The sequence below is a fragment of the Anguilla anguilla genome, chromosome 5 (assembly GCF_013347855.1).
Source record: "Anguilla anguilla isolate fAngAng1 chromosome 5, fAngAng1.pri, whole genome shotgun sequence".
Lineage (NCBI taxonomy): Eukaryota > Metazoa > Chordata > Actinopteri > Anguilliformes > Anguillidae > Anguilla > Anguilla anguilla.
Window position 1 is genome coordinate 45,948,122 of NC_049205.1, and position 72,089 is coordinate 46,020,210.

The following is a 72,089-nucleotide window of genomic DNA, read 5'->3' on the forward strand; positions in this document are numbered from 1 at the left end:
GTCTTTCCGAATACTCTAGTATTGGCTCTCAATGTTCATATTGTCTATAGAAAAAAATTCCCCTAATGACAGTTTTCTGTAGACGGTCATATATTCTCCTCTACTGGCCTCAGTTAGGGCTATAGTTTGATGGTAATTCACATTTAAAACTGCTCAGTCACAGTGCTGTGTTTGTTTAGTCAATGCAAGCACAGAACTTCTGCTTCACAATTTAAGTAGTCAGCTATTGACCTGTGGCAATCCATAACTGCATTGGAATGGTGAGCTTTGGATTCCTGTGGAGCTGAAAGCCCAATTGAGGCTCTTCGTTGCCAGTCTGTCTGTGTAATTGCAGCGTGGATTTCACCAGCCACAAAGGGAAAAATGGATGTGATCATGCAAAGCCAGTCAATAGCCTATCGACGTCTCTTTTTGTAATTCCACGCGGGTCACACAGATATTGTAATATTTTTATCCAATGAATTTGCATCATCCGGAAATCACTGGGCCTCACCTCTAGAACAGGGTATAATAAAAGGAAAAGCTCAATATAACATGTTGCTCAAAGAGGAAGAGCACCACCGATGTTGTGTTTCAGGTCTGTCACCAACGATGGTGTTGAACAGTGAAACCAAACTGAGTGTTGGGCCAACTGCATACATGTTTGGTGACAATGTGGTGCGGCAAAAGGCCCAGAAAACATGACCACCAAGCCACAGCTTCTGGGGAAGAGACAGAGTGGGATCTAGTCATACACTAAATGAAAGCGGTTATCAACTGCTGTTGCTTTGTATTTGCCTTTAGGCTGCGTAGACCGTTTGCTGAGGATTCATTAGCCAAATGAATAGGGACAATCCAAATGAAATGATGTCTGGGAGTCAGTTATCCAAATGTCTGAGGCCACCACAGTGAATCAGGTTGAATTTACGGGAGACATTGCAAGCCCGAGCCAGCACTCCAGCTGAAAACGTACTAAATCTGATTAGCCTGTTACAAAGGATTCATGTCATAACAGTTCCCGTGACTCAGACACTGCCACCTTAGGGACACACACTAAAATCGCAGTCAAGAGGTAGCCATTGGTGAGACGAATTGATGGGAAATCAGTAATCTTAGAGTGAATTTGTGTGATTGTTCCCAGAACATCACAGGTATTCATTTTCACTCTATTCTTATCGATACTGTAATGCTGAGGAATCAGAAGAGGCAAAGAAAACCAGATGCAGTCAAAAAGGACAACGATGTAAATACACCTGAATGTTTCTAGGAATGGCTCATCTGTCTGCTGTTGAATCCAGACAATGTCACTGTACATATTCACCTAAGGAGACTGAAATGAAGTTTATGTTCTGCCAGTCCAGCGAGGCCTGCTCACCCTCCCTGGTGCAGGGGTGTAGAATCACAGCACTTTGTGAATGGTCCTGCAACACGATCATGGGTCCCTCTGGAGACAGGGCTAAAGCCATTAAACCCTGTCCCACATGTGACCAGCGCAGCTGTCAGATCACCGTGATTAATGGTCATTTCCATCCTTCCTGAATCCTCCTTACCTCGAAAGTGACCATCCAGTGCATTAACACCCCCTGTCAATACAGCACCCCGAAAACAGATAATGTTCGCTTCGCTGTTTCACTTTCCATGTTGATCCGTTGAATTGCAGCTGTACTACACTAAAAAACAAATATTCCTTCTTCCTCCTATTATGCTAAATGCATGATTTTTTTGGCTGTTTATCTATAGTGCTGGATTGTGGCCTGTAATATCCTTTGGCTAGCTATTAGCCTGACTTCATTTAATTGGAAGATACATTTTGTGCATTTTAATTATATTGTCTTTTTTGTCCCTGCAAGACCTAAAATAGCAAAACACTAAAGAACTCAACAGCAAGACAGACACTTTGTACACCATTTAATCCTGTAAAACTCCTTCTGTTGCCCTCTGGCATACAAGTTATCTTAATCTATCAGGCATATGCAGTTTTGTATTTAATTGAAATTAGATCTTTATCACAAGTGAACCTTTAGATAAATCAGAGATGTGAGATTTTATCAATTCATAACCACAAAATTTTGTTTGGTGACATAATCTTTTTATGTTTCAACCGTTTTTATTAACCTGGGTAAGGGTTACCAAAACCGAGACCACAGACACAGGGGCAAGATTTCCCTGGATCTGGACATAAACAGCAGAAAGTGTCAGCATTTGCTTTCATATGAATTATGCCACCGCACTGTTTACACGCTCGCCTGACCTTGAACGACATTGCTTGACAAACTCTGATTGACAGCACATGCTCACACACTGCCTCACAAATGATCTGTTTCCGGACAGTTTCACAATTTCTACAGTCTGATGGACAGTTCAACCGAAACAGCCCTCCCTTCCTTCCCTCTGTCTGTAAACAGTTGTCTTTGGGCCTGTCTGACTGCTAATGAGGAAAGGACTGTAAGGCTTCTGGCTCCTGACTGCAGCACTGGCATTTTCATCACAAATAAAGACAGATTTTTGGCCAGCGCATGCTTGAATCTGCTAAAAATTCTTCCATTCATGATTGCAGATGAGAGGCATAACCAGAATAGATAATGCACCTTTGCTATTAAGGGTATCGAAAATCTTTATAGTTGTTACCATCGTAATTATCTTTGTTATTAATGCTGTTGATGTTATCAATAGTTTCTTCACATTTATTATTAATAGTGCCCTCAAATACCAGCCTTGGTATATTAAAGATTGATTAATTTATTCAGTCAAACTTATTGGCTGTAGGGGTACTTAGGGGGCAGCTGTGCACATGACTAATGGAAAAACAGGCCCATGCCTGAATGTGGCTTCTCTCTTAAAGAGAAAAATGTGCAATTCAAAAAAGACTGTAAACCACCGGGCCATGTGCAGATATAAATACAGATTATTACACTTGAGCTGCTGAGTAAGATGCAATTATTCCTTGTATTAGAAGAAAGAAAAGGGAAGTAAAAAAAGAGGGAGAAGAAGGAGAGGAAGGGAGAAATAAGATGAGGAGAGCACAGCGACCAATGGCTGAGGTAAATCAAATTCCCAGGCAGGTTCTCTTCCCAACATCCAGATAAAAATCGTAGACTAAGCGCATGAACTTTCACCCTTCACCCTTCACCCCTGGGCTTTCTTAGTCAATGTACAGGATTGAGGAAAAAAATCAATACTTCCAATCACTGGGAAATATATTTTCACTCCCTAACTGGACAATGTATCTTGACAGAGGTATTGCCAAAAAATAAGAAATAAAAATGTGAAATTTGCTTTATTAGCCTACGGTGCTGGCTTGAACCGTGCTCTTATAGGACTATCATCTAATTACAAGATACAGTCAAATGGATGAGTGTAGTGAATTATAACTCAAAATATACATCCGTCCCCCAAGCATATTGAAATTGGCCCAAGCCGCTTAACAAAATTTTCTTCTCATTTGAGATATCCATCCATCTGATTCATCTGTACCAGGAGGACTATAAGGACTATAATGCCTGTAATTTCACCACCGAATACATTTATGAGGTGAAACACATGCATGCACCATGGTTGGTTAATAACCTAGATTTTGATAATATTTTTCAGCAGTGTTATTTACAAAATAATCTATATATTTTTTTTATTATTAATTATCGAAAGATAGTGCTATAGCAATGAGCTATGGCATTTGTTCCTAAAATTCACAAATAATTCCTTTATTTCCCATTTAAGCTGTCTAGCCATGTGAAAGATACTAGAGATGTACAGTATGTTCCGGTAGAACAGCCTTCTTCCCTTCCTGGCTTTCTCGGAAGGGCCTCTTTTTTAAACAGAAGCGATGGAAATAAATGTGTGTTTAAATTAAATTGAAAAGTGCATCTATTTCCTGGTCTAATGTCATGCATCTTAATTAAAGCGAGGCCCGGGTCAGTTCTTCTTGCCTTTCAGCGATACTATCTCACAGAGAAAGACCTAATGAAAACACTCTTGGGTCTTGTTTCTTTTTACATCCAGAGATATGCATCTTGGTGCAAGGCGCGTAAAGGCTTTTGTGAAAATATTGAATTTCAGTTTCCTCTCAACGTGTTTGTACATTAATGGAGAGGCCCTAAAAATAAAATTAAAATAATTAGATTTCTTAGCATGTCTTTGACATAGACATCCATACACTGATTTTTTTCCTCCATTGATTTTGTTAATTAGAACCAAAGACACAATGTAAACAAACATATTCCAGCTGTGGCATATTTTGTGCTTGTGATGGCATTTCACAATGTTCGCATGTAGAAATAAATTATATAGTCAGAATCAGCAGTTTTTTTGTGAGGTTTATGTGACCCCCACGGATCAAACATAAAGTGGTCATTTTTGAAAAACCTTTTAATTTTTCTGATATTTCATGTGTGTATATCAACATAATTAAAAAGGTATGGTTCATGATGATCAGTTTTAGTCTGAAGTGTAAGAAGAAATAAGAGGAGAGCTTATTAAAAGGAAATGAGGCTTAATGTTGATGAGAATGGGAGAGTATTAATATCATCTCCCTCTCCCTAATTTTTTTCTTCAGTCCTGTTTCTTAAATTCCAGCATTGCTTTTGCTGTGAAGCACTAATGCACATTAGTGTAATATACATTTACATGTGCGACCTTTGGCACAAATCACTACAAATTGGTGTCTATGAAGCCGAAAGAAAAGAAAATTATTCAAAGAAATATTGATTTTGGCGGCTTTTCAGCAATACATCTCACTGAAGCTCTGATATTCACTGGTGGTCTAGCCTGTCTGGTATTGAATCCTGACCACGCCAGTGCTGTATGCGGGCACATAATCGTCCATAGTGTTTATAAGTGAGGGAGGGGGGTTTCGACTGGGGAAGTTGTTCCCGTCTCATCCTGCAACAGCAGCTCCTCTGGTCGATCGGGTGCCAGTCTGTCTGTCTGCTCCGGCTAGGCAGCGCGCTCCTCAGACTCGGCTGCGCTGTGAAAAGAAGCAGAGGTGGGCAGCGTGCACTTTGTTCCTGCTCACCTCTGCAACTCCAAATTGATATTCCAATGATGAGTCAGGCCTTAATATGCATTAGGGCTTTCAAAACTGGGAGAAAAAATGAGGATTATATTGTTATTAAAAATGCATGAGGGCCCTATTTTCACCATCTGGTACAGCAATACTTTTTGAAAGATTACATTTTTTGTGTAATATTTAGCCCAGAAGAGTGAGCAGTTCAGTAGAGAATTGTGAAATGTATTTTCTGTAACACACAATACTCACCTGAAAGAAAATGCATACAGTTAAAAACAGCACACCACACTGAACGGTGACAGTTCAGCATATATACTTCTTTGTGAATGAAAAAAAGTGTCTGAAAGTTTTATGATTGTGGTTGGATGCACGAAGCATCAATATTACTTGAAGGCCCTTACTTCGAAGGTTAATCAATGCTTAAACAGGGAATACCATACAGCCAAAAGTTCTTACTATATATTCATTTTTTTCTCAGAACTGCTTTCAATGCCTGTATGCCATTACTTTGTCTGTCACAGATTTTAATCGCAGGTTCTCAATATTTGAGGAGGCTTGTGTTTTCTATGTTATCCAAATATCAGGCAAAAACACTCTTATTGACTGCGTATGGAATCTGTCTGTTTATTTCTGCAGTTCCACCTGAATAAAAGGAGATGGAAATCAGGTGGAGAAAGCTCTTAAAATATCTGACAGATGTCTGCCGCTGATTCAGAACCCTTTTCTGTAAGTGAAAGTCCAGCTGCTGTATAGAAAACCCCTGCCCGCTCGGATCGATCCCCAGCCTGCGCAAGGCATTTAGACAGTTTTGATTCAGCCGCATGCCGCCTCCGCTTCAATGGGCCTGGCACAGCGGGGGCAGCGGAGGTGACTGCCAGGCACAGACTGGAAAGGCACAGCCTCTACAAAGCAGGGGGAAATGCAGGCCGGGCAGTGGGGAGGGTCAGCGGAGGGAGGGGGAGGGGGGGCAGGGGCGAGGGAGGACCAGCTTTCACTCCAGGCGCCCTGCCCCTGCACTTTATAATAAACTGGAGGCTCAAAGCATTGTCAGGTCACTGGCCTCCGATCTCATCTCAAGGTGATGGTCACCCCTGGTCTTTCCTCAGACTGTGAGCCTCTCTGTCTATCCATCTTAAAGCAGCTTGACACTGGCTTCTCTACCCATTTTACAGCCAACGAACATTTCCTATTGATTTATTGATTACTGTCTGCCTGTGGAAAGAGCCCAGTGCAGACTCTATGCGCTCACTCCTCTCCCTGCATAGATTTTTTTTCCAGCCTCCCCTCCCTCCCCCATCTCCCCCCCTCCCCTTCCTTTTCTTTCATCCCAACCATGTTAGCGATCGGCTCTCAAACAGGAATTAGACCATGCGGGAGCCCAATTTGCCGGGAGAGGAGATCAGCTTCGTTCTGTCTCACTGTCTCTCCCTCCTGTTCTGTCTTTTTCCTTTTTCCCTAGTCCCCCTTCCCCCTCTTGTTTACCACAAAGATTTCCTGGGATTTTCATGACGTCTGCTTTCACAAAAAAGCAAATAGATGCGTAATTTGGCCTTCACTTTGAAATCTCATTGTTAATTTTAGTGCAGTGAATGTTCATTTAGTTATTTAGTACATTAAATGGTGGGAGGAAAATGTAGAACATTCTAATTGATTTGTGCTGTATTTGTGTTTGAACGTACTGTTCTATACTACGTATAGTAATGGTATGTTTTCATTACGCTGTTTTTGGTGGTCTTCTAAATTTGTGTTTCTACGTTCTTGTCAGAGAGAATAAAAGAAAAAATCCTTTCAGACCATTTTATTTATCTGTGTGCAAAACATTTCATTCACTGTTGATGTTTTAATGAACTCCAGATGGGGAGATCCAGACAAAACACTATGATGAGCCATCCAAAATGGGATTCTATACATTTCCCATTGTTAATCATAATGTTTTATGATTAATGTTATATCACTGAGTCATTACCAATATTAATCAATATGACTTCATTCTTCACACTTCTGTTGGCTGTGTTGTTTTGCTGATAACAGAGCACTGTCACCCAGGAGGGATGCACGCATTTCAACAGTGTGTAGGTCAATAACTCAGACTCATATAATTGGGGGTAGCCGTAGTAAGCAGTTTGGCTCTGGCAGTAACAAAACACATTTAATCGTTTTGCATGTAAACAGCTGGTATTCTCAGGATTTCAATAGGGCAGCTTCCATGTCTGCAGTAAATTTGCAGCAAATTTAAAAATTAGGCAAAAAAAATGCAACCATGCAATATATGTCTCCTTTATGGCACAATTTTTTTTGTTGATGCATTACAACCAACATAATGCATCAACAAAAGAAATATCTAACATAATTTATAACATTCCATTTAAAAAAAATTATTTTTGATTACAAAAACACAACATGAAAAAGACACACTGAACAAACAAGAACAAACAAAAACACCACCAGGGACAAGACAAAAAGAAAATTCCAAGCACAATACATGTTATAAATTACAATATAATACATAATACAAAAATTTGGAAGCAGACTCTTCAGCAAAATCCCTCAGATCATCGACTTTTGAAGTAAAAAATAATCCACTTTTGTCAGTGCTTTCTACATCAGACAAAAAAGGTATGAACGTCTTCCAAAATGTCTTAGATTTATGAATTTGGTCATACATGAGCTTCTCTAGAGGTAAGACGTCTGAGGCCTGTGACAACCACATCTTCACAGATGGAATTTCAGATGTAGACCAAAGCAAAACCATGCATTTTTTTTGCAAGGTACATATGAGAATATACAATAGATGTACAGAGTCCTGATCAAGAATCACCTTGATATCATGATATAATAAATACAGACTTGGTATAAAATACAACTCCCTGCCAAAAATCTTTGGAATATGTTAATGGACTCCTTTCCAAAGAATTTTATGTTATGATCATATCCACCAATCTCCACCTAACAGATTGCAAATCACTGTCCTTATGAAGGCAGCTAAAATTTTGGAGAAGTGTCTACACTTCTAGTTTTCATATGCAGTGAAAAGAACAAAATGTTCTTTAATGGTAACTCAGTCAGCATGTCACAAAAGCACAGATGTTGTTTCTTTGGAACTTCTGTAAAAGTTGAATTGCAGAAATAAAGGGAAAACATTCTCACCCTCTCCAGCAGCTCAGTGGCACCACACCCACCCCCCACTCCAGTTAACCAGTCACTTTCATTTCCCCCTGTGCTGCCCTTAGCATTGTGGGAAATCTATTTCAAGGTTGCTTTTAAGTTGATATTTGTTTTCACCATATGGAACCCAATATGGGATTTGGAACGGCCGCATTTTATTTATTTATATATATTTATTTATTTTATTTATTTATTTCCTTGCGTCGGACACAAAATCCGGAAGTGTAGTGCAATGGGACGCTATGCATGCGGCTAATAGCATTTAGAGCACAGACAGGCGGGCTGCAGTGCACGGAGCGTCTGCCCGCCTTGGCCCCTCTCACTGACGCCACTCGCCTCATAGGGGAGGTGTCTGCTGGCCCTGAAAATTGGATCACGGGGATAGCTTTCTGCCGGCCATGGCCACGCTGACGGCAAGAATGATCGATCAATACCTGGTGTGACACTTTCAGGATTCATTGGAAATCATGCCCTTTCCAATGACGCCCCCTCCCTCCCCCCCCACCACTCCACATTTTACAATCTACCTCAAATGGAAGCTCTCCTAATGTGCCTCATCGCCAGTGTGCTTTGTACTATTCAGTAAACTTTGGACCCGTCTCATTGAACGGCTGTGATTTTCTTTGTTCAGAATCATGACTCTTTTTGATTCTGCTTTCCTGCATTGGTCTGTGAGTAAAGTTGTAGTAGTAATACGCTGTCTGAGTCCCTCTATTTTGTCCTGCTTCATTTAATCTGTTTTAACTGAAAATGAGGAATGGTTTAATCCATTTTAATTAAAAACCACAGTAACATATTAATTTCATTAACCCTGGACCAAAACAGGATGTTGTTTCTTGATGAACTGCCTTAGAAAGTTTTCAGTATTTAATTTCCTTCAACAGACTTTTTAAATTGCCTAATGTGATGACATGAACGAGATGGCTGAGAACTTTTCAACTATCCGAGAATCGTTTCTGTGAATGACTGATTTAAGTCAAGGGCTGAAATAGGCACAAAGCACTAAGGCTAATTGATGAATGGCAAATCTTATAGACAGATATATATGCCTGATTTATACTTCAGAACCTCTTGATATTAGTTCCTTCTGGAATTTGGAATTTGGAAATTGTCATGGATAGCAATCAGTTCAGGTTTTCTTCTTTCTCACCCCCATTTCTTCCCCAATTTGGAATGCCAATATACTGTCATATAGAGGGTATGCACATGACGTCACAATAAGTGGAAGTCAGTGCAGTTACACCCACTGAGTGGCAGAAAGACTACTCAGTGGCAGTGTTAGCGTTCGGTTTGAATGCCGCGAAAACACAAAAAACACATCTAAAATGGGAATGAGCTGTTGTGCGATTGACTGTACAAATAGATTCAACAAGAAATCGGAGCTATCTTTTTGCAGACTGCCGAAAGCTAAAGAAAAGAGAAGCAAATGGATCGCTGCAATTTGCAGAAACAACTGGAATCCAGGCACCGAAACGTGGATTTGCTGTTGTCATTTTGTGTCAGATATGTTGGATTTTTGGGTAAAATCATACCTTAAGTTATGTACTGTATTGACTACTCATCAATTAAATATTTAGCATCTTTCATTTATATTCTGTGTAACTGTAAAGTTTTTGTCAGCATTTATTAAAAAAACATCCATGATGATGAGCCTTGTGTTCTACAAAGGGGGATGGTTAGATAGTGTTAGCTAGCCAAGCATATAAGTCAAGGTATGATTTTACCCAAAAATCAAACATACCTGACACAAAATGACAACCGCAAATCCACGTTTCTGTGCCTGGATTCGAGTTGTTTCTGCGAATTGCAGCAATGCCTTTGCTTCTCTTCTCTTTAGCTTTCGGCAGTCTGCAAAAAGATAGCTCCGATTTCTTGTTGAATGTCCATGGACCACTGGTTCTTTGGTAAGTGGTAAGGATCACTGTCGAGTCCAACTGCCTTTAATTTAAGCAGATAATCGTTTGTTTTACTCCCGATTTTGCAGTTTCCCTTATTAAAGGCAGCCATGTCGCAGTATCTTGGCAGTATCCAAAGCATGTGATGTTGCCAACTGCTTCTTTTCACACTGCAGGTCACAGGCTAAGTTTGCACAGACATGAGTCAGAGGAAAACACTTTGTATGCTGCTTTGGTAAGTAGGTTGCAGTTGCTTGATCGACCAGCATGAGCCACTAAGCAGGTCTGAATGCACGGATAGAAAACTGCCGGTATCATTGAAGAGCCAGCGCTCACTTTTATACATCTATATTTTCCAGAGCAGACCTTTAAAGTATGATCACAATGGCATGAAAGTGACATTTAAAAGTGTCCTTTAGCACCTCTTGCACTCGGACTTGGGAAACGGAGCGCCCGTCTCGGACAGGTTTGACATTACACGCCACAGCGGTGCCGTTCCCGGAGCGCTCACGGATCGCCTCCCCCCGCCGCTCTCCCGGCCCCGTTTCCTTTCCCTTAATTGCGTGCCTCTGGGATGGCACACCCAGGACTCTGGAGCCAGCCCACCGTTCTGCTCGCTGAGGCGTGTGGCAGCAGTCCCAGCTGCATTCTCCCATAAGATTTGCAGCTTTCGTGGGAAGTCATGTGCGTACACACAAACGCCACTGCGGATCCACTACTCACGGCAAGTGCTTTCCAGAACTTTGGAATTTTCTCCAGGGAAGTATTCTTATGCTTACCTAAGAAGTTCCTCATATAGTTTTTTAGTTTAAATAAACTACCTTATGTAGTTTAAATAAACTAGGTTTGTGCAGAAACTAAGGTAGATTCTGCATGTTCTCTTTTGCAGTGGTAGAATCCTGGTGTCCTTCAGATTGCTCCTATTGCCATTAAAATTCCTTTCAGGCATCAGATAATAACTTTTTATTCCATTAGACTTTAACTAATAGGCATCATCATTATAAACAGAATTGTCTGAGACGCACCTGCACTTTCAAAGAAAAAACATCTCTTATGGGTCCTGAAGCAAAAACAGGATTTTCCCCTTTCTCCTCCTTTGAATTTGAGTACAAGGAAACAGAAAGAAATAATTTGATGGGAAAATGTATGTATTGCCTTTGATTCTGTCTGCCTTCTTGCATTATGGGATACCTTAGTGGTAGAAGAATTGATTTTTAAGCTTTTTGTGCATTAGCTTTTAAATTCATAATTTTATTTGCAGAGCTCTTCTTTTGATCAATGAAGAAAACCACAGATTTTCAACTCTTCTGATGTTCTGTTAACACTTACCTTTCCTGAAAGACAACAGGAAGTTACACATCTTTTTTTCTCTATGATATCTATATACGCTCCTCTCGTCCTTGGAAGAGGCTTCACTTTTATAGGCTTCACAACCTACAACTTTATAAAATTTCTTTCCCAATTTTATCCCCCTAACCCAAAATCAACCAAATGTTTGTTGATCTCCCATTGCAACCCTTCCAGCCAGTTCTCAAGGAGAGAGCAGGCACATGACTCCTCTGATTCATGTGATGCCTATTCTCGCAATTTTTACACACGGCTCACCGGCAATGGTATGCTCCCCATGACTTTGGAATATATCAAAGTCAGCTTGTTCCCGGTTTGTGCATCCACAGGCACCTGGTCTGAACAGGAGTGTCCATTAGAGAGACCAACAGAACCACCCAGCTTACCCCCTATCATTTCCAGGCAAGGCTGGGCCAGTTGTTGCCTTGTCAATGTGGACCTCCTGCCACAGCTGGCAATGGCACGACTCGGACTCGACTCTTGGTCTTGGTCCCATAGAGCTATGGAAAGCAGAGCTGCTACAACAGGGGAGATGTTAATGGCACACACCACTTCACAACCTGGCTTTTCACAAATCCTTCTGCACAATGGCTTTAAGCAACTTGCTCTAGTTACTGTTCTTCAGTTCTTCATAGGAAGACCTGAATTATGTTTTACATAGCTCTCTTTCTCACTCTTTATCTTCCTCTCTCTTTCTCAAATATAATTACTGAAGGTGTGACATATTTCTCTCAATCTTATTTACCTGGCATAAAAATGTGTATCTGACCTCTTATACTGGGAGATGCAGCTGCCGCCTCCTTCATAAACCCTTTAGAGATGCTTGAGTCCTTTTGAAAAAGAAAAAGAGCGAAACCCATTACATCTGTACCGCCCTGTAAGAGCGGGTTTTGGTTTGAAGTGCATTATACCAATGTAATATTTCTTTATGTCTTTTAGCTGTTAGAGCATTCACATAGCTCTCCACTTTGGAGAACGACAAACCAAAGTAGATGAAAGGCTGGAAGATCCATTTTTCTTTGAGTTTTCTATTATTTCATTTTTTGTATTAAAGGCCTCTTAGTATGCCTAAGGGTCTCAAATGATTTCCATCTCCTCACCTGAAGAGGGCTTTTTGAAGACCTGAGCAAAAAGAATGAATAAACTCTTTTCCACCAGCTCTCTCCTCCTCAACATCCTTATCCCTGAACTATGAGGCTGCCGTTGGCCTTGGAGAAGCTCAAGTCTGGGCTTAAAAGCTAGGAAGAGTGCCGGGTGAGCAGTAGCAGAGAGAGAGATAATGGGTCTCTGAGCCATCATCAGCCATCTAGAGACTGGTCCATCTGCTTCTTCAACCCTGGTCAAAAAAGCAGTTAATGGAGCTACTTTAAGAACTTATGTTCCTTTGCCTTTCTTCATTACAGAAAGCATTGTGCCAAAACTTTTTTCTGATATAATTGAGGCAGGGAAAACACTGACCACAATCAAATAATAATAAATCACTGTGTTTTGTGGACTATATGAATGCAGACAATATATATTTCTGCCTTTATAACAGTCTTTAAAACAAACAGTTGTCTGGAATAACCAAATAAACTGCTGTTTGACGGGTTATGTGAATATTTGGCCTTTTTGGTTTTGCATCTTGAATCTTGATGACAATTAAAAATAAGTGTAAATATTCTCATCCAGAGCATCTTAAAAGTCCACTAATCCAGGCCAGAAGAACAGCTTGAGGTAGAAAGTCAATTTAAGTCAATTTAATCTGATAATTGTACAGAGTGTAAAATATGTGTTTTTTAATCCATATCTAGGCTACTTTATAATATATAGTGTTTAGTAGAGATGGGAACCAAGGCAGTTTGCAAATCAGCACTTTTACAATAATCGACTGCAAATAACCCTACCTTAAGGAAACATGAATCTTCAATTCAGTATTTAACAATTGTGTGTGTGCACAGATATTCACATATACTCATACTCGCACACCCCAATATCTTTACTTGAGCTGTTTTAAACATAGTGAACTCTGGGGCAAGTGAGGCCCAATGCACAAGGAGGCAAAGGGGGTGTGGCCTCTGGCCATCCAGCTAAGTGCCCGGGGTCAAAGCGAGATGGAGGGCAGCTGGACAGCAGTGGCCCCGCTGATTCAGGCTGATTGGATGACCTGTCCAGAGGGGCCTCCTGAGACACCCCCGTTGTGCCAAATTAGAGCTCCCCCCAGGCCTGGAGGTCAGCTATCACCCCCTCCCCCAAAACAGGAGCACGCATCCACACGTCTCCATCTGTGTGCTTGCTTGAATCTGCTATCTGTGATTTGTGTTCATACATGTGTCAGTGCACACACGTGTGGGTGCACGAGCGTGCATGGTTGTGTGCATCCGTATGTATGCGTGTGGATGTAGAGACGAGGTGTGAAAAGTGGGTTGTGATAATGTACATGAAAGTATTTTTCCCACCCATTAGTCATTGTAAAATTCATCCCCTTAGGTGTACACAGACATGTATAGGTGTGCTGGCTGTTGCAATACTAAAAGCATGCAGCTACTATATGTTGTGCTGAGGTTTCTTCTCACATAAGACTGTCCTTTCTTGACCTGTTTGGGTTTTTGTGTAAATGTACAAATGTAGGTGTTGTGTGTTTGAGAGAGAAAAAAGCACCTCTTTAGAAATAGCACCCAACCCTTTTCTCTCCTGTTCTATGGCTAGGGGTAAATGTGCTAATGTTCCTTTCGAGTGTTCAGCATCTCTTGAAATCATCAGAAGAGGTTCAGGCAACAAAGGAAAGGAGGAAACAACACAGCATGGGACAAGTGTGACAAATGGGAGCAGGACACAGATAGAGATAGAAAAAGAAATAGAGTAAGAGAGAGAATGTGCCAGGCTGGAGATGATTTAAAATGCAGAGATCCCCTAAATATCTTATATGTGAGCGCTTTTAAACTCAAGCCCTCAAATGGCAGCTTTTGGCAGAGGACAGCCATTGACTCTGGCCTACAAGTGGAGCACCACCCCGTTGTTTTGTCCACAGTAAGACCAATTAGATTGCATGCGAGGAGTGAGCGGGGGCAGGCCTGCAATGTGGGGCGCATCCACACTTGATTACTCTAATGAAATGTCCATCGATTCCTATGGATTAATGTGAGAGACGCAGCAGCTGTGGAGTGGCTGACACCTCTGGGCTGGCCTCTGAGGAGCACAGGGTCACACGGAGGTGGGCGAGAAATAGATAACATGGCCTGTGACATCACAGAGGCTGCAATGAGGGGGTGGGGTGGCTGGCGCCTCCAAGTGCAGTGTACAGCGGTTGCCTTACTGACCATATCGTATGGATGAAAGTATGTGCTTGTGAGTGCATGAGTATGTGTATGTACATTTGTGTGTGTGTGCGTGTGATCTTGTGTGTATTTGAGTCTCCACAGTGATACACACCTGCATGTATACACACGTATCTACACACATATATCTGTGCACACGCACACACACACGCACGCATGCATACAAGCACACACAAACACACACAGCCATGCATGTTCACAGTGCTTGTCTATCAGACACATATTTAAAGTATGCTTTACTACCAAGAAAAAACCTCTCCATTGGCTTATATTCTCCCATTATGCACATAAATAAATAGTGTCTGTCTTTTATGTATTTCCTATTCTTCCTATATTCCACCTCCCTGATTCTCTTGCTCTCCTGACCCAGCGGTGTGCTGTCCGTGCATCTCAGGCATATGGATTTTTTGAACAAACAGGATTAGGTATTTAGTGGCAGAGTACATGGGGCCCTCAGATTTCCCCATGCCACCCTCTGCCTCTCTCAAGCCCCCCCAAATTCTTTTGCTTGGTCAGTGTACCCATCCTCTCTGGGGTTGGTCAGGAACACATTCTGAAAACAGCTTGGTAGATACAGGATAATCACTTTGTATTTGTGGTGAAAACAATTATTACATGTTCTCTGTTTTCCATTATAAATGATCGAGACTATTCTTAATGAATGAGTCTGTACCATGGCATACTTTGGGCAATGCCACAGTATGGATGGTAACATAGAAGTGGCAGTATATGTACTGCCTCATTTGTATTCATAAATATTTAGTGCTTGTATATGTGTTATGTACTGGTTTTAATTATGTAATTCTAATGTATAGCCTATGGTAGTAGTTCTTAACAAGGTACCTGATTAAGAAGTGTTCCCTTCACTTCTGATGTAACTTGAAGTGTGTCTTTGTTATAACTTCAATAGGACATTAGACTGAAAGGATATATGGCTCTCATGCTCAGGCCTTGTATGAGATGTGAATGCATTTGTTTGTGATGGCATTGAAGAGGTGCTTTCCACTGACATGGTGGTGAAGGACGAGTTGTGTATCCTCATTCAGGTGCCATTCCATGTGCCTTACATGATGATAACATGGACAACAAAGCCTTGGTCCTCCACTCATACATACACCGCAAAAATTATGGTATATTTCATAAGGCACTTGTGTATATCCTCTCTCTCTCTCTCTCTCTCTCTCTCTCTCTCTCTCTCTCTCTCTCTCTCTCTCTCTCTCTCTCTCTCTCTCTCTCTCTTTCTCTCTCTCTCAATTTATTGTGTTTTCACTGCCATTTCTTATGCTCACAATACTGTGGTCTGATTGGCCAGAGATGGACTGAGGCTTATGAGGTACAATTGATTTTTTTTTCTTTCCCTTTTCTTTTCTCTGTGATTTTGACAGAATCATAGATCCATGGAAACAAAGGAAGCTGTTCTGTGACAACAACAAAAAATGTCTTTCATTTATGCTGCAGCAAATCATAGCTCATTTCAGAAATGGGATCCGTTTTCAGCACAAACACACAGCTCGGGCGGGGTTAGAAAAGCATGACTGGAAAAACATAAAAAAAAGCACCAGGACAGTAAGTGAATAACTTACCTTAAGTTACCTTGAAACGCATCAAACTCTTTATAATAAATAATGAGCTTCCAAAACTGAATGTAGTCAGTTCAAAAGATATAGAGATATAAAGATATAAAGATAAGACAGCAACTGATATGATTTTGTGTTAAAACTACTTAAACCAAGAAAGATAATGTGGATCTGGCTCATTGTAATTAGTCTTTTTGTCTCATTGTGTCACCCTTTCATCACTTACTGTGTGATCCCTCTGCAATTAATAAATCAAACAAGCATGTAGGCGTGCAAACGGGATCAATTAACTCCATTTTAGACAATTGCAGTAGTTGGAAGAAATGTTTTTAGAAAAACAATTGCTCTGGGGGCAAAATCCAGGGCCATACCTAGGCAGGGCAAGGGGGAAGCATTATTTTCAAGTTAATATTTCTCATCTTACTTCCCTCTCTTTCTCTGCTCAGGAGACTTCATATGCTCTGTTTAAAATAACAAATGAAATAATTTAACAAGGTGACCAAATTTCTGATTGGTTGGTTGGACAACAAAAAAATTGGAGAACCTGCTGTCACTCTTTATTTGTCATAGCCTGCCTCACTTGGGAGAGTCTAACGCTAGCTAGCAAAAAATAATAAGAAAACAAATAATTATAGTGATTTGGTTTAAAAGTGTATGATGATTCCTGTGCATTTTCTGAGTGCCGCATTCATTGAATTATTTGGTTGAAAGAAAGTGCCTTCCACACAGTGAACTCTTTAGTGTTAATTTAACTCTAACTGAGTTTAGATGAGGGATTAAATGCATTCTATTACAGTCGATTTAACACTGAACATTGTACTGTGCAGTGCCCAGTGAAGGATACTTCTGGTATCAGTGCTCCATACAGCTGGTTACTGTTTGGCCCCCACAACAAGCCTAATTAACTTCTTTCTTTGCAAAGAAGTCCTAAATGCCCATTCACTCAATGGACCCCATGGGTGTCTTTGTGGAGTGGAGGAGCAAAAAAAAAAAAAATCTTCATGGTAAAATAAGCAGGCGATTCCAATCAATAGAGCCAGAGGACTGTATTGATTATGGTGACTCCATTCTTAAAGCATTAACCTCGGCTTGTTGAAAAAGAGCCGCACTCGTTCATAAAAGAGCGATGTTTAGATGTGTGTGACTTCATATTCATGTAAGAGACTGTTTTACAATGTTTGCTGTCGTGAGTGTAGACCTATTCATGAGGAAAGAGGGACATAAATGGTCTGAACAATGCAGGGGACATGTGAGCACAAATGTATTTGTTTTATGAGTGTGAGGATACAGCACATTTCCAAAATATCACATTAAAAGGCATGGCTGACACAGGTTAATGAAATGTATCTAAAAAGAAGGAAACTTTGTGAGCATACTTTACTCTGCTGATACCGATTTTTTTGCAGTTTTTGTTATCAATATCTAAAGGATCCAAAATCAATGGTGCCTTGAACGGATCAAAAAACCCACCAGATTGCCAGACGTCTAAGTGCAATTCCTACCCAAAGCAATATGCTGACTTAATTTTTATTGAATTGTTTCTGTAATTTGAAGACTGTGAGTTGGGGGCCCAGTGTACATCCGCTCAATAAGAGATTGGCTCAAAACTGGAGGCTAGCTTTGACTGACAGCTAAACTGACTAGAGCTGAGTTATATCACACCTGATATTCATTGATAATGAGGATCTAGTGACAGGCCTAATGTTGCCATGTGTGGGGTATTCTTTTCATTTTCTTTGTTTGACGGAACAGTCTAATCGAGTTCTTAAATTTTCATCCAAAGCACTTAAAATTCAATAAAGTAGCCTTTGTGGTAGCTGTACTGTAACCTAGTAATCTGAACCAATAGCTGGGAGGTTATACCGGCTTGCACAAAATGAGCAAAAATTGCATTTAAAGCCATACACACTGCAGCCAAATGTCCCATCTGCTAAAAATTTCACATGTCTTGGAACAAAATCAATAGCCATAATGCATTTGAGCCACCACTATATATAGTACTTCAGCTGCCTATTTTCAAGAATTTATTTTTGAATTCCAAAACTGGGGTAAGTACCTTGTTTTTCCTTCACGTGTCCAAAATAGCATATGGAAAAAAAAATATGGTTCATAAATACTTCCCACTCTGCATTCATACAATATATATTAGAATCACAAAAGATATAGATCACAAAACACAAAAGATATTTTAACCACACAACAACAAGACTTACAATCCAACATACACATAGCTCAAACGATATGTGGACGGACACCAGCAAAACTGAATATCAGAAATTTAGAGAATTTAGGAACTGATTGGATTTCAAATCATTTACATTTACATTCTGGAGATACTGGAGCTACCCAAATGAGTTCACTTGTAAAAGAGGCTTCATGTGGACTTTGCTGGAGTACAATGGAAAACATTTTTTACGGAATACTAACAGAATTATTTCAGCCAATACTGCTTTCATGAGTATATTTCAATGATTATGCAGGGTAACATTTGACCAAGAAGAGATGACATAGACAGATCATGACCCTCCGTGCCATTACCGATGTCAATGGTCAGTGTGGGAGACATGGCCTTGATCACTATACCACACTTGGTCCTTACATCACCGTCCATTGACTTGCTTTTCTGAAGTCACTTCATTGATCTCCCCATCTGAGAGAGCCCAGAAAGGCCCGAGCAAACTGTGTGATGTAATTTGGGCTAGACAGGCAAATGTCCAGTGTTAAATCAACTCTAACAGCATTATATTGTCTGCAGTCATAACATTTGGTCCCACATTCCTGAGTGGGACCAAATGCTATCTGTTAAGAGTTGAGTTAAGTTAGATTTGAATTAGCACTAGACATTTTACTGTATAATATCAGTTTCTGCCCCGTTGCACTGATCTGAAATTGGTTATTTTTTATGCATTTGGCATTTTTCTCTCCAGTTTGGAATGTTCAATCATCCTCTCATTGTCGATTCAGGACAGCACAGACAAGCATATGTTCTCCTCAGAAGCACATGATGTCAACCATCATTTCTTATCACGCCACAGTTTACAAGTCAGGCTCATACAGACATGAGCCAGAGGAAGATGCTTCAACCGCAGATCAAGAGTTGAACTTGCAGGTGTCTGATCAACCAATAGGGGTCACTGATGCTTGATTAAACACTGTCATTCATGCTGCCTGAAACCACCCATCTCATGCCTGAGTGACATAGGAGCCAATTGTGGATCATCCTTCCACTATCAGCCAATGGCATGGCCTGAATTTGACAGCAGACCATCCATGCACACTAGAACAGTGCATGATGATAACACGATGAGCCACCCAGCAACATAGGCAACATGACAGTAATTCTTTTTTTTTTTTTGTGTAATTTGTGTACTTACAGTAATTAACTTTTAATTAAAGTCATGTACTCTGCTAGACACATCTGCATTTGTATTATCTGAGTAAAATGTATTTGGTTAAAATAAATATTATTTTGATATGTTAGATTAGTATTTCTGTATTGATAATATGGAAACTGTAACATTTACTATGATCGGGCTGAAAATATTTATTTATTACACTAGTGTGAAATTAAGGTTCAGTAAGAAATATGCATACATATGAAATATGCTTTTATCAAAATGTTGGTTTTAAGAAGTATTAATACAGTTATTAATTTTGCAAGGGATCTTTGTTTGCAAAAACAAAAGACTGTCTTGAATTTGGGTGAACTGTTTTGAAGACGAGACAATGTTTCATTTGTTGCCTTTGTTGATAGTGTTGCATTATCAACATCTCTAATACAATAACAAATAAAAGATGAAAACAAGAGGTACTTTACCATTCACTCAAGCATACCATGTGAACCTACAGGAATTAAGCAGAATTTCAAACCTTTCCCGGACAAACAAAAGCAAATTCCCACATCATTTATAATACCTCTCCACCTGAAATAACACATTTGTAAGTCTTGTTTCTTGGGAATATATTTCTATATCAACTCATATGTTATGAGAAAGGTGCAACATTAGCACACATTGTTTCATTGAAGTTTAAGAAGTTATTATTGTTATGCAGTAATCTATAGAAAGTGGTCGTTTGTGTGCACCAGTAAGTCATTTATCACTCTTATAGGGTCATTGACTTTGTGTTTGCTATGTTCCAATTAGTACTTTCTCTTAGGTTCATTTTCAAATACTCATCTTTTTAAATAAATTATCTGATTAAAAAAGATCACAAGTTACATAAGTGTACATATACATGGTAAATTGTAATGTTAATATAAAATACTGATAACCCATCATAACAACCCGTGTTTTGTCCCCTTTATTATAAAAGACTGATGAGGAGAGCTAAATGTTCATCCAGCCTATTGCCTGACTGCTACTTCCCCTGTTGATGAATTGGTTAATCAATCAATCAGTCCTGTTACCTCTTTAATCAGTATGGTTACTGAAAAGCTCATTGAGGATTACAATGACAACCAAGTTAAATGATGCTTTCATAGTTGCATGGTATAACAGACGGTCAGAATACATGTGTAAAGCAGCTTGTAATTACACTGTGCAAATCACATAATGAAATACCTGGTTAAATGTACAGTAATTACTGACATGTTCATAATGGAAATTCTCATTATCAGTTCATTTACTCTGTGTGTGAGTGTGTGTGTGTGTGTGCGTGTGCGCGCATGTGTATGTGTCCATGTATGCGCATGTGTGTGTGTGTATGTGTGTTATGCGCATATATGCGTATGTGTGTGTGTGTGTGTGTGTGTGTGTGTGTTATGCACATACATGTGTGTGTGTGTGTGTGTGTGCGTGTGTGTGTGTGTGTGTTATGCGTGTACATGCGTATGTGTGTGTGTGTGTGTGTGTGTGTTCATGTGGGAGAGCATGTATCTGTACGTGCATTCATCAGACGTTGACACAATGTGATATTGACTTTATACTTATATTTTAATCTCACAAGCAGGAAGACAGAATTTCAACATGACTCAGCTGTTATCGCGCAATATAGATCAACAAGGAATCAAAATCTACTCCATCTCCATTGTGTCCCAAGGCTCAGTTGTGGTATTTTACTTGTGGCACAGAGGGACTGACAGGTGATAGCAGTAACCGCTGCCTTAAGTGCTGGGCTGCCTCTCTGGTCACTCTGGATGGGATCGGCCGAAACCAAAGATGTAGAAATGTTTTTGAGAGAGGGCTGCTGGACAGGCCTTTTCTGAAACCCTATCTGCCTGAAAAGCGTTTAAATTGTTGTCTCTTTTACATGTGTAAATACGCACTAAAACACGAGCAAACATACACACGATACCATATACCATATTTTCTCAGGAAAATAAGCCAAGATTTCTGTTATAGTCCAGAAAACCCTTCCATTGATCACATTCACAGATGTTTGAATAGAATGTAACTGAATGGAGTCAATAGGGTGCAAGTGAGTTATATTATTACACGAGTGGTTTAATTTATCTGGACTTGAAGACCAGTAATTCTCTTTTAATAGTTTTTTATTTATTTAATTATCAATAAGAGATATAAGGGGCTGCTTGGTGGCATTTCAAATTGGAGAGAAAAGGGGGATAAAGGATAAAAATATAAAGAAAGAGAAAAAAAGCACATCCTAACTAAGAGGCACAGATCATCAGGTGAAGTCATTTTTCCTTTTGGTTTTTTATGGCAGTTTATTTTTTTTTTAAATTATAAGTGCTGTGAATATCCTGTATGACAAGGAGCTGATAATAAAACCATAGGTCATGTGGGAATAATTCAAGATACCTAGTAGCACTGGCTTCCAAATATGCCAAATGTATAAAAATGTAAATACAAACATTATGACCATTGGAAAAAGCAAGCAATATTCCTGTAATTCAGTACCCCTTTTTCATATAAACAAAATGGGCAAATACAACCAGCTAAGTCAAATACATTACCCTGTGGTGAACATGATGCGAAAGAACTGACCCATAGCATCCTGTCCTCAGTACATGTCCATATAAAACTGAACAAATAAAGACCTTTGACACCAGGGCTCCTTTTATATATGCAGATCCTGCTTTTTGTGTGAGGATGTGTACAGGCTACATATATATTTGATTTGGCCAATTATATTCATGTAACTATAGTGTGTGCACTGATTGGTTAGGACTTGATGTTACACACTCTACGTTGCGAGTCCTTTAGAGTACCTTACTGACCATATGGCTGCTTTGATTAAATCAGCTCCTTCTGTGCCTCCCCTACAGTTCTAAGCTTGTCACCACTCAGCACTTCTCATCTCTATGAGAAATAATGATTTTATTACGTAGTTATCTGAAGCAAGCAATTATGACATGTGCATATGTGTGTGTGTCCATCCTCACTTGCGTGCATCACCAGCTTTGTGCTTTTTGTAGTTGTTCCAATGACCATGATATGCACTTTTGTACATCGCTTTGGATAAAAGTGTCTGCTGAATAAATATAATGTAATGTATGTCTGGGTGTGTGCTTTAGTGTGTGTGTGTGCTGAAAAGCAGAGCATTTTTCTACAAATTCCAATCACAAATTCTCATCACATCAAATTGCAACTCAAAGACCCAACATTGCTGCCAAAACCACCTCTTACTCGCAGTTAAACATTCCATCCAGCTGCCACTTGCACAAATGAAACAATCCTATTCCCTCTTACAATATCATAAGTGAGTAATAAGGGGTTTAAATAACCAAACACCCGGGCATTAAATAGCCTCATTTCCATAATGACCATGTGCTGCCATTGAGCAGGCTGTCAGCTAATCTCCTCCAGGCTGAGCTAATTGACATCAGGGTTTTACACAAGGTAAACTCTCATCCCGTGGATTAGATGGCCATAATTCCTGGCATCATCATCATCATTACTGCTGGTTTTGATCAGGGAGTAATTTCTCAGGAGGGTGTAAGAATCACCTCCACACATTACAAGAATCACCTCCTTCCTTATTTCACTGAGGTATTAGACTGACAATCACAATTTGCTGGTGTGTCTGTGATGTTTACTAATTTGGTACTAAAGGCTACTGCATTACATTAGATACCTGAAATTGTTTACATTAGACATATACATTTTAAATTATTAGATTAAAAGCTGCAAAATTTATGGCTGCATGGCATTCATAAATGATTTTAAATGTAGACTATTAGTAAATTGTAGTACCTACAGCATATTTGTTTTATGAGGATTTTCAGTTTTATTTTTAATGCTTTTAGGTATTATTTTTCAAATTACATATAAACTGTGTGTTTGTGTGTGCGTGTGAGTGTGTATTTCTTTCCTTAAAGATATATATACCATACTTATATCTCTCACGTGATCCACATAACAGATTCATAAATATCAACTTCATTTCATTCATTTTGCTTCGCACATAAAAATTAACTCGTATGCCCTTTTGTTCCGGTGTTTGATATTTATCCTTTTCCTCCTCCGAGGTCAATATATTTCTACATTAGGACTGAGGAACTGAGAAATGTACAACAGCACACACAAAAGCCAGTATATTCTATATGTGATGCCATGGTTACGTTTGTGGTGTTCACGGCGGTGCAGAGGTGTCACAGCACAGCCGCTGCGACGTTGTTGCCGTTGTCCATCCACTCCCCTGGCCTGCTCCAGGCCCTGGCCATTGACCTTGTGCAGAGGGGTCACGGAGCAGAAGGTTGACCAGCTGGCCATTTCCATTTCAAAGATGCTATCAAAAGGCCAAGAGGCAGTTGATCCCGGAGGACCCCCTGGTAAACAACAGTGTCCCCCTTCCTTTTTTATATATATACGTAATTTTTGGGTGAGGACAGTTTATGGGCGCACGCAGGAAAAAGGTCTCCCAGTTCATTTCCTTAGAAATGACGGCGGGCTAACGGGGAAGGACGTAGGTCCGCAGAAGCGCGAGATGATACTGAGTAATGAGAAACCATTAGCTGCCCGGCTATCAGCGGCCAAGCAGAGCGGCAATAAATCACCATGAGGCCTGTCCCCTCGGCCAAAAGACAAGTGAAAAAGGTAGCTCTCTTATTGCAAATTATTTCTTATCGCATCTCAAATGGCAGTCCTCAGCTCCTATAAATACTTCAAATGACTGTGTACCTGGTTCTATCTCACGAAGCCATGATGAGGTGGGATATGATTTCATACTGGTGTGTGTGGCCCGGACTGCCTGCTTCATTTATTTCATTGGCATTTTCCTTCTCTCAAGTAGATTTCATTATTTTGTTTTTTCGCCTCCGTAGCAAGGGCAGACTGTATGCTGTAAGAGTCTACATTGCTGTGTGGATACATGGTTTGGATGACCACAACAAATTAATTTAGGTTATGCAACTGCAAATACTGTGAGTTAGCAAAGTTTTAGATGTACATGTTTATCATATTTATCCCATTGTGTTTTGTGTGTTTCTTATGATTTTTTAATTGTAAACAAAAGGTTTTGGGATCTCAAGGCATATTCGTTGTTTTTCAAATTTGATAGCCCTTTTCAGTGATTGACTACTTTTCACTGTCATAAAAATGTATTCAGTTATTCTGGTGAGATGGGTGTGCAGTATGGGGAATACTAGTGCCATAGTGTATATGAAGATCAGTGTTAGACCAGTGTCCCAGTGTCCCAAAGGCTGGCTTATCAAGATTTCCCATGAACTGCCAGTGTTATCACCTGACCCAACCATCAGACCAGCAGGTGCTCCATATCAGATCATGAGTTGGTTTTTTATATGATTCATCATATCACAATGTTTTCACCTCACCATGTTATCATTTATTCAGGAAGTTCAGAGTTTGTGCTTGTTTTATAGAGCAAGAAAAAGAACTGGGAACACTCCATCACCCCAGTATAGAGGAAAAGTATACACTGGGACATCAAGGAGTTGTTTTTGTCGGTAGATAAAGAATATTTGACTGGACTATTGGCATTTTAGGCCTATTTAATTTCCCTTTGCCTTTGACTGCCATACACTATATGACCAAAAGTATCTGGACACCTCGTGGACTTGGTCTGTTTTTCATGGTTATGGCTAGGCCCCTTAGTTCCAGTGAAGGCAAATCTTTGTGCTACAATCACATTCTAGACAATTTTTGTATTTCCCTAACCGTTTTGGGAAAGCCCTTTCCTGTTTCAGGATGGCAATGGCACACAGCGAGATCCATGTAGAAATCATTTTGTCGAGAACAGTGTGGAAGAACTTGACTGGCCTGCACAGAGCCCTGACCTCAACATCCAACATCAGTTGGAAAGCCAACTGCGAGCCAGGCCTAATCGCCCAATCAGTGCTCGACTTCACTAATGCTGTTCTTACTGAATGGAAGCAAATCCCTGCAGCAATGCTCCAACATCCAGTATAAAGCCATCCCAGAAGAGTGGAGGTTGTTATAGCAGCAAAGTTGAATGTTAGGTGTCCACAAACTTTTGGCCATATAGTGTGCCTGCAAGTATCAGTTGCAGAAATTATTTTCATTTCTGGGTCAGCATTACAAAAATGTGTAGCTATTTTGTTACAGCGTGGAAATGAAAAACAAACACTGTGTTTAACTCACTTATCAAAAGGTATAACATTACACAGCAGTTATATTACACTTATTACATATTACATTACTTAATAGGCAAAACATTAAGATATAAAGGGAGTAGTTACTGTTCTCGATTTGTCTAAAGCTGAAAAGTTTTAAATAAAGTTGAGTAGCTCTGAACGTCATAGGGAAATGTTTCACTCCATAGGTAGATGGTACAGTAGGTAAAAACTATATTAGTCCCCTTTGTTGGCAGAAGATCAAGTTCTAGTGTTAAATTTAGTGGTATGGCTATATATAGAACTTCAACCTTCACACTTCAACCTAAATCATTATTTGCAACATTCCTTTTTTTAAACATCATTTTTTCACCATTAGGAGTTATTGAGAATTTCAGTATTGAGAGCAGTGATCAGTCTGTTTCAGAACCGCTCTTCCCTTTGGCATATAAGGGAAGTGAGCATTTCTTTGACTTGAAATTCACAGCACTACTACTACGGGCTAACATTAAACATTAGCAGTAGCTTTTCCTGCAGGGCTATGAATGACTGTGGGCTAAATTGAGTCACTTATGAGTAACTGAATAGCTTATGATTTCAAATTAAATGTAAATGTTAATTTAATAAAATAAGATAACTTGGCAATTAAGATAACTTGGCATGCTCATGAATCATCTAAATGAACTTGCCAAACTGATTTTATTGTGAAAACTATTAAGACTCCATTATTTGTGAGTCAAAGTTAAGGACAAATGTTGATTGAATCCATGCCGGTGTTCTCACGCTTGTTGACCAACTTCTTATCCTTGTATCCACGGTGAAGGGTGGAGTTAAGGAATTGAGTTCCAGAGCATGGCTTGTCTAATTAGTGCCTAATAGATTGCATGGGTGTAAACCCTGTGTACAGAAGCCATTTGGACAACTGATTATGTGAAAAGAGTGCATTTGCACATCAGTTTTGGGCTGACATTTGACTGTCTGGGACAATAGTAGTGCTATGTCACACTCCTGCAATTTTATCTTCCTCTGTTGATGGATATCAGTGTAGCACTTAGAGCAGATGTCTGCTGCCAGTTTAGCATTGGTCCAGAAACTGTGTCAGCTACAAATGGGCTATTTCTTCACCAGAAATATTTATTGGTTTTTCACTGTCTTAATGCAAATTAATGATTGATCTAAAAATGGTGTTTTGAGAAAATTATAATGTTAGATGTGACACTTAACTATGGTGGGAATCTTTTTCGGTAATAAACCAAAAATGCTTATGAATGTCAGTAGAAAAAGGCGTGTGTGTGTCTGTGTCAGTGCATGTGCCTGTGTGTGCTTCTTCTTAATATTTTATTGCAATGTTGCTATATTGTTTTAAATTGGATCTAAATGGCCTTTTCTTCTATATTCATTTGAACTTATGACAACTTCTTCCTCTCTAATTCAAATACTTTAATAATGAGTGGAAGCAGTTTGATAGTATCCCTTGAGAAAATAGTTGTCATAAAATCCTCTGGCAATAGCTTAATTATTTACATTTATACAGTCATTATGCGAAAACTTTACCTTAATTTCTGTCTGGCTACTAATTCCCGCCCTTTGTAATGGGGCACCGACTAAGGGAGCACAACAGGAGACCAGTCAGGTCAGGTGTTTCTGAACCAAACAATGTGCTTGAAAGCCTGTTTGTCTAAAACAGAGCAGGTCAGGGAAGCAGCTTCCATTGGGAGCAAGAGCCACTGCATTCTGGCTGCAAGGCAAACACTTATCCACTTTGCCATAGCCCCACTTTATAATCTTATTAGGGCTGGCCCAATCACTCATACAAAACCAATACTAAGTGGGTAGCAGATATTTTTCCCGTCCATTTGGGCTTAAAGGGAGCCATGAAGAAAATTGTTGCACATTTGTCTGAAATTAGATTTGCCCAGCCATCTTGAAAGTGATGGAAATCCTATTGCTCGAGACACGGCAAGCCTCTGCGGTGGAGATTTCTGAAGTGCACTGCACAGGAATATTTTATCTGTGGAGAAATTACGTGGTGTGTTGCAACAGAAACTATACTTTCAGAATAAAGGTTTCCATTTGAAGAAACACTTTCATTCGCCATGATTTTTGAACAAGAAAGCTAAGATATCACAGACATTAAGGGCTTACAATTCAAATTAAATTTCAGTGTGTGTGTGTGTGTGTGTGTGTGCGTGTGTGTTTGAGTGAGTTCCAGTACATGATTCAGGAAAATATATATATTTTACATTTGCATGTAAGACCAGATGTAGCCAGCAATAATCATTCTACTCAGCCATGCATTTGTAGAAATTCAGTAGGGAATTTTCCCACAGCGTTCCTAATTCCTTAAATCCTTACTCCTCTGGCCTGCAGGTGGAGCTCTTAGTGTATTGTAAAAAATAAAAAAACATGACCCTGCAGAGAGAGGATAATGAGGCAGGTTTATTGTAAATTAGTTGCTAGTTTATTTACCTTGTGTTATCAAGGACGGTGCTGTGCTCTTGGGATTTGGGCCCTAAACTTGACCAATAAATAGTTGCACTGTGTTTATTTCACACAGTGCAACTCCTTATTTCACATAGTACAATTATACAAGCCACTTAACTCAACTGCTCCATAAAATGAAAAACTATTAGTTGTTTTACTCAGTAAAACATCTCACACATAAAATGAATCAATTGTCACCTGTGTGTGCAGACATAAAGGTGTGACTATTTTGTAATCTTATATTAAGAAATCTGACCAAACAAAAAACAACTATAATGCACCACAAGAGCAGGACTTCTCTGCTCTCTTAAGCCCCAGGTTTCAGTGGCACAGGCCTGGTCCGTTTTAGACTTGGGCGGGCGGGCCGGTCAAAGAGAGAGGCGCCGTAATCCGCCAGCCTGCGGATCCGGCGCCGCCGTCAGTGTGTCGCCCCTCCTTGATAATGCAGCACTGTCTGGCAGGAGCCGCAGTCGCCTGGAAACCGGCAGCAACCTTCCGCATTCCTCAAGCACCCAGTTATTGATTATCTTTCTGATTTGCGCTGAGTAAAACGCTCTGCTTTATCTGCTCCCAGGAACAAAAGGCGCAGAGAGACACAAAGACACACAAGACTCTGGCCGTCTGGGTGGATTCCCCCAAAATCCCTGACATCAAGATCGCCGCAGATAGCTGTCACGAGCCAAATGTATAGAGAGATATCAGATACCAACCAGAGGTGTCCACAAAGCGAGCTGTGCATTATGTACAAAGGTGTGCTGCTTGTGGAGGAAAATAGTATTTTCTGTATCCTATGGGTAAGGTGTCCAAATGCTTTATTTTGATGGGCTGATAGAGAAAATGTATGATTTACATTGATATACCCATCATTTTCACTCTTATTTATTCCAGTTCGACACCAGAGAGAATTAACAGAGGGCTGAGTCAATGTGCATGTCTAAGGAAATGTGGGTTTGTACCTTTAAAAATGTTCTATTAGCTGAAAAATAATTGGCATTTGTTTTTTCTGGAACCTGCAGGTTCTAGTCAGATACATTTTCTAAAATAAAACCAGTAGTATGACAGTGTTCTTGTCAGAGCATTATTACCAAGGTGCTGTTCAGTAGTATTTATTTGCAACTCTGAAGCAATGGCTGGTTAATGGGCAACCAACTTGGCTTGGTGATACAGCAGAGTACAATGGAGCAACTGATAACATGCTTTGATTATGTTTACTCAGAGCCACCTGTGAACAGTGCAGGCACATACATAAATTAGGAAGTGCTTGTCCAAGAACACTAATACATTACATTCTCATTTTCAGACCAATAAAGTTAATGCACACAAACACACAGGTGTGATAATTTATCACAAGGTTTTGTGGTTAATTGTTTGGGCAAATTATCTGTGTGTTTGTCATCTTTAAACACATCCACAATTTGGAAGTGCAGTTGTCCACCCTGTGAGATTGCAACCAAAGATCTAATTTTACTGTCTTGTTTTGATCCGGGCACACAGTTCTCATAACCTAAGCCTTGTTACCATTTATGGCCCATTTCTAATTTACAACAATACTATCAGTTCTGTGTGTACACGTCGTCATACATTCATTTGAAATCGTTTGTTTTGTTTGTCAGCGACAGTCACAGGTGTGTGTGTTTGTGTGTGTGTGTGTGTGTGTGTGTGTGTGTGTATTTGTCCATGCAAACAAAAGTGTATGTGCATGTGTGTGCATGTGAGCATGTGTGTGCGCAATGTCAGTCAATTTTCTTGCCTAAATCACATCCATACTTAAAGCAGTACCAGTCTTTATGTTTACCGTGTGTTTTGATAAAGATTGGGTTCAAAACATGGTAAATTGATATACTTAGTTTGAACATATCAGTAGTCCTATAAAAGGCAGCTACATGACACAAATCTGAGTAATCTGCTTATAGCAGCTATTATCAGTTTGCCACTTTCAATAACGCTCTCCTTAATGCGTCATACTACTGCAAATGACCCTTACCTGAAGACTCTGCCAAATCTTCAGCCAGCTGCTAAGAGTGTGATAGGGACTAAAACTTTATGCAGCTCGGGTAGATATAGTTCCACATGAAAACATGAATGACTTCAGCACTATTATGGATACATTAAAGAATAAATGGCTGTGGCTTCATGAAATGAAAGTAATAATCACAAAGCACCGTAAAATATAATGCATTTGTCTGACGGACCTTTACTGGGCAAAAGTATAGGCGATTGTAGGCTAGTATTATAGTATAGTAGGCTACGTTTGCATCTGCAAAATCCGAATATGTTATTCCATTGGCAATAGCCTACTACTGCCTTGTGGAGGAAAAAACATCAAAAAGAAAAAGAAAAAAAAACACGCCAGGGACAGTAAGTGGAGAAAAAGGATAGGTTCGCATGGTCAAGTTTTTGAGGTATTTGTTTCAGTCGCTCACTGCAGCAGCAAACCAGGGCATGTAGATCCTGTCTAAATACACCACCACACGGTAAGATGGTAAGTTGTCATGTGGTTGTGCTCGTAAAATATTTATAACGTAAAATAACCATGGTAAAGCACTATTTATCAATTACGACCTGGCTGCTTCAAAGGCGTTAAAATAGCCTAGCCTATTAATGAATGCCTGCGTTTTGAATATTTGGCGTTGACTTATAGTTTCAAACTTTTTTAATGTGACTTGGGCTGTTGTTTATGACGGCGGCACTCTCCAGCAACTGCCGAGGATGCACGTAGGCTACAGCAGATCATCTGAAGCGGATTAAATGCACTGATCTAACAATAAAGATTTCCCAAGGAAAATGGTAAAGACGGACCCATATTCATAAAGGTGTCCGGCGTTTACCATTTGAACTTCTCCTCTCCCGACAGCAGAGGGTTTTGTCCTGGGGTCAGTGACCTCATCCAGATTTCTGCATCAGCAGTATCTGAACCCTAATTGAATGGCAGATGGTCAGCTTATATGAGCCGAAGCACACGAACCAAATATATATATATTTAATGTGTGTTTATTGTTTATTGTTTCTTCCAGGTACTCCGAAGACATGCAGCTCAGGCTGCTTAAGGGGGGGGGGGGGGGGGGGGGGGGGGGATAACAGGGCGTTGCTGTAAATTAGCATGTTTGCTGAGCTAATCTACCCTGTATAAATGAAGGTTAAAACAAAAAAAAATTATAAGAATAAGTGCTGCTAAGCATAACCCAAGTCCATGTAGTTAAGGTAATTCACAAGAAAGGAGTTATCATCGGAACAATTTTTACACTGTTACATGAGAATTAGATTATGCTGTTCAGTTCTGTCATACTGTTGTAGTTGTACTGTAGGGGAAGGCCCGTTTGAGGATAAGAAACCTCTTTTAATGAGGCAATAGGCTACTTGTTCAAATTTCTCCGGTTTTATATTTGTTCGTCAGAATGCAGCCTCTAACATCAGTGTGTGCAATTTGATTAATGACTGTTTATTTTTAAATAATTTGTTTAACCGGTTGCCATTGTCCTAATTGTAATTATCTTATTAACTGCACCAGATCTCTTATGCTGCCTCGTGTGTTTTGAAACCGACAACAGTTGTGATGTTTGCTCTCATCAAGCTGACATTGTTTTCAAACATCAGGATTTGTCCAGGTTCAAAAACCAGTTTATAGGTTATTTTACCCCTGTAAGTAGCCAACAACTTTTTATCGCTTCACTTTTCATATTTTGCACTGTCACTGCAGCTATCTGTTGACTTCTGAATCAGGCCTTCCATAACGACTGTGAGAATTTTTTTTTACTCCGTTCATAAAATTTCATTCTGTGCATTCTGGATATTTTCCAAACCATATCCCTTGATCCATAACAGTCTGACATAATAAAGCACATTTGTGAAATGAAGGTCAGAATGGGAAACTACGCATTCCATGGATCAATGATTTTGTATTTATTATTTATGAAGCACCGATATTTGACGTGATTCCACGTATTTTGCAGTGAAAACAAAGTAATATGCTCGACTCACGGTACATAAAAAATTCTAGAACATTTCCGATTTGTTGACAGAAAGGCAGAAGGAAAACAATTGCTCTTGCTACTGTACTGAAATAAATTATGAATTACATTTTAAACCTAACATGCAACTCTTACGACTGCCCGAGCTGTTATTCTGCTTTTTGTAACAAATGTGGCTTCCATTGGTATTTGACTTATTTCTAAATCGAAATACATTCATAAGCTGTATGTTTAGAATTCTACTTGTGTTTTATAAATTATCTTTATTGATAAAAATGATGTATCTTCTTTGATTATTCAACCTTAAAATAACATTATTTAAATGCGTCTGTAATTGTTGAATACAAGTCGAAATACAATGTTATAAAAAGGCATGTTAAATTTGAGAAAAAAAATCCAAGCCGTATTCAAGAAAGGGCCTTAGTGAAAGGAGGGAAATGCAGGCTAATGTGGAGAGAGCTGACATCAACTTCCGTTAGACGGCTATTACAGATCGAACCTTTCGATTGTAACTGAAACAATTTGCATACTGATTCCCTTTCACAGCCCTGCCGATCCATAACAACCCAGACATCTATTCAAATGCAGGTAGCATCCCTAAATGCACGGAGAGACCGGCCAAAAAGAGCTACCCGAGTGCAAAGGGGATAAGAAGACCAAGGATTTTTCTGCTGGATGTTGACTATTAGATATTGGAAATGGTGGAAAGAGATTATCTTCTTCCCCGGACAACGGGATGCAGCGCATGGGTAAAGAGAGCGATTGTGCGTGTGGAATGATGCTGAGAGACGATCGTCGCCTTTGCTGTGAATGCTTTACTGACGTGCATTTTCAATGACTAAATTATACACTCGTGATCAAAAGAAGGAAAGTGGTCTGTTTATTTTAAATCCAAGTTTGCAAGTAGGCTACAAGTTTGCTTGGGGTTGACCACGAGCTGCGTTTAGCTATCGGTCGGACGGTAAACGAAGCAACATTCCATGAAAGCATCTAAAATGCTACGGATCCGAGGGGTAAGCATACCTAACGCAACGCAAGAATGAGCAGTTTAGAAAAGATCAAAAGAATACGTTGATGAGATGTGTTGTTTAAAGTGATGCAGTGACATTTGGCACCCTATAGAGTATTGTGGATTCACAGACACGGTTTAAAGCTCTGCGGAGGTCAGCAGCAGCGTCATAAGCTGTGGGAATACAATTTAGATGAGAAGCTCCTTAGCAAGTCGTCTGACTCCGGTTGAGTTTTGTTGAGAAGTTAAAGTTTACATTTGCTAAATGTATTTCCGATATTATTTCAATTAGTTTTATTACACTGAAAATGACAACTGACTAACAAAACTGTTTTGGCAAAGTAGGCTATCTGTGCTATGCACAAAATAGGCTATATTTGCCCTGTTATACGGCTGAGTCGAGTTGCTTCTCATCAGAACGAGTTTTGAAAGCATTCATCAAATTCAGTAGACCTAAATAAGAGGAGTTACCGTAATCAATCTGTAAATCACTCCCTTAGAATAAGGAATGTCATTGGAGTTAAATCTGAAAAACTCCGTTCCTACATTGTACTGCAAAGTCTATCCTGGACATTGTTTGTTTTTCATCTGGCATGTTGTCAGGTTTTTCCAAGATAATGATTGCGACAGGCTATGCAATCTACGAAAGATATATGCCATGATTAATGGTCTTAGAATGAAATATAATTTGATTCCGGCACTTATTGGAACGTTGTGGTCGGAAGAAACACACGAAATGTAATGTCCCTGCCCCTTCGTGTCCCCCTTCCCCTCTGTGAATAAAACATCGCAGTGACTCCTGCCCTTCCTCCCACCTCACTTTACTTGTTCACCTGTCATCATATAACATCATTAGTTAACACAACTGCTTGCTTAATTGCAAAATAATCCCTACGCAGAAAGAGATTCGCTTCATTGTTATATTACAGTGAAGATCAGTTGAACATACGAATAACAATTTCGGAGCCAATTGTACAGAAAATATGGAAAGGAGGAAGTAATTTATGACCTGTGATTTAGATATTAGCTATTATAACTTCAGTGGAATTTTATTATTGAAATGAGATTCTTCTTGGAAACAAAATTGTGGCTTTTAAATTCCCGGTTGTTTGATGAGCATATAAATATCTTCAGGTAGAACTGAAAAAATATATTACAACTGAGCTCAGACTAAAACCACTGTCAGATGCGGGAACCATCCGCATACGACAGCAACATGCAATCACCTTTTTTATGAAGCAGGCTTCCCACCCTGTTATGCTACTATTTACTTTCAATGAAAGGAAATACATGGCAACCAGACTAAATCCCCTCACCTATTGAAATGCTGGGGTTTGTGAACCAGAGATGGGTGGAATAACATTTAAACGTTACTGGAGGCTCGTGTGAAATTAAGCTTGATCGCACTGGTTGATGTATGACACGATTAATTTAGGCGCTGGCAATTAGACGTATCCAATATTTTCGTCCTAATACCCCACTTATTTTAGGCACGTGCTATGAAAAGTGAGAGTAATCTAACTTCAATGAGCTGATAAAACAGCTGTAACTGGTAATGATGTAAACAATTTATTTACAGATTCATGGTGTTCAAATGCAACCACCTTAATCAAATATTCTAAAGACGACGTATCTCGTTTAGCCTATAACCAGTCGGAATGGTGACAGAAAAATAAGATGTTGGTGCTTATCTAGATGGTAAACATGGGTAAGTGATAGTAAAATAGCTGTCGAATATAGAACTGTTGGCTTAAACGGTAATGAAACTAAGATTATTAGTATAGTTATTAACTGGCTGACCTCTTTAAGATTACAATGCGGCCGTTAAACATTTGGTCCCATAACTTATCGTCTTTCGCAAGTGACGTTTTAATTGGCTTATTTGTAGTAGGATCCGCTTTTGTAGAGGTTACTTCTGCAGATGCCTTTTGGCTGTGGAAATTAGCACGAGCAAAAGTGTGTATCACATCGCACATTATAAAACGTGTTTTAAACCACAAATTGCAAGGGATCGATCCTTCAATAGCGTATTCTTGGAAATCCATCCACGATACAATCTTTACAAAATTTACAGTCGGTTGATGAAGTCTTTGTTTGAATTCATTATAATAAGTTTTTTCTCTTTGGGTGAGAATTCCTTAGACAGTTCTACTTGAAAGTGCAGGAAACAGGAAAGTGCACCGAATATTAGATATATTCTCTGAAATGTATTTTTTCATGGATTACACCAATGTTGTCAGAAAACATAGGCCTATATAACAAATTGTCTTGAATATGAAATAAACAAGCTCAATATATTGAAACAGAAAAGGAAATTGTAGTTGATATGCTACTCTGCATTAATGTAATTCTGTTTGGGAACAGTGCATGTAAAATTGTATAACTTCCATGTAAATGTCAGCAGTATGCAAGATTCGACTACATAATTTTCATTTAAATACAAAACACCTGTTCAAGATGAAGTTATATTAACTTGTATAATCAAAATTCACAAACATGGCCACGGATCAGGTCTGGATCAGGGTTTATTCATCCGCAACATCTTCGCTTTGTTTCAGTATAAAGGGAATTAAAAACGAAGTGTAAGAAAAGAAAAAGAAATAATGCTTCTTTATATTCAATACTGGAAGTTGAGACGGGCGAATCCGGGCACTGTGTGCTGCATGGTGGCTGATAAAGTCGATAATGCTCCCAGGTGTTCTAGCCTATAAGCATAGTAAAAAATAAAAAAGGTCAGTATACATCATTTACTGGTCTGTTGAATAAAATCATTAAAGTAAACTTGCAGAAACTCAGTTACATATTTTTCTGGGTTTAATATTTGCACTAAAATTGCAATATATATATAAATGATTGAAATATATGATGAAATATATGATTTAAAATGAAATAAAATACAATATACAAATACAAATACATTAAAAAAGTATTTAAAATATAAGATAAAAAAAGTTCAAAAACAAAAGCGGTTGTAGACAAGTGAAATCCAATTCAATTACAATTAAAAGACAAATAAAACTTCATTGAAAGTCATATGAATAAAATACGCATTCAAGATGCATCAATGCAAAGTTTGTTTTCTGTGTTTTATACGAGTACAGTATAATAACATTGACTGTGCTTTATACATGTGTGTTTTATATTTTTATTTAAATCAAATATTAAATGATGGCTCTTAAATCATTGCTGCATTACAGTTTTAATTCCTTTTAATCATGTCCAGTGTCACACGTTATTGCTCCGAATTATAATTTCAATTAAAAGTTAACAGACAATTTGTTAAAAAAGAGAGCAGTTTCTTTTTAGACTGTTTTGTGTCAAACTTTTGGACTCCTATGTATCGAGTACATCATGACTAAATTCCGACCATATCTATATAAACGTTAAGACTTACGTAATATTTCATCGAGATTCCAAATTATTACAACTGAATCACATATTTAAATATTTCAGGCTCATATTAAAATGTTTAAAAATCCAAAAATAACTAAAAAGACAATTAACAAATTTCAAAGGTCTAGTCTAATATTAATGCAAAGTAATCGGCATTAGAAACAGAATGGCCTAATCCTAAACTTACAAATCGCAAAATGAATATAGTGAAAGTTTTGTTTGGGGTCATGTGACGTTTTAGAACTTTTATAATTAGGCCACTCATGTTGTAAGTAGACTGGCGGATTTGTTGACTAAATTGTATTAACTTATTTCCCCTGAAAGAAAAGTCAAATATCGATCAGCATAAATTAATAAAGGATTAATTTATACTAGTCGATATTTGATTTACCTAAGCTACAATTGGGGGCAATTGTAGCTTAGGTAAAATTAAACGGTGTATGAACATACAGACCTACACACATGGCGGATGACTTCATATCACATAGGCAATTTTACAGTAAATAATGTTTTTTTTTTTGTTTGTTTGTTTGTTTTCTGAATATTATATTATATTCAAGTTATAAGTAGATTAAATGAGCGTGATAAAGGTCGCCATCTGAAATATGAGCACAGATTGCACAGATGTTTTTTTAAAGTCAATTTCATCTAGCTTTTAATAACTTTGAAAGTCATAATTGAAAATGATTCTATTTAGTATAGTTTGTGTCAATGAAACGGTCTTTATTTTTGAGTTGCTGCAGAAATGTTGCAGAAACTGTTGATTCATGCAGCTATGTAACTCTGCTATACAAGATATACAAGGTTCTTTTTTGCATTTGCTTATCATTCATATTCAAAGCTATAAGTGACTCGGCAGAACTCACAGCAAAACACCAGATGCTCCCAACTATTAAAATCTTTGAGAAGTTATTTTAAAAAATAAGTGGACAGTTTTTATCTTAATATCAGACCGTCAGGCATCCAGAGCTGAATATCCGAGAGGGACTTAATATCCCCTTGTTTGAGTCACATTAGCGAGCTGCAAGGACGCAAGTAAGGCCTACATATTTCAGCCTATACATGCAAGTATTGCATAATAATAGTGAATCATGTATACCATGCATTTTTGTTGCAAAGTAGTGAATTTTTGTAACTTTTTATTAATGCTGACCGTTTTTATTTGTCTCGTGCAGAACGCTAAGTGTGCATCCACATGGACTATCGAAATGGTCAAACTCATAGTAACCGTGATAAATGCTAATTGTCATCAAAACAGAAAATTACAGTTATCCTTGAACTGGAACCAATGTAAAATTTTAGCGATGATGATATTTAAGGGACCAAAAATGTAAAAAGTGTTAACTCAGGTGAAGAATCAGAATAATAATGGCAGAACAAGTGACCACATTCAATGTCAAGTGATGCAAAGTAATACACACGAATTAAATCGCTTACATAAAGCGGCAAATACTCGATTAATGCTTTCATGTAGCCGGTATTTCAATGTTCGCGTTTAAAGGTCAGTTGAAGAGATAAACATTTACAGTGTGTTTCAAAACTATTCTCGACATTATGTTCCACGTGAGCTTCCAAATTGTTCTGCATATTAATTCCACAATAAAACTACATATTGCACTTCAATACTCTTCTGTATAGGCGATACTTTCCCTTACAACGGTCTTTTGGCAATCCTAGTTTTAGTATTTGGGACCTTAGGATTTCCAAAATAGACACCTGCTCTCCTTGTATTCATGTTGGTTTTAGTCATTTTAAATTAAGAAGAATTTCGTGAAATTATATCTACATTGGCTTTTTATCACCACCGGTCATTGACATTATGTTATACCTTCAAATAACGAAATCCACGTAATAGAGTTGTTTATGGTGTTAAGTTATTGGCGAACTTAAGCAGACACTTAACGGGGCTAGGGCCCTGTGTTAGCAATACTTGAATAGCATGTTTCTCGACACATAATTAAATTTACCTCCGCTCTATCTTTTCGAATTATAGCACACAAGTTTTGACAATTGTATTTGTGTATAAAATACAAGCTACAAACACGAAATATAGAAAACTGCAACAAGCATTAGAGACGCATGAATAGCACCCATCCCCCAAGCATGCACGCACGCACGCACACACACACACACACACACCTCCCATTTTTCTTGCAAGTCACAAAAGTCGCAGAGAGTGCGAATGAAAAATATCGACCACTATGAGAATGTAGACAGATGCAGTTACTGTGACCTGAAATTCTGTACTCAACTGCTTTATTGTGTAAATAATTTCGTTGGAACTACATCATTGTAAAATGTTGGCCACCTGCCCGGTTATAAAAAGCAGAATAGCCAATTTCATATTCAGCATCTCCTTATTGCAGAAATATAAGCGTCCTGCATTGATATTATTAGTTATAGGCAACTAAGTCCAACATAAACAATTTTAGTATATTCTACATTCATATTTTCTATATGTACAATGCACCTGTATTCGTGTTTCATATCAGTAGCTACCATAATAGCCTAGTCTTCGCCCATTAGTCATAAGTATTCATGAACATGTAAGTATTATTCGTAGTTGTTATTTGAATCATGTACATGTATTCGGTTTTCATATCAGTAGCTTTACCTTAAAAAACAATTTCGTACGTTTTTCATAACTATTTCGGTACAAATTGTGCTCTGTCTTCCATATTTGTGTTTGTCCATATTCTGTGTATTATTTTAAAAACTTTACAATTCCTGTTTCTTTTCAACTTCAGCTTACTTAAACCATCGACATAAACTTCTCATTGCTGACGATTTAACTTTTCCGCTAAACCATATTTCCTTCTTTTTGACCCTGACAGATGTATTTGTGTTTTGCTATCGAGCAGGTCCTCAAGAAACTAAACAGGGAAAAGTCTTGAAGAAAAGTTAATCTGCTCCCTTGGCAGCTGTTAGCTTTTGGAGTCTGGAAGCGTCACCTTTGACATGTCTCCTATTCAGAGGACGAGGCTCCAAGCACTGATCACGGCAAGCTGTCATCGGAATAGGGGGGAGAGAGGACGCCTTCTTCACAGCACAAACTGTCCTCCGAACGTCATCAAAAGTTACAAAATTTGCTTGATGCTCGAACAATAGACCCGAGAATGACTGCTGGAGATCAAATTTCGCTGTGATACTGACATGTGTCTACTTGGAAAGAAACATGATATTCGAATTAAATACTACTCAATTATAATGTTACTTGTTGCGAAGACCCCAAGAAATTGAAAATTTGTTGAAATGAATAAATGGCAAAAATGTGCAATTAGCTTGAAATAAGTTATGTTACATGTAGGCTAGGTCTGTGTAATTGTAAACGCGTTCACGATATTTAAGTAATATTTCGTGTTATTATTTGCTTTAAGCATATCTGTATTGTTTATTTTTTCATTAAATTAAATTTGTTCTGACAGTTTATGATCGTTTTGTTAAACCTTTATGCTGTTTTAGTATCTGCGTCAACTTAGACGCAATAAAAACAAATAAAATTGATGTATATGGTGTTTATCACTGTTTGGTAAAATGGATCCTAAGAGAATAACATTATATTGACTTATTTCGGACGTTATCCAATAGAATATAACGTATGTGGTAGCTGGTGCAAATTTAATAATGAATTGATTAGGCTACAGCTCGGCTCGGTATAACATTGGGGAATCTGAATTTAAGGAAACTAAGTCTTAGCCTAATATTCGTCAGAGGAGTAAAAGTAAAATGTTTGTCTTTCAGTTGGTCAGGTCGTAGCTATTATAAAATACTTTTACACTCAACCACCATCAGCGGGTGAACTACTTACACTATAATTCCAACGTTACCACTGATTACAGTATTAACCGGATCTCAGTCTGCAGGTTCTACTTCAGTTCTGTTGAGAATCACTCACATAGCTTAATGTGCTGTGTCATAATTCCATATCTCACGCTGCTCCTGTGCGGGTGTAGGGATACTCTTTGCCCGGCATGGTTCGTTATTCTTAATGGCTGAACAATAGACACATCTGTCCGGGATTTCTGTTCTTTTCAAAAGAGCAGAGATACCTTTTTTTCAGCGCAGAAAGGAAGGCGGGAAGACGTATGAAATTGAAAAGTTTACTTATGTTGCCTGTTTTCTTATCTGGTTAGTTTGGTGTAAATTGATTCCTGCCAGCACACTAAAGGGTCAATTATAAATAATGACCCCCATTAACAAAGTATCCTTTGTTAATATTAATAAAAACCGACACTTTATGCGGATTCAAAGTTAGGTATTCATTCGTTCATTCATTTATTCAGTCATTACAATGATATGCCATCACTGCAATTAAGAGTACGCCTACGCCTAGACATGCTGTCGGGAGTTTAGCGTTTTTCAATTTGCCACTAAATCATGCAAGCGCGGGTTGGATAAATGAGAATCACAGATACTTCCCCGCCCCTCTTTTATTCCGTTTAAAGCAAAGGGGAGACCCGGAAGTTATTATATTGAAACAACAGGCGCACAAAAGCACCTGCAACGCACCTCATGCATACTTGAAAAAATCCAATGATTTTATAGATCTTGAGAATTTCCTGCACCATATCAACGGATCATCTCCTAACCTTTGTGAGTCTCAATGTTTACTTGTTTGGTTCATATCGAAAATTCTGTCGTATTATTTGCTAACTTTATTCTAAGCAAGGGGGCGTTCTGCCTGAATAAACACTGTAAACCACGAGCCAGACAGGTACTGGCTACATCTATTAACTTAGCTGCAACTTCCTTAATAGCTGACGTCAGACCACAGGACCAGCGTGTGCCCCTGCGTGTGTGTTGTTGTGGGAGGGGACGCAGAGTACCCAGTGCGCATGATTCTTCAGTTGGAGCCGCAGCAGCGGAGCTGTGGTCAAAGAAATCGAAACAGCACGAGACATGGCTAGAGATGGAGGGATACAACCAGACTGCGACCACAGCTGCTGATGCTCCAGTAAGAGAAGGGGGGGCTTAAATTTATATTAATAAGGATTAAAAATAAATAAAATAAACATTTAAAAGCCACTTAAAAGAAAGAAAAAAAAACGTTAAAATAATGAAATAAAAACAGAAATCAAATTTTTAAAAAGAAAAGAAAAACGGAACACGAGAAATTTTGCTTGTTAAATTTGAAGACTTTTTTGGACTTTTCCCAGACAGATCAGATAGATGTTTTGTTCACAAGATTGCACGTATAATGAATGCTCAGCTGTCGATGGAGAATATTGGCGATCTACACGGAGTGAGCCATGAGCAGGTGCCCACCACGGCTGACCTGATGAGCAGCAGCAGCCCTCATCACAGGAGCACGGTGACCCATCGCAGCAACCACTTGTCAGCCCACGCGCGTTCTATGGGCATGGCATCAATCCTAGACAGCGGCGACTATCATCAACATCGACCACCGGACCACGGTCTGGCCGGTCACCTACACCCGGCTATGTCCATGGCTTGCGAGGCTCCTCCAGGCATGAGCATGAGTAGCACGTACACTACGCTGACCCCCCTGCAGCCGTTACCTCCTATCTCGACAGTCTCGGACAAGTTTCCCCATCACCATCACCACCATCACCATCATCATCACCCCCACCAGCGGATCCCTGGCAACGTGAGCGGCAGCTTCACTCTCATGAGGGACGAAAGAGGTCTGGCGCCTATGAACAATCTCTATGCTCCATACCACAAGGATGTTACCGGTATGGGGCAAAGCCTGTCCCCATTGTCAGGATCCGGGCTTGGTGGTATACACAACTCCCAGCAGGGGCTGCCGCCTTACGCACACCCGGGTGCCGCTATGCCGACAGAGAAAATGCTGACGCCCAATGGATTTGAAGCCCACCATCCTGCCATGCTGGCCAGGCATGGGGATCAACATATGACCGCGTCCTCTGCGAGTATGGTCCAGATTAACGGGATTCACCATCACCCTCATGCCCACTTGAACACCCAGGGCCACGGCCAAGTACTAGGCTCACCCCGAGAACAAAATCCATCTTCAATGCCGGGATCGCAGGTCAACAACGGAGGCAATTCAGGGCAAATGGAAGAAGTCAATACCAAAGAAGTAGCCCAGAGGATCACCACTGAGCTTAAAAGGTACAGCATCCCCCAGGCCATTTTTGCCCAGAGGGTGCTGTGCCGATCGCAAGGGACCCTATCTGATCTGTTAAGGAACCCCAAACCTTGGAGCAAGCTGAAGTCCGGTCGTGAGACTTTCCGTAGAATGTGGAAATGGCTGCAGGAGCCTGAATTCCAGAGGATGTCTGCTCTCCGGCTCGCAGGTGAGCGAACAATAGGTAACTGCACTATTTTCTTTTCTCTATCGGCGTTGTATATTGCTAATTTACTTAACTACATGTTGTTGCTGGAATTGTATCTATGTCCGACAAAACAATAAGCATTTGATTGACATTAGTGTTTCTGAAATATTTTATTTTGCGGCTTCGACCCAACGGAGTTTCATACCCTGAAAGCAATATACATATTGGATGAGGAACGCTTACCTTTCGTCTTCGAGCCCAAGGCTATAGCCTACATTATCGGTGTTATGTTGTGTGATGTATTTAGAGTATCTTCCTCCTTCACAATTGTGATGCTACTCCTGTTGAAAAACCAGTGGTTGTGTTTTCAGGTCAAAATATCGACCCATGGGTTCTTTGTAAAGTGATACTGCAGCTATAAATCGTTAGGAATTGGTTTGTTGTGCCCATTTGGATGATCTAGATATGTTGGGATTTGGTTTTGATTCAACGTGAATACCTTATTATGAACAATTTCCTATGTGGGCTCTGTCACTGATTCACCGGGTATAAATTACGTTGTAAACGCTTCATTCCTGAGTTGTATCTGTCATATTTGACTATGTCCTCTTGGGATGGCTACAACGCCATTGTCTTCGATATGACAGGGTATATGAGAAACCAGGGTGAGGATTTTATGCTTAATTGACAAATTAATCTATATACTTGTTATGATACCTCTATCAAAGTTGCTTATTCTGAGTCCCACACAGGGCTGTGGTGTTCCACTGATGTTTTTAAGGGAATTTCTTTTAATCACAATTTCATACGGAAGGCGGCATGCTCAGCTTTGAGGGCCAGTAGATCAGATTTTTGTGATGAAGCAGACAAGGTTCCTATAGGCAGCGTACGCGGTGTAAGACAGTTCCGCAGCAGCAGAATGAAATGTCAGCTATGCTTTGTGTTCGTGCAGTATTTTGGCCTAAGATCGCTGATGTCTTCGATTAGTCGCCTAAATAATTTTTTTGCAGCATTTAGTGTTATTTCGAATATGTGTGAGATGCGTTAGGACCCAGTGGCTTACTCTTGAGTGAGGTATTGTTAATTAACCGATAGATCTCCATTAATTTGTCCCAGGAGAAAGACAGAGTCAATCACAGCGTGAGACAGGGGCACCGATCCGTTTCACCGTCAGGCATAGTGAGCCATTCCCCTTGCACAAAGGAAGAGCACAGAATTGTTACTCTAAACATAAAATTACACATGGTCTACATGTAGTATTTAAGTATACTAACAATTGAGTAAGCTATGCCCAATTACACTTTCTATAGTGAATCGTAATTGATCATTTGACGTTGTTTTTCTTTTGTTTTACCATCTATTACAGTGTGTGTGCGTGTGCGTGTGTGTGCGCGTGTGTGTGTGTGAAAGAGAGAGATACATTTTTTATGTATATGTTAAAACAGCGAATTGAATTGCACTTTCACTCTTAAGGCGTTGTATATGTATGTGGGGTGTTATGTTTTTGTTCCCAATTTGAGATCTGAACATTTGGAAAACAAAGGTGACAACCGAGGGAATATTTTCAATGGAAACACGCGTTAAGTGAAGCATCAGTCCAGATGGAAAACGATAGACCAATTTTGTGGCCTTCGGGCCTGTTTTCTTTTTCTTTCTTTTTAATGACAATTTGGTCGAGTCTCATTTATTTGCATAGATCGATACTGGAAACAGCCACTTGAATTAGAAAATGTTTTCGATCCCTCTCCTGGTTATCTGAAGTTAAACGCTGTCATTTCGGAGCCACTGTCTCACTGTTTAATAGAGAAAGAGAACGCGGACAGACGTTTGGAAAAATGTATTATGTTTAGCAAATAATTAGGCTAAACGACATTAATTTTGTCATATTTGGATTAGACATATGGTCTATCTACATAATTCTTAAGGGTTGTATATATCTATCATGCAGTTTGTGATAATCTATTTATTTTTCGTATTCTAGTAGCTTTAAATTTTATATCTAAAATTCAATGCATTCGATACGGCGGGACGTAGCCTATTCGTGGAGGTATTCAAATCATTGAACAAATATTATATTATTCACAGTATAACGTTTACATATAAATAAGTGAATATATGCATATTTAATTTTCATTTGTTTATTTATGCATTTTTGGGCATATGTGAAATTTACGCCTATATAGAACTGCTCGTCTGGTGTATCGATGAATTCCATGACTGTAACGACGATTTATCTTAGAATTGGATAGATTTTAAAACGACGTCACATTCTGAATGATACAATATTTAATTATTGTAATAAGTTGACATTCGTGGTTTTTTATGCATTGATCCGTTGTACGGACTTGGGGAGGAATGTTGATCGGCCCACAGAGAAATGAAAAATACAATTTGTATTGATTATTTAAAGTCATCCAATTCACTTTGTTTTACCTTGGTTCAGAACATTTCACTGGCTTACAACAGAATACAGAATGCTTCAATATTTTTTCCTGCGACTGTTTTTGGGTATTCCATGTATGGTGTCCTTACTGAAGATCGTTTATAAAAATTAAAAAATAGCATGAAATGTATAATCTTGTAGTATTTTATTTCACGTACTTGTCCTGGGGTTTCAAATACCTTGAGGCCTATTTAAAAAAGCGATGAATACATTAAATGAAAACTTGAAATGAAAGGCCCGGACACCTATAGCTATAACTTCAACTGCCAATTACAGGTGTGTAGCCTACTTCACAGCGACCTTTCGGCCCCTCTATGATGGCATTAGTAATTTTTGTATATAGGATATAAGCTTCATAGTTATACCAATGCTATTTGCGATAACTGATATAGATCCATTTTTTGCATGTAGGCCTATTATGCAACTATTTTTCATAATTTCTAAATATTACCAATAATATCCTCTTCTATGGGTAGAGCTAAATTGAATTATATTTAGTATCGAATACACTTTTTGTCTCCTTTTTATTCTTTAGTTTATTATTTTCTTAATCAGCATGTTGCAATATCTAAATGGGACCGACATCGTTTCAACGTTTATTTTAATATTGATTTTTTGAATTTGAAAGTGAAAGGCTTCTGTCCTTCGTACTCCGGCCTGTATAAGTGGAGCACATTTGAAATAGTTAGAAAACAATAAAAATGGTTGATTAAATATATTTCCATGTTTGAGTGTTAGAAAAGTGTTAATTCAGTAAGTACATTTGTTAATATATAATTGAACTTAATATTAGCATTCACTTTGTACTCACAGACATAACAATACGAGCTCGTGCAAATGTAATACATTCGTACTCCCCACCAACGCCATGAAAATCTCTCTCTCTCTCTCTCTCTCTCGCTCTCTCAAACACACACAGCGAGAGAGAAGGGGGGGGGGGGTAGTACGAATGTATGAAATGGGCACGAGCTTGTTTTCTGTGCGCTTGTGTGACAGGGAGAGAGCGAGAGAGAGACAGAAATCAAATCGGTAAACCACGTTTCATACAAGAGTCGCTCAGGTTGAAATGCAAATGCAAATACAGGGACTACTGGAATCTAATCTGAGAACTGTCAGCAAGTTTTTATTTTTTTCATTTATCAAAACCTTCCAAGAATCTTTTTATTTTCCACTGCTAGAAGAACTCCCAGTAAGAACAGAATCAAAATGCACCCATTTTTTCCCAGATGACTGTGTGTGTGTGTGTGTGTGAGAAAGAGAGAGAGAGAGAGAGAGAGAGAGAGAGAATAGTTTTCATGTTATGCACTTTCACTGTTGTTGCATTTGTCTGAGTTGTATTTAGTTTTTGACGCCCGGTTGAGAATCTTGTGAAATACCTGACACGGAACGCCATTATACAATGTATGTGTGAAGTTATCTTGTGTCTGTATAATGATTTAGCTAACCATCTGATCAACTCTGTTTGGCTGAGGACGATAAAGAGGCGATACCGGATTCGCTGTTATTTCAACCTGATCTCTGGGAAAATACCCCACCTGCGAGGTTCCTAGGGCTTCTGTTGTCAGCGTGTCCTTGTAGGCCGGTTGATTTATAACACTTGATACAGAACCTCATTTGCTTTTTGTTAATATTTATCCAGAGTGAAGACATTTATGCACGCGGTTTTCAAACAGTACTTGTAATGTTGCTCCCTCACGTCATGAGCATATCTGAGTCAAAATTAACAGACACCAAAATTGCTACGGTCTGCACACTGTATGCATATCAAGAAGATGTCAAAGCGGTTATGCTACTGGTGCAAAGGAATTTAGAAAAAGTAAGTCCTTTTTCTTGATTAAATAATGAACAGCAATGGAAAGAGAAACATCACTTTGAAGGCAACACAATCTAATCTGAAACATGTAACTGTTGACTTTAGCTGAGATATTCATTCACATTCATAAATTGTATTGTTACAATAATAATAATAATAATAACGTCTAATCATTTATTGCGCATAATTATTAATCTCAGTAATCATTTTGTATTTGCAGTTCTTGACGTTGTACTTAACTGTTGTACATGAATGTGTCATTGTCAAATCAAGAAAAAATAAGATGGAAATGTGTTGATACATGTGTTCACTTGGCTCGTTACCTTGGCTGTAAATTATTTAGTGCCGTAGTAAAGGAACATTGGATGTGAGTAGTTGCCGTCTCGAGGACCAGGTCTGCAGGGGTGTCTGAAGTGCACGTGTGCCCCCTGGCGGCAGCATACGAGTTCATGGTTATTTTGCTACCAATATTGTACACTACTGATTAGTAGTGAAATGTCTTAGCAACTAATAATAATAATAATAATAATACGTGTTAAAAAAAGTGTTAAATGCTGTTTAGCGCGAATATTTATGAATCAAAGCTAAGGCAGTCTACGACCAATGATATTGTCCAACAAACAAGGATATTGATAAACTACTTCAGAATAGAATACCTGAGTGGACTCTCACGTGCTTAGTTCATTTTCTGTCTTGGATGTGAATGGTCGTAACAGTAACTGCGCGATAAAACACGAAAGAGGAATTAAAACACGTTTCGTTTCTTTTGCTGTTTTCCATTCGTACAATTTCCCCCCTTAATTCAGGCAAATATCCGTACTGTTGCAGATGTAAACATTTTCAGGTAGGCCTATGCTATACTGTATATATACATTTATTTAAATTAATTAATTATGAGGTGAAGAACAAAGCGCAACCCGGCTAGACTAAAGTTGTTTTTATGGGATAAGGCCTCTTGCCTTCTGATTGTTTTCCTAGTTTTGAATCACTTGTCACAGTCCGCTAACGCTTCTCTTTGCAGTGGCCAACAATAAGACAAAGACAGATCCCAGATTGTTTCAGAAAATAGTGTTACCATGCGCTGCCGAAGTCAAATGTTGCAGTATCAAAGATGTATTTTATAAACTATAAAAAAGGTTAGGTTTCACTGTTTTATTTAAGAGGATACCCTTATTGAGGGTTACTGTAAATAACAGTTATTATTCATTTATAGCACCACTACCAATTATAGCTTACTACAGCCTCTTCAGATAGTCAAAGTGTCATCATTAGACAGGCCTGGGTTAATGAGCACACATGTGCAAATGTCTGTCATATGTCTGAAACAACTCATTGTGTTCAACTAATACATGTTCTAACGAAGATCAGGCAATACTGAATCATTAACTTGATGGGCCTATTTATAACTAGTCATTGAAAATAATTAAATATTGCACTGTAAGTAGTCAGTCTGTGTTTTTTGACTCAAGTGCTGCTTTTCTTCCTTACAGAGAATAGTTCTCATGTTTATTGTTGGTAACTAATCACCCCCATCTGTGCACTATAACTAAAATCCATCGTCTTTTTTTCTGTCTTCTCTGTGCACCCCCCAGCATGTAAGAGGAAGGAACAAGAGCACGGCAAAGGAGAGAGAGGGAGCATCTCCAAGAAGCCACGGCTGGTCTTCACAGATGTCCAGCGCCGGACTCTGCACGCAATATTCAAGGAGAACAAGCGCCCATCCAAAGAATTGCAGCTCACCATCTCACAGCAGCTGGGTCTGGAGCTCACCACCGTCAGCAACTTCTTCATGAATGCACGGAGGCGGAGCCTGGACAAGTGGCTGGACGACGGGAGCTCAAACTCGGCCAACTCCTCATCCTCATCAAGCACTTGTACCAAAGCATGAAGGAATAATGGCCGCTTACTGAAACCTCGGTGGAAAAGCTTTAAAAATAGAGAAATACAAAGAAACCTAACAAAGACAAGGACCTCTAGACAGCAGTTTTATCCTTAAAAAAAACCTGTTTGAGAGAAAAATGACGACACTAATATTTATAGTATACAAAGAAAAACCAAAGACTTCTTTCACCTTCATTAAAGACTTTGTTCTGCAACACATTTAAGTCAGACATTTTGCAAAAAAAAGACGAAAAAAGAAAAAAGTTACAAAAACTCCTGATTCACTGGTTGTACACCTTTAGCTCTCAACCTTCTTCACCCCCCCCCCCCACCCCACCTTCACCCCCACCACCCTTGTCATTGTTACTCAGCGTGATTGGAGGTTTACAGCATAGTAGATTTTTGTCCCTGAATGGATGTTATATCAACTTGTGAGCCATTATGTTTATGTTACTAATCCATAAAAGGTGTATGATGTTGAGAGGAGAAAAACACTGTGCACAGAACAGTGGGAGGAGGTCCTGTAGGACAGTCCTACGGAAGGATTGTGCAGAGGCATGACTGGAATGTAGTGGAGTCATTTGGGTTCTCCCTGACTATTTACATTTCCTGTCTGTTGAGCACTCAGATAAGCTGGGAGAATCCCAGTTTTGAGGGTTGAATCTTGCCGAATATTGTCTTGAATGTCACCGACATGGTAGTGCTTTCTTCCTAATTGTTGGAGAAATATCCAAGAAAACCAAAAAGAAAACCTAAAACCAAAAAGAGGCACTCCCACTCCCCACCCCACCCCATACACATTTAACATCTTTTATCACACCAAATAATATAGCATACCAAAGAAAAAATAAGATATATTTATAGAAGATCCTAAGTAACGTTTTTTTTACTTTTTTTTACTTTCCTTTTTCAATATATAAAATTTCATGTGACTGTTGAACAGATTTTTCGTCAACCTGAATAATTTCACAAAGCTTTATGTTCTCGTTCCCCAAGATGTTAGAAAGCTACTAAAATGACAACAAACCGAAGTATGTAGTCTCGATTTAACATCAACTTCAGATGATGCCTCAGGTATTTTAAAGGCCCCCTGCAAGTATAATTTTATATTTCTCAGATTAATGGGAATGCAAATATAGGTTTATACATTTCCATATTTTAGGTTTATTACTAAAATATGGAAATGCCTATCTAGATTCAGCATCAAAAACAAATCTGGAGAATTAGGTCCAATGAGCATGCTTTAAAGTTGTAAATCTGCAGCTGTTTTAGAGTGCACTTATCATGCACACTTCATATTGAAATCACTGGGACAAAGCAGGTAATGCCAGAAGATGATAGTTAAATACATTTTCTAGCAAGATTATTTGTCATTCAATAGCTAATAGCCAAATAGCACAAACTTGCTATATTTCTGAAAGGCCCAAACTGACATCAGAATAGTTATAATTGCTTATAAAATCTAACAACCATATTTGTGGAGACAATTGCTTGTTTCATTACATATTTGTTCAGCTCATTCAATGGTATTATTGCAAGGGGAATAAATAACTTAATGTGGTGCTTATCAGTAAGCAGAAACTGTTTAAAACTCCAGTTTTTCCACTTCATGTTAGGCTTCTAAGCGTTTGATCTACTATGGTGATTATATTGACAAGACTGGCCTAAGGCTCTGTGAAGGAACTGCTAATTTGACACACCTATCAGCTGTAAATCAATGTCCGCAAATTAATAATATGAGGAAGTAGCTTATTCCACCCTTGTTCTTTTTCAGATAAGTTGTGCTTTTACATTACATGTGGGTTTTATTGCAACAAAGCAACACACTGCATTGATCAGATTGTTGTTACGCACACTTAAAGTATTAATTCACAACATGGGGCCTGTACCTGTTAATATGGCCAATTCCTTTTGATATATTTATCAATATTTTTGTATTTTGACAAGCAAATGTTTTTTCAGTAACCAAAGGAATTAAAATACCACCAGAAAGAATAAGTCAATTTTCTGCCCCTTCTGTGGGGACCTATAAGCCTTTTATATTACTGCAGTTTTTCATATGTCGTTGTTGTATTTCTTATTCCTGTTATTTAGGATATTTGATGTTTTCAGGGAGAGCAACGGCACTATGTTAACTTTAAAAAACTGTAGCAAATGCTTTAAAATGCCAGCTGCTAAGAACCAAAGATTGAATATCATTGACCAGCATTTTGTGTGCATTTTTGGCTTTGGATTTTCCTTTTGGTTTTTCTCAAGTCAGGACCTAAATACTGTTCTATTGCATGTCAGAGGTCTCTCATATTCAGGCCACATTGTAGGCTATTTCATTGACAACTTAAAACTTTTATTCAACATACATAAGGAACACTTGAAATGATGTCTTTAAGAGACCAAACAACATATGTCATGTACATTGTTACATTGCATCCAAAGTTTAAGCTGTGTAGCATGCCTTATTCTTAGACTAGCATAAGAACTGTTGAGCTGATAAAGGCTGAAGCATACAATTGAAATGCTTAGGGTTTCCTGGCATTTCTACCTGCTTAGTGTGACTTCTCAGTCTCAACAGTCTTAACTAGACTAGATACATCCCCTTGCAACTTCTTGTGCCATGGAAACAGTTACAGTGGCAACATCCGACTAAGCAGATCAGGGGTCGTGGTCAGAACAGTGTTGGTCCGCTCACCAGGCTCTCTGGAGCTCTCTGAACCCAAAGATTTCTGATTTAACTTGATGTTGTAGTGTTTCAGAGCATCACATGACTCTGTCCCATTTCCTCCCCCACCTCCCTGGCCCTGTACTTTGCGAGATGACGGCGGTGTCTCTGTAGATGCCGTATTAGTGCCATGTGGCTAAAAGGATTGTTTTGTAAATATCCAAATATCAAAGTGCATTCAAACGCCTACTGTCAGCAAGTCAGCATTTGCAGGAGCTGTCCCATTCACCTGCAACTCAATCAAAATGAAGACAAACACTACCTGATTTGTAATTCACATTTTCCATCATTCACTAAAGCTGCCACTTGGGAGAGCGAATGGAAACTATGCATTTCACAACTGGGAAGAAAGCACTACAGAGGCCTGCCCCAACAGGCCAGGTGCATTCACTGCAGAGAGGCCTGCTGACGGAGTGGTAGTCCACATTGTTGCCACATTTCTAGCCTTGTGTTGTGGTAGCTTTAAAATACAGACATATACACACAGACACACATACATGTGTGTGTCTGTGTGTGTGAGTATGTGTTACAGACTGGTTTTACAACAACGGTGAACAGTTTGGAAACAGCTGCTTCCACACATAAAAGGCGGAAAAAGGAAAAAAATGTGTAAAGATCTACTACTCTTGATGGTGTGAACCAAAGACGCTACCTCACTAGATTTCCATTTGTGATTTTAATCACATTGATGATACCAAAGATTACCAAAGATTTTTTGTCTTGCACGGCCTACATAAATGATGTGGTGGATAGCTGGTGTTGTCCCCCCCTCGGTCCCCATCCCCCTGCCTGGCCTCTTCCCCTCCCCTCCTCTGCTCTGCCCCTTTTTTGCTCAGCGTAACCTTTCTTCATTAGTAATCTAATAAGAGAAGCTATAGGCAAAACATGTTGCAAACCTTTGTTAGAAAAAAGAAAAAAAAAACTCACAGGACGAGTGCCTTGCTTGAACCAAAGTGTTAAACCGCTGTCGACCTCTTTGATCTCACCTTTTACTCTTTGAATACCTCAGCCTCTTGAGGGGCCACTATTGAAGAAAAAGGAATAATTCTCTCACCGTGGTGCTTTTGCCAGTACAACCATGCAATGAAAACATACCAAAGGAATTTCTTTTTTTCCACTTTTTCACTGACAAAACCAAAGCTGAATCCCTCCCCTCCCCGACCCTAGCTCTGTCCCACCCCTGATCCACCCCCCAAAACCCCCTTCCCATGTCTGTCATCTATAGGAGTGTCCACCCTACAGGTCGTGCATCTCTTGTACCAATGTCTCTGAATACCTCATAGTAATAAATCTTTAGGGTTATGTTGTATAGAGAGTCTATGTGATTAAGGCAGAACTTAACTAGTTTGGTAAATGTTAACGTTACTTTGAAAAAAGCTTTATAATTTATGTTGAACGTTTCACAGAACGGCTCTGTTTTGTTCACAGACGTGTTTTAACGATCACAATGGAAGCTTAAAAGGGGGGAAGAAAAAAGACTTTTATTTTTTTTATTAAGATATTGCGTTCCAATATTACAAAGGTAGACTCTTTTTTACAGGGTAAAACCAACTGCTGTGATAATGAGTTTGAGTTTGTTTTTTTCTTTGTTCTGGTCTGTGTTGTTTTTCGATTTAATTTAATTGCCTTTTGTATTACTTAATCACTACTTAATTTATGCATTTGTAGAAAATATAGATTTGTATATAGTAGGTTTTGAAAAAAACAAAAAAATGTTTTATGTTACAGCCTAATTTTCTCATGCTTAGATATGATGGAGGAGTAGAAACTTTTTTATTTTTTACTCTTCTTCACACGTATCCTAGCAGGCATGTCAATTTGTGATCTAAACACTGCCAGGTGCCATTGAGTGCAAGGTTTCAAAAGGGGTTACTTTGCAATTCAGGTGGCAAAAAAGCAGTGTACTGTATGTGTTATTTCATTTTATTTTTGGACTGTTTAAAAATGGTTATTTTATGGGTAATACTGCACATCCAAAGATTTATAAAAACAAACCAAAAAGACAAAAAAGGAACAAAAAAACGTAATGTTGAAAAGCACTGGCATTTGTGAGGTAGAACTGTTGAGTTTTAATTTGCCATTCGCACGGGTATAGAGCATAGGGGACGTAGGATTGCGTAGACAAGCTAACTGGACCATCTGGGATATCCTGACAAAACGTACAATCTGGAGCTGTTAAAACAAGGGCTGCAAGTCCTCACTTTGCTGTCTCATGCACGGAGTGAGATGGAGCCTAGGCTAGGCAGCGGGTCTGCCAGGAGCGGCGCCACATTGCTGGGTATGTTTTTTCATTCGTGTGGCACGGCTGCCTAGCTCCATCTAGTATCTGTTATTTTGGTGCGTACTCATGTAATGACAATGGGCAAAGTCTAATAAATCTACAAAGAAACTTACCGAGGAATCATTGTGTATGTGTGTAGGAGGCTGCGCTGTGTAGCTGAATTGCTTTTGGGTTTTTTTCATTACCTGCCTCCGAGTGTGCATGTGCTCGTCTGTGTGACGTGCGAGTGTGTCTGTCTGTCCCTGTAGGCTTGTGTGTGTGCACTGGTAGTAAGAAGCTGTTGTTTTAGAATGGCTTTTGCTTTAGCTACCAGAGCATTCAATTGAATCAACTGAGGATTGGTCTTCACAACAGAAAGTACAGAAATATGCAGTGGCTCCAGGTGCTCATGCTCTTAGTCTTTGTATTTCTACAACAAAATACAATCAAAAATATTATTCAATTAGCAATCTGAATGGGTATTTATTTATGAATGTGGTGACTCAATGGAATGGTATGTTGGAAGTCCCATGTTATCTCAACAGCCGACAGTGGTGGTTTTATGTCTTATCTAAGAGTAGTGCACTTTAAAGGAAAATATCATTTTAAAAGCTCTGAATAAACAAAACACTCCTGATATCATTATTAAGAACCCATTAATGCGAGCCTCTATTCAATGGTATTCAATGATTATGAGACTTGGATCAGGGATAGAGCTCCAATAAATTGTGTACATTCTTGAGAAAGAAACAAGAATTACAATGAAGTGACAATGAAAAGACAGTAAAAAATGAGCCATAATAGCCTTTTTCAGGCATTGGGCCAGTGGTATTGCAATTGTCTGGAAGAATGTGTTTCTTTTTACTACTTAACATGAATCAAATATTTTTAAGTATCTGGCCCTGGATCTTGCAATTCAAAAACTATTTACCAACAGTAAATTCTTGTTCTATCAATGGCAGATGAAGACCACATTTTCAGTTTCTGATATACTACAGCTGTGTTTGTGTGTTTGTGTCTTTGACTGTAGCATTAAGTTGACCAGTGCTTAATTAATATTATAAACCCCCAATACGCATATTCCTCTTAAGAGCATAACATTGCTGCGAGTAATAGGGAGTTCCCATTTGGACGGTAGCTTGGCTACGGGTAACTTAACTGACAGCGCCAAAGACAATCATCTGGAAAACAAAAAAAATGGGTGCATTTTGATTCTGTTCTTAGAAGGAGTTCTTCTAGCAGTGGAAAATATAAAGATGCTTGGAAAGTTTTGATAAATGAAAAAAATAATAAAAACTTGCTGACATTTCTCAGATTAGATTCCAGTAGTCCCTGCATTTGCATTTCAAACTGAGTGACTCTTGTATGAAACGTTTATGGTTTACCAATTTGATTTTTTGCTGTGTCTTTCTCTCACTCTCTTTCTCTTTCTCTCTCACTCTCATTTTCCAGCACTTCTTATATGTATTTTTGTGTGTAGCGAAAGTCACAGGTAATGCAATAGGCGTTACTCCCAGGTTTGTATTTATTTTGTAATGCCTCATGTTTTCTTCCTGTAACCTTAATTTAAATGATCTGATTTGTTTCCATTTCCTGCCAGCTTTGCTACTGTTCTCTCTATGCCGTGCAATATCATTCGCTGTGTTTGCTAAGCAAAAAAAAAAAAGTTCAATAAAAAAAGGAAAAGTGATGTCATGCTTTTTTTCAGTGTTAAAATGTTTCAGCATTTCTGTAGTCACAAAAAAATGTAGAAAATAAAATGTTGGGTTTTCCAGCACTTTAAATCTAGGCTCGGTCTTGTCATTGTATGTCACTCCCAATCATTTGTCTTACAGGTACAGACTTATTCAAATGTTTATTTTAAGCCTGTTGGGCAGAGTAGATATGCTGTAATTATTTTATGTTTTTAATTTGGCATGCCTAATTCCATCCTTAAATTAGAACATCCAATTAGCTAATTAAAGCTGTGTTCATGCTGCAATCCCTGCGGTTAGTAACGTAGACATCCATGGTTCTCTTCCAAAACATGCGGTGTCACCGCCCTGCTTCATTTCACACAGGAGCCTACAGACCAAGCTTGTACAGAACTGAGTCAGAGGAAGATACTTCCTCTGCAAAGCAGACCCCAGGCAACTGACCAACCAACAGATTTCATATGAGTACACTGAGATACGGACCCCTGAGCCCTCCCATTACGAAGGGGCCCAATCACCAATTTTGCGTTGCCCTGCATTAAGTGACAACAGGCCTCGTCCATGCACCAGAATAGTGCTGTACCCAGCTGAGCCACCTTCTGTATCAGTCTTACATACATTACAAGAAGGCAAATCTTCATGATTCAGCATACAATTGCATCCTAACAGTTTGGGGAAGGCCCTTTCCTGTTTCAGCATGACAATGCCCCCAGGCACACAGTGAGGTCCATACAGAAATGTTTTTTTTTTTTAGAACGGTGTGGATGAACTTGACTGGCCTGCACAAAGCCCCTGACCTCAACCCCATCCAACAGCTTTGGGATCAACAGGAAAGCCAACTATGAGCCAGGCCTAATCGCCCAATCAGTGCTCGACCTCACTAATGCTCTTCTGGATGAATAGAAGCAAATCCCTGCAGCAATGCTCAACATCTAGTATAAAGCCTTCCAAGAAGAGTGGAGGTTGTTATAGCAGCAAAGGGTGGACAAACTCCATATTAATATTAGCCCATCATTTTGGATAAGATGTTGGATGCCAGGTGTCCATATACTTTTGGCCATGTAGTGTATGTGCACAGAAGTGGCTGTTGAAAATTACAAAAAAATAGGGACCTGGGATTTAACACAAAAATGTTCCTATAAAGGGAGCAAGGATGCGTCGCTAATGTTTAAAGTTAATTTGTCTACCAGCTAGTTGGTAAAAAGAGTAGGTTTCTTCCTGGTTCCCTAATGACCAAGTCAGTGAGGGTGCTGTCAGCAGCAGAAGCAGCTCTCTCCCTCTCTCTCACTGTTCATTCAGCTGTTTCAAGAGTGCTCTTCACTTGTGCACATTACTAAATGTGTGCTTATTTTATGATGAAGTAATGCCATCTGTGATCTGCATCATTACACCGAAGCATATAACTGCAAAAAGTGATTTGTTGCTCCAAGCATAAAACTTATTTTATTCCCCGAGTGTTGATGCCAAGTCGGTGCCTATGCCTCTTACTCACTACTCTTTCTTCTGTCCTATCATTGTTATGCCGATGACACCCAACTCTTTCTCTCCTTCCCGCCCTCTGACACTCGGGTCTCTGCTCGCATCTCTGCTTGCCTGAGGGACATCCAGAGCTGGATGGATAACCACCATCTTAAGCTGAACCCAGGCAAGACGGAGATGATCTTCATCCCTGCTCCATCCTCTAACCTTCTCGACTTTTCTATTTCCCTGGGGGACACTGTGGTGTCATCATCACCCACCGCAAAAAACCTTGGAGTGGTGATGGACAACAGACTGTCCCTCTCCCAGAACATCACGGCGGTGAGTCGAACGTGCAGGTTCTTCCTGTACAACATCCGGAGAATCCGCTCCTTCCTCACCACCTACGCAACCCAGCTCCTGGTTCAAGCGATGGTCCTGTCCCGCTTGGACTACTGCAACTCGCTACTGGCTGGTCTGCCAGCATCCGCCATCAGACCCCTGCAGCTCATCCAGAATGCTGCAGCGCGTCTGGTCTACAACCTCCCCAGACATTCCCATGTCACCCCCCTGCTCACTGACCTCCACTGGCTGCCTGTTATGGCTCGCATCAAATTTAAGTCCTTGGTGCTTGCATACCAGGCAGCTAAGGGGTCAGCACCAGGGTACATTCAGAGGATCATCAGACCCTACACACCAGCCAGACCTCTCCGTTCGGCCACCTCTGGACGCTTGGCACCTCCCCCTCTTCGCGTCTGCACTTCCCGCTCCCGTCTGCTGTCTGTCCTGGCCCCTCGCTGGTGGAATGACCTCCCCGTGACGGTCAGAACAGCAGAGAATCTCACCACTTTCAAACGCAGACTGAAGACTCATCTCTTCAGGCTGCACCTCTCCCCACCCCTCTCTAGCCTATAGTTCAGCTCACTGTATCTAGCTAGGATAATTTGATTATGTTAGTGTATCTGGCAGGATTGTTTTTGTATGATTAGGTGTGATTCCAGTGCTAGTTTGTACTTGGTAGGATTCTTGCTTGCTGAACAAGCTTACTCTACAGGGTTGGAGTCCTGATCGATGTGGTCACTTCTGGCACTACGATCCTTACTTCACTCTAGTGTTTCTTTTGCGCCTCTACATCATGAAACCTATGCACTTGTTGTACGTCGCTCTGGATAAGAGCGTCTGCTAAATGCCTATAATGTAATGTAATGTAATGCTTTCCTGTTTGTCTCTGCCTTCCTTTCCATTTTCTCCTCATCTTTCCATTCCCTCTTGCTTTTCCTTCCCTTTCATTTCCTCCTCACATCCCCTCTATTTCTTCCTCCTCCCTTCTTTCTCCCTACCCATCTCTCTTCACAGGAGTCAACAAAGCCTGAAGGGATTGTCTACAGCCTGATGTGATGTCATAATTTTGATCTGGATTATGATGGGCTTATATATGTGTACACATCATCTTAAAATTCAGCTTTGGACATTATACAATGTGTGACCTTCCTGGTCCCCATCATTAGTGTTGGATATGCATGATATGAATCCTCACTTCCCCTGTCTTTCCACATGCTTGCACCCTCCCTCCTCACTCCTCCATCCCTACTCACTGCACACTTTAAAACGACCCACCTGAATCAATGAAAAGCCACTGGGCATGGTCTCGCTCAGACTTGATGATGCCACAGGTGACATCTTCTCAGAATTTTTGTCCAAAAAAAACATGGGAGTCCTTAGTTCTTCCTCTCATTACATCTTTCCTCTCCTCACAGCCTCTCTACTCCTCACTACAGCTATCCTTCTGTCTACTCCTCCCTTCTCACTGGCCCTCACCTTTAAAGAGTGGGATCTGATCCAGTGACTATCTGGATATGTCCATGTGATCTGGGTTCAAATATGAGCTAACAATACTAATCCGGCGATATATACTATCTGCCACCAGTTCAGAATTGGTTATTATATATAATGTCACTTTCTAGCTATTTCCCCATGTTACTTCTTGTATCCCCTCTCTTCATCATCTCCTCCCTTCTTTCTCACTGCTGTTCTTTCGCATGCGCTTTCTGAAATGAACAAAGACTAGCCAGCATTGTCTGTAGGCCCTGAGTTCATGTATGATGTCACAATAGTTTACGGGTGTTACATCACTTTCTCTTGCCTCCTCACTCCCCATCTTAGGTTCTTCTTACTCACCTTGCTCCCCCTCTGCCTAACATTCTCCAACTCACATAACTTGTTCTTCTCACTTCTGCCATCACGCTGCCTAACACCATTCACAGGAGTCATCTGAACCCATAAAAGATGATTACAGCATTATTCATACATTGTCATTTCAAATATGATGTCACAACAGTGTACACATGCTACTCATTTAGCATTACTCATTACAAAAACATTACCCACCTCCTCTTCCTATTCCCTGTTATCTGTTAGGAGTCCTTCTCATTCCCTTTCCCTTTTAACTGCCAATCTTTCAAAAGGGTATTTAACTGGACCATATTAATGACTATTGAGCATTGTTTACAGGCTCATTTAAATATGAAAAATATGATGATGTCACAATACTGTAGAAATGGATATTATGGCATCATTGTCATATCAATACTTTGGTTTTTATTGAGTTTTTTTTTTTTTTGCAGATATCGAGTGCATAGTAAGTGTGAGTAACTTGGCTTTTTAAATTTAAAAATATTTTTGTGAGAATCTAAAGACCCTGCAGATATGTCACCTTCATAGTTCTAGAATTGGACATTTGGTCTCCCTCTTGTTTAAATTCCAACTTGATGCAGTTTATGGGGATCGATCCAGACAGTACAGTGGTAATGCTGTACTTAGCTTGACTTTTAGCTTGCCTTTTATTTATAATTCGTAATATAGCACCAGAAACTCCTGTTACTATCCAGAAACATATTTTTAAAATAAAGAGGACGGAAGAAACACAGGAGGCTATCATTCAAATTTGATGTCACATTATTGTACAGGAGATATATTCATCTATACATTCAGCTTTAGTCAATTAGAGGAATATGTAATCAATAGATTTTCACTTTAGACATGAAATAAGGTTGTGCAATCTCCCTCCCACTCCTTCTTTATACCCAGTTGCTTCTCTTTATTCGCCTTCTAACTCTACAACATTTCTTCCTTCTCCTCGTTGCTACACTTCTTTCTCCATCTCCATCATAGTTTGTGTTGTTCTTATGGTTATTGCCAAGGATGGTGATTTGCTGAGATCATCTGTTTTCTGGCAGTAGAGCTCCTCCCTGTTTTCTTCCTATTTTCTACCAGTAGATGTCACAACTGTTATCCCTATATTCCTGGTTAGTATCATAAAATAGGGACAGTTGTGATGTCACCCCATTTTTTTTTTTTCATAACTACACATTTTAATTAAATTAATTTGTCCAGCTGGGATTCTTACTTCCCGCTTCTTCGATTGTGGTGTTGGACGTCATATGATATGTCATCTGATCCTAGTTCAGTTTCAGCCATTACACAATGTGTGACCTAATTTTATTTCCAATCCTTCTACCTTTTTCTGTCCCTCTTTTTCTCACTTTTTTCCCTTAATGATGATTTCCCTTTAACAGGGCCATCTGAACTGATTAAAGGGACACTGACTAAGGCTCAAATATGATGTCATAATAATTTAGAGGTGATAGCATTAATCATCTGATACTAATTTGGATTTAGTCATTAAACAATATGAGAACTAATTCCTTTACCCTCCACGGTTCCACCCCTTCCTTTTTTGTCTCAAAGCCCCTTTCATTCTCCCTCCTGTTACCCCACTGTTGGAATTGCACAGTCGACATCTTTTTTTATACGAATGCACGTAAAAATAATAAGATTGGTCACTTAGCCTTTTTGCCACTAGATGGCAGAAGAGGACAATTTGATCCACACCCATGGGTCGCGGTATTAAGAATCTTCGCGGGCGTAGAACGTAGAACGTTTTGAGTATTCAAATACTCAAAACATACCGGTGTCTAACTTCAGGTTTTGTTACGTATTCGAAATTCACTGACACTTTAAATAAGCTACTAATTGAGCTACTTAAGTGTCTAAAACATTGTTAGGTCAAGCACGAAACATTGTTTCTTTTCCATAAAAATCAATCACACGTCAGATTAATTCTGTGCAAAAGAATTAAATGCATGCTAGGTTAAATATATCATAATCATCATTATTCTACTCGTAATAACCTCTTAGTTTATCCCTCTGTAACATTACACCTTTTACAACATTTAACTTACCTATATGTGTTATCCATACGCAGTTAAGTTTTTTTATGGCTTCTGTAGAGCCCATGCCCATGGCTACATTGAAAATGAATGCCTTGTTTGCAGTTTTTCTCCTCGTGATGATATCAAATCAAATCTTAAATGGAAAATTAGTGATCTGTAATTTTGCGAAATGCTTACAACCAATATAAATAAACGTTTAGTATCTGGGGTTTCCACAAATACTCGAAACTGTTTTTCTTTTCATCTCTTGTTGACATTTTAGGCCGATAACAAAATCTAATAATGTCCCAAAAAGGGCGATGTTAGGCCTACATAGTATAGTACAATCTTCGGCAAACCAAATCCACACTATTGTCTCATGGGTAAATAAAATACACAAGGTAACAAAAGCTTATGAAAGGAAGACTGAGTGAGATGAACGGTCGGTTATCAAAAATGTATCACCCTTTGTGTTGGTGTGCCTACTGGTGTTTAAGTTTTAGGAACAGTGAAGCTGAACAAAAACCTGGCAAGACATGCGCGCACGCGCATCTCTAGAACACAGCTGTTTAAAGAATAAAATGCTACCTGCAAACAAAAAAAAACACGTTTCCTTTTGTACTGAAGTATACTTTTGCCATATTGTGCCAACATAGCATGGTTAAGAATCATGTGACTATCAATGAAAGAAAATATCGAGAGAGCCACTGTTCAGACATTTTTGGAATAAAGTTGAAGTTACATGGTTACTATGGCAGCAGGTTCACATGAGGGCTGTTGAATTAGGAAGTGACGAGAGGAGGCGAGCTGTTGTTGGGACACGTGACTTTAAGGCTGCCTAGATCTGTTTTGACAAGCGATGGTGCAGACAGTACCAGTAGGAGAGAGGGAGCATAAGTTGTTAGCAACAAACGCTCTGTTTATTTAAGACAAGAGAGTGTAGCAAATGACTTCTTACAGACTTCCGCGCAGTCATCAAGTGAGGATACTTAGTTCGACGTATCTGAGGTCATATAAGTGTCTGCAGCTATTCTAGCTTGTAGGAGATACCTCGCTGGCAAAGTGAATCTGGAGAGAGAAAGCCGAGAGTGGCAAGGCGAATATAGACTTACATTGAAATGAGAGAACGCAGAGCAAGTTAGCACAGATGGGTAGATTGTGCGATGATCGTCCAGGGAGACAGGAAAGAAGACATGTGTAAAATAACAACACAGCACGGTCTTCTTTTTCCAAACACCATGACCCACTGAGTAGCGCAGGGGGAGCTCAGAGACGCATTCAGATCAGAGGTGATTGTTCTACCTGTGCGTGGGGGGTTGCTGGTAGGGGCATTTTAGCTAGCTTGCTAGCTAGCTTGATGCCTCAGTTTTGGTAGATTGTCAACCAACTTACTAGTGGATGACTCGCTAGGGAGTAGAACGGCGGGATGAGACGAGTGCCTCGCATGGGAAGTTTATAGTTCTTGTGGTATTAAGACTTGTGCAACCAGCTGACGTGTTAGCTGTTGAATATATTGTTAGCTAACATCGGCTACCACTAAAGCTAATGGAGTTATATGCGTTGTACAGCTAGCTAGATGGAAAGCACAGGTTGCTTTGTTAGCGAGCTAGCTGTCTAATAGGTTAGCAAGAGTTGAGGTAGCTGGCTAAAAAGGTGCGACACAGGAGAAATATTTTGTTTGGTTTTTATTCAGACCGTTCTGGGTTTTCAGCCTTAGCTCAGTGTAACGTCAGTAAAAATCAAGACATCGTTAACAAAAGGACGAAAAACCCGAAGACGGAGAAAGGCTGGTGCTGGAATTTGGAGGAACATCTACAGTGGCAAACATGAAGTCAGATCGAGGTAACGTAAATAAATCAAGACTATTTCTAACCTTGTGTACATTGAGTGACCTTATCGCGCGAAAGGGTTGTTTGTGACAGGTTTAAGCAATCACAATTGACAGGGACTTGTTTTAGTCCAGTGGAATGCCTTCACCCCTAACCGTGTTGTCCCTTGAAGAACTGGACGAGAGAGAAATGATGTAACAGCTGGTTAACTTCAGCATTATGTTAACAGCAAAGTCTTTGTTTTAACGAATCAGGCTGTTAAAAACTGCGACGACATACGAATGCAATTAGTTCGCCAGTTATTTATTAAATACGTGTTTAAAGAATAAGTATGCGTACGTTTGCACATTTCAGCTAAAATCTTAATGCGTTTTCTTTCACACATGGAAAATGTTGCTTTGACACTACATATGCTACAGCGACACCCCTGAACAGCTGAGCGTCATGCTTTGGTCTGGGACAAAAGCTGCCAACGTTCACTGTGCGCAGCCGTCTTGCCATTGTGGTGAAATGTTGAATTCAACTGTCAAGTCTTTGAATTGCACTGGCAAGACGTCGAACAATTCGGCAACGTTTAGATTAACGTGGCAGAAATAGTTTCACTGGACATACTTGTTTGTGAGATATATAAATACAGGAAAGACAATGCCAGTGTTATTTGACATTGCTATGTTTGATATGTCAAGATTAAGCTGTACTGCCTTGTATGAACTAGACTATAAACTAGAGATACAGCCAACTAGAGACTGTAACAAAATTGTTAATACAAACATTCGGCGTTTCGGTCATCTAATTCACATTAGAGCAGCAACAAAATCCCTTTGTAATACTGTGTCGTCATTACTTAGCAAATAGCATTCAATTAGCTAGACAATACTTGGAATTGGTAATGCAGAGATGACACTATTTAATCTTGATATGTATTTTAGCGTCTGAGTTGGCATAGTATGCCATATTATTTTAACACGTATTGTTAAAGATAATGCCAGTATTTTCACTTAACAAGCAGAAACTGTGGTCCACTGCTTCCACTAACGTCTGGCTGTTTCAAGCTGAGGTCTTCGTAGTTCTTTCCTTGGTTCTAATAATAAAACAAGATTTGAGCATAATTTGCACTGGAGCGGTTCCCACATGACAACGCTCAGCATTCGACGCTATTTATTAGGAACATATTGTCTCTGAAATAGAAATAGCAGCGCTTTTACAGTATTCTCTTCCTTTCTGGCTCAAGTTTAATTCTGCAATGCGTGGTTGTGGAATTAAACAGTAGTAAGTGATAACCATTTAGACCCCGTGTATTGTAATATTAGTTTGATTAATTTTATAGTAAGTAGCGCTCTGCCTTGTGAATTTATTATATGATATATATATATGAACCTTAGTCTTGACCCTGGCCTATAACATTTCAGGGCATAGCATCTGATTACAATCACATTAAGGAGAAAGTTACAAAGAAGAAGCCTATAAAAAGCACACACACGCCTGCTACTGTAATTAAACTTGGCCTCTTATTGAAATTTGTTAGCAGTCTACTTGTAAACATCTCCCCTTAATATCAGCTGTTTTTGATTACATTATGGCGTAGGGATTGTGTGGTTAAATGATTATTTTGGCAGATGAGTTTTTGAACTTAGCAGCATTACACAAAATGGGAAAACACCATCATGTTTGAAATCTACAAGGTTGTAATCCTGCCACTGTTGAAACTGCTTCCTTCTTGGGTGGTTGTGTGCACAGTCAAAACAGGGAGTGCTTAACCTCTAACACTCTGGTTTAAAGGTTGATCCAGTCTGACCAAAGATGTAGGTAACTGACTGGGTTAATTTTTGATACAATATCTGTATCCTTTACTTTTTTCAGTTTAATAATTGAACTCTTTAGAAGGGATATCATCAATAACATGAGGACTACAGTTCTGTCTGCGTTTCAGTTGTACTGTGAGACACTGACAAGTAATTGGACTCCACTGCTACAGTTTCTTAAAAAGCACTGCAGTTCCAGGGGCTGGATCCCTGCTTCTCAGCTTACAAGTAGGTTTGGGTTTGCAATCTGTTGACCCTGATAAACAGACAATAGTTTTTCTATGTTTACCCAACAGACAATTATGTGTCCGTTGTTTTATGACCATTTTAAGATGGTGGAGGTCATTAGTTTAAAAGCTCCAGCATGCAGCATGAAAACAGACTTATTTCACATTCTTAACTCTGTGTAGACTAATGCTTGATGTGGATAAAGGATTCTGAGTAAGACTATAGCTGTACAACCCTGGCTTACTCTTAATTAAAAAGGTCTACCGGGAATAGAGCAATTAGTTTTAAACAAACACTCCTTTGTGAGTTCCCTGTTTCAGAAATCCAGTTAGAGGAGAGATTTAGCACCAGTATTTCCATTAATGCACTGTCATAATGCAGACACTCTCTGCTTGTGTAGAATTGTGCAGTTTACCTGTCTCACGCAGCCTTCATAACAAGAAAGCTGGTCTTAAACCAAGCTCTGAAACATGTATTGTTATTATGTATTGTATAACATTTTTTTAACAAATTGCAATAACAATGTATTATGTCACACGATTGCAGCACGTTTACTGTTTAATACAATCACAGGAGGCAAAACATTCATGGCATTTATCACCTTTGTGTTTTAAGTACATTTCTGCATTTCAATTACAGAAAAGTTCTCTGTGAAATTGTCTTGCTGCAGTTTTCTTATCAACATGCTTCCATACTTTGAAGGAGAATTATTTCCAGCTTAGAGGCCACCATCAAACAAATCCAGAGGCATTGACATTACAGCAAAGCTCAGTGACCTTTCTCGAGGAGACATTTAGGGTGAATTTCCATTTATGCGGGACGAGCTCTGAAAGCCGCCAAAGAGCCTCACCTTGTTGCGGCGCGGAACGAACAGGAACGTGTTTCCATTACGACTGCTTGGCCTCCCCTCCTCTTTAAAAGCAAAATGGCTGATAATGGATTCAGTCACTAATGACGAAAATATTTGAGCCAAATGATGCAATCCCCATGTCAAAGTCTCCCTTTATTGGCAACCGACCTCTCTTATGGATCTCACGACGATGGCCTGAAAATGAATTCTTATGCTGGGGACAGGGGCCACTGCGTGAATGGCTTTGCCTCACAGAGGAAGAAAAAAAGACTGATTTTGACCATCTTTGAAGCGCAGTAAGGATTACAGTAAGGCACATCGTTTTGACTAAATCAAAGACAATACACTGCAAAGCTTCCACTGTGTTTGAGGTGTGTTAGCCATTTGCTTGACACCTTTCATTACATCAGCCGAAGCCGGGACTGCACCAAGGAGACGATCGGCCGTCAACAGCGGGGGCCCAAGCATCGGGGTGCAGTCTGCCTGGTGTGTGTGTGTGTGTGTGTGTGGGGGTGTGTGTGTGTGTGTGGTCTGCCTTTGCAGAAGGCATCTGGACCCATCAGAGTCCCCATTCAAAAAATGAGTCGGGAGTCTTCAAGCCTTCAGCGTGCAGTAGAGTTTTGACATGGGGATGGGGCGTAGGGCAGTATGGTGTTGCTGTAGCGACCATGGCTTAACCCACATGGAACGCCTCCTAAGCTTTCTCCGCTTCTTTCTATTCCCCATCACAAGTAAGGCTACACTTAATAAAGTCAGTGCTAACTACAGATTACGTTTGGAATCGGACTTGGAGTCGCACTCGAAGTTGGACATCATCTTCACTGTTTTCTCGATGTCCTTTCTCTTGCTGCGTATACACCACTCAAGTCAACTCTTCAGCCTTCACCGTGGTTTTGTTTACTTCCTATCCTGTGCAATTCCAGTCTCTGCCCTGAAATGACGACTTGCCCTCGCTGAGGCCATCTCCTGGGCTGGAGGTTGATTGCAATGCCTCCAGCAAAGAACGCAAATAGGTGCAAATGAGGAGGCAACTGTCGGCGCAGTGTGACCACTTCCTCCGAGAGTTGGGACAGATCACTCCTGACCAGTGCCGATGAGACCACACCCCCCCCCCCCTTTGTCAGCTGACTATCGAGCTTCCATCGGCGTGTTGTGTTCCCAGCCTTAGTATCGAACAAGGAGAGGCAGCACAGTTGTCACACTAAGCAGACACTCCGTATTTTCCGTGTTCAGTTGTTACGCAAGGCCAGGCCACGGGTCTGGTTCTCGCACAGCAGACGGCACTGCTAAGCCATTTATATCTTGGACACGGAGTCCAGGGGGAGTGGTGTCCCTATCATTAGATGGCTCTCTACACATTCTGGGAATTGCTGCACCCTTGGTGCAGTGTTTTACAGAACAGAAATGCAATTATTTTTATCCTTCTTGTTGATGTTGATGGCAGCCAGTCTATAAACAAAGCTGTGGCCGGGCCGGGTCTGAGGACGGCAGGCAAAATGGCTGATCACGTGGCACGCGAACGGCGGCGTTTTCTTTGTCCGTGCTCTGTGTGTGGCGTGTGCCAGGCTTGTCGCATCCTCCGCGACTGTAAGGAAGACGCCATGGCTTTTTCAGCTCGCCATCCGCCTCTGCGGAGAGGCAAAACTTTCTGTGTAAATCCTTACAGGGCTCGGCCCGGGGGACCCCACACGCCGCCTGCCTCTGGCCCCGTCTGCAGGTCAGTGGCCCAGCATGGCCTGGGTGTCCTGACCTGGAGCTGCTACCTGATGATAACAGCTCTGTGAGGTCAGATTCACAGCTGGGTGATTGGACATGTTTTCCCCTAACCTGCTCATTTCAGCAGAAAGAAAATACAAGCATTTAAAAAGTTAATCATATCATGTAAGCCTAGTAATTAGCAGCTTTATTTTGCAATAGATGCATATAGCTACATTTTTATGTTTGTGTGTCAGAGCGTGAGATAGGGAGTGAGAGAGAGATTACATATATATTTAGAGTGAAAGACCAAAAAAACATTGGCTCAAGCTATAAAAAAAAAACCTGGGGCTAAGTTTGTCTTGTGCTGTACTGGTACAAACAGAGTGTAACAAGAGCATGTGTGGTGAGGGAGCTCTTAGGAGCTATCCTGTTATTTCTGTGACAAAACTGACAGTCTGTGTCTATTCATAGTCTGTGATGCGCCAGATTAAATTCTGCGCCCATGGCGCTCTGTCCAGTGTGCCACATAAGCACTTGAACCAATCAGCATCTGTTTCATGTAAGGCAGTTGGGTGAGCTGAAGAAAGTCTACCTCTCTGTTTTTTTTTGAACACAAAAACCGGCACGTCGGCTAGGATGAAGTTGGGCCGTTCAGGGAAACTGAATAACTGGCACGCTCTAAGTGCGAGAGGCCCTGCTGTTCTTTGTTTGTTTCCCGATTTGTTTTTCCGCCGACACAATAAGGGGCTTGTTGTTAGCGGCTTGCATTGTGCAACCGAAAACAGATGGACCCGGCTCACCCGAGCGAAGGAGCCGTAGGGCGCTCGGCGCGCTTAGCGGTCATCCCCGCACGCTCACTCGCGCTGACCCTTTTTCGAGCAGGCGGCGAACGCCAGGCGTGTCCTTAAAGATCCCGCGGAGGAGCGCACGCTGGAGGCAGCCGCGCTGGGGAGCCGGGCCGGCGCTTATGTAATCGGGCTCAGCTTGAGAAGAGAGAACTTAGCTTGAGAACAACCCTGCAAGAATGTGGCGTTGCAGTCGCTCCTGATTTTACTCTGGCCTGATTTTACTCACTGGGCCTGATTTCACTTGTGGGACCTGATTTAACTCGCGGGGCCTGATTTCATTTGTGGCACCTGATTTCATATGCGGGGCCTGAATTTACTTGTGGGGCCTAATTTCACTTGTGGAGCCTGATATCACGCATGGCCTGATTTCACTCGGGACCTAATTTCACTTAAGGGACCTGATTTTACTCGTGGAGGCTGAATTCACTCTGGCGTGATTTTCCTTGTGGGGCCTGATTTCACCCACTGCCTGATTTTCCTTGTGTGGCCTGATTTCACACACTGCCTGATTTTCCTTGTGGGGCCTGATTTCACTCTGGCCTGATTTTCCTTGTGGGGCCTGATTTCACTCTGGCCTGATTGCACTAGTGGGGCCTGAGTTTTCAGTGCTCCCAACTGTTGACTTGAGCAGGTAATGCATTGTGAGCGGCTGGACAGGGCCAATGCAGTAGGCCTTATATACACCTCATCCATTGTGTGTTTGTGTGTGTGTGTGTGTGCAGATCCGTGTACATGTGCACATGTGTGCATGCATGTGCGCATGTTTTAATCAACAGAGAAGTATTTCTAGCCCATATAAATGCAGCTTCCAAGGTATTTTTCAAATCCAATAATTTAGTCTTCCGTTTTTTAGCCTGCTCAGACATGAGAGCTGTGGCATTTAGAAATGGAATTGTCTGGCGGGCTATTCATTTGCATATTCCTTTTAACTATCTTGTCTCTTTTTATGTTGGAATGAAAGCTGTATTTTTAAACCAGTGAGGGTAATGTGAAGGTTAACACTGGATCTGCACTAGAAGGTCCATCACTGGGGCGACATAGCTCAGGAGGTAAGAGCGGTTGTCTGGCAGTCGGAGGGTTGCCGGTTCGAGCCCCTGCCCTGGGTGTGTCGAAGTGTCCTTGAGCAAGACACCTAACCCCTAAATGCTCTGGTTAACGAGAGGCATCAATTGTAAAGCGCTTTGGATAAAAGCGCTATATAAATGCAGTCCATCCATGTACTGTTCAGAGCGTGAAAACTCCCAAATGGAACGGAATCATGAGAGATGTAAGAAGAGACTCAGATTTGTCAGATGGGGGGGGAGGCTTCAGCTCTCCAAAACGGTTCTCACAGCTAGATGGGAGTTTGCAGGGAGCTTCAAAGTGAGCTTTTGTCCGGGCTTTCAGTGTGTCTGACAGTCAGCTAGCTTATCCTGTTACCACAGAACACGGAAGTGTCAATGACACCGCCCACAATGGCATACAGTGTCAGCTGTCTCATTTTCTAATTTATGGCTCCAATGCCTGCACATTTGGTATGGCAATGGAGGGGTTAGTTAGTCCTTCCATTTTACAGTTTGACCTTTGTTAAATTTACATAAGTTTTCATCCTTATGTCAGTGGCCAGCTATGGCGCGTTTTCGATTGAACTCTGTCAAATTGACGACATGGCATAGCATTAAAAGTGACATGGAAATTATGGATGCTCCACAACTAATTAGGTTTAAATAATGCGAACGGTTTGAACGCGCTGTTGCTAATTATGCATCAGAGAGAGGCGAATCTGAATGTGGGTCATCCATCCTTTTGTGCTGACCCACTCCCTTTCAGATTTTGAGTGCGAGCAAGCAGGATGCTGCAAGGTGACTTTTCATAACGTCTTGGAAAGGTATTTGTGTATTTATTTTTATTTATGAGTACACCACTGTAACAGGGCAATTTTACACAGTACTCCAATCTTGTTATGTGTGATCCAAAGCTGGTTGAACATTCTTATGTAAGACACAAACCAAAGAACCATCATTTAGATGATTTAAATCTTTAACCAAAATGCTCGCACGACATTTGAGCTTGGTAAAAACTTTCAGGCAATAGTTTTTCAGTAGTTCATTAATTTCCAGTTTTTTTTATATCCTTACTGTTGCTCAACGTTTTAATTAGCGCAGAACAGCCGGCTGGGCGTCTGTTGCGTTTTCAAATGGCACAATAGAAGCACAGAGTTCACAAGTGTGGTGGGGGACCACACTTCCCCTCTTCTGCTGCCAAGCAGAGAGGAAACTGCACTGCTGCTCAACAAGCTGTGAGGGGGTAAAAACTTGCCTCCCGGCCAATCATCTCGCAGGGCTTGTTGCTATGTGAGCTCCGAGTCTGCCTCTTTTGTAGAAAAATAAAGAATTGTGTACCTTGCTGCTCAACTACAGGATAATAGCAGCAAGGGAACTGTTGACATCCTGAGATCTCCTAATATGCTAGTTCAGGCAGGAGGGCCCCTTACACTGTGAAAGAAGGGTGAAGTACAGCATACTTTAACAAGAAAAGGACTGATAGATGGAGATGGAGGATGGAGACATGTAATTCTGTTTTTCTCTTACATTTGTTGCACCTTTTCTCTTGGCAAACAAACAGTGCTAGACAGAAGAAACATCTTATTCATGTCCCATTGTTCTTGATATTCTTCAGGCTGAAATTATTGTGCCTAAATTCCTTATAGGATATCGTGCAGTAGTTAACTTAGTTTATCGACATTATTTTACTGTAATGTGAATGTAGCCAGTTAAAAATTTGCATTTAATTGTACAATAAAAGAACGTTCATATTGGTATTATTTTTGTGCCTAATAGTTTACTTTGCAGATTCAATACAAATTGAGCTTCTGTTCGACGCTAAAGGACATTGGAACAGCCACGGATATTGCTGTTTTAACACTGGCAATGCAGTGTTGCATTAAGAATTACTTTGCACTCTCAGCAGAATCTCAGAAACATACTGTTGATTGAATGAATTGGTGTGATTTATGTAAATTGGCCTGACAAACACATTAGCATAAGCAGCATGTAACCAAGTAAACAGTTTTGTCTGTTTATAAATCAGTTCTGCTTTAAGCCCAAGGGTTTCCTTTTCTCCCCCGGGTTAATTCCTTCTGTCCATCTTGCTTCCTCATTGAATTAATGCTCCTAAGTTGATGAATTGTGGTTTTCTGTGTTGTCATGTAGTCGTGTCTTGAGTGATGCATGAGGAGGCTGGCCGGAGGGTCGGTCTTCTGTAAAATCAGAGGAGTGACCGCAGCCTTGATTAAGCGGCACAGTCAGAGGAGTTGTGTTATGGGAGAACTGAACAGCGCGTTGCGTGCATTACAGTGCAGGTGCACTGCAGGGCAGCTCAACATTAACAGCTGTGTGAAACTCGGGCAGTGATGGAGAGCTGGGCGATTGGGGGGGGGGGGGGGGGTGCTCTGTCCTGATTTGACCTGTCTCGGTCACACAGTCTG

At 39.9% G+C, this 72,089-nt stretch overlaps 2 protein-coding genes and 2 long non-coding RNA genes across 6 annotated transcripts in view; 3 read left to right on the top strand and 1 right to left on the bottom strand.

Annotated features, from left to right (window-relative positions):
- The first annotated feature begins 32,523 nt into the window (after positions 1-32,523).
- On the top strand, positions 32,524-40,059 carry LOC118226959. Its single transcript, XR_004765129.1, has 2 exons — positions 32,524-33,243; positions 39,494-40,059. It is a non-coding gene; the product is annotated as an uncharacterized LOC118226959 (long non-coding RNA).
- Positions 35,747-59,422, bottom strand: LOC118226960. The gene is made up of 2 exons (XR_004765130.1): positions 59,336-59,422; positions 35,747-35,944 (listed from the first exon to the last, which is right to left on the bottom strand). It is a non-coding gene; the product is annotated as an uncharacterized LOC118226960 (long non-coding RNA).
- LOC118226957 (hepatocyte nuclear factor 6-like) lies at positions 40,938-51,944 on the top strand. 2 transcript variants are annotated; one of them, XM_035416971.1, is made up of 2 exons: positions 40,938-42,928; positions 48,741-51,944. In XM_035416971.1, exons 1-2 carry the CDS (start codon positions 41,830-41,832, stop codon positions 49,034-49,036), a joined length of 1,395 nt encoding a protein of 464 aa, XP_035272862.1. In that variant the 5' UTR covers positions 40,938-41,829; the 3' UTR covers positions 49,037-51,944. The 2 variants fall into 2 exon arrangements, with proteins under 2 accessions (XP_035272862.1, XP_035272863.1); XM_035416972.1 differs by having other exon boundaries at positions 40,938-42,913.
- A 2,776-nt stretch (positions 59,423-62,198) lies between the features above and the next one.
- The window catches only part of LOC118227727 (protein FAM214A-like), a 26,889-nt gene continuing 16,998 nt past the window's right edge, over positions 62,199-72,089 (top strand). For both annotated transcript variants that reach the window (XM_035418544.1, XM_035418545.1), the window contains exon 1: positions 62,199-63,210. In XM_035418544.1, coding sequence (XP_035274435.1) covers positions 63,195-63,210 — 16 coding nt within the window. In that variant the 5' untranslated portion in view covers positions 62,199-63,194. The remainder of the gene's footprint in view (positions 63,211-72,089) is intronic.

Bases quoted from the DNA above. Each gene is read 5' to 3' on its own strand.
- LOC118226957 (XM_035416971.1), top strand. From the start codon at position 41,830: ATGAATGCTCAGCTGTCGATGGAGAATATTGGCGATCTACACGGAGTG. The intron at 42,929-48,740 runs GTAACTGCACTA...TGCACCCCCCAG, and splicing joins CGCAGGTGAGCGAACAATAG to CATGTAAGAGGAAGGAACAA.